General features: G+C 43.0%; 1 protein-coding gene across 1 annotated transcript; it reads right to left on the bottom strand.

Annotated features, from left to right (window-relative positions):
• Positions 1 to 28332: 28332 nt before the first annotated feature.
• On the bottom strand, positions 28333 to 70609 carry MFAP3L (microfibril associated protein 3 like). The gene is made up of 3 exons (XM_079773277.1): positions 70401 to 70609; positions 45455 to 45883; positions 28333 to 32160 (listed from the first exon to the last, which is right to left on the bottom strand). The coding sequence occupies exons 2-3, from the start codon at positions 45750 to 45752 to the stop codon at positions 31211 to 31213; spliced, it is 1248 nt and encodes a 415-aa protein (XP_079629403.1). The 5' UTR covers positions 45753 to 45883; positions 70401 to 70609; the 3' UTR covers positions 28333 to 31210.
• Between the last annotated feature and the right edge of the window lie 1480 nt (positions 70610 to 72089).

Raw genomic sequence — 72089 nt, 5'->3', positions numbered from 1 at the left:
GCATAGGCTAGGAAGAATATATTCAAATTCGTTGTCATTTTATTATGTCAATATCACTTCTAAAAACAAATAGATCTTAGACATGATTTAGGCAGCAAAAGCTAAGAATAACTTGGTGTAGAATTACTATTTTTGCCCATATGCATCTGGGTGGATAAAGCAGTCTGATTGTATGATTAGGCACAAGTCTAATCTGTAGAAACACTATGGCCTAAAATAGTTATGTGGGAAACCAATGGAAATGTGTCTCAGCCCCTGAGAGATTTCAACCTGGTGATTCAGTACATTTCCTCCCCTGATATTTGATATTTACACCTCATTAGCAAATAAATACACAAAAAAACCACAAAAAGCAAGTTCTCTAGCATTTTATATATATTTTAACATATATGTATGTATGTGTGTATATGTGTGTGTGTGTATGTGTATATATATGTGTGTGTGTGTGTATATATATATATATATATATATATATATACACACACACACACATACACACACACATACATACATACTAGAGGCCTGGTGCACGAAATTCGTGCATGGGGGAGGGTGTCCCTTAGCCCAGCCTGCACCCTCTCCAATCTGGGACCCCTCAAGGGATGTCCGACTGCCCGTTTAGGCCTGATCCCACCAATGGGCAGTTGGACATTCCTCTCACAATCCAGGACTGCTGGCTCCCAACTGCTCGACTGCCTGCCTGCCTCTAACCGCTTCTGCCTGTCAGCCTGATCACCCCCTAACCATTCCCCTGCTAGCCTGATTGACGCCTAACTGCTCCCCTGCCAGCCCAATTGCCCCTAACTGCCCTCCCCTGCAGTCTGGGTCACCCCCAACTGCCCTCCCCTGCAGTCTGGGTCACCCCCAACTGCCCTCCCCTGGTCCCCCCCAACTGCCCTCCCCTGCAGACCTTGTCTCTCCCAACTGCCCTCCCCTGCTGGCCTTGTCTCTCCCAACTGCCCTCCCCTGCAGGCCTTGCCCCTCTGAACTGCCCTCTCCTGCAGGCCTGGTCCCCCCCAACTGCCCTTCCCTATAGGCCTGGTTGCTCCCAACTGCCCTCCCCTGCAGTTTGGGTCACCCCCAACTGTCCTCCCTTGTAGGCCTGGTCCCTCCCAACTGCCCTCGCCTGCTGGCCTGATTGCCCACAACTTCCCTCCCCTGCTGGCCATTTGTGGCAGCTATCTTGTGTCCATATGGGGCGGCCATCTTTGACCACATGGGGGCAGCCATTTTGTGTGTTGGAGTGATGGTCAATTTGCATATTACCTCTTTATTATATAGGATACATCAACAAGAATTTCTAATTTTGCAATTTCTATAGGTCAGGAATTCACACATAGCTTAGTTGGGTAACTCTAGCTCAAGGTCTTCCAGCATTTTATAGTAATGGCTACAATTGTGGTTGATAATACCATATACCTCTAATATTCTGGGATCTCATGATGGTTGAAGTTATATTTCCCCACTGATCTTTAAAATAGCTGAAGAGTATGAAGTAATGACAAGATACCATTTCCAGATAAAACATGGGCATCTAGGTGGAAAGCTATTCATAAAGAATAAATTTGTACACAGGTGGGATTTAAAAACCTGAGCCTCCCCGTAAAATGTCGCTCTTTGTATATGATAATTCTCAACTTCAAAAAAATATTTTTATTGATTTCAGAGAGGAAGAGAGATATATCAATGATGAGAGAGAATCATTGATTGGCCGCCTCCTGTATGCCCTACAACAGGTGATCAAGCCCATAACCAGAGCATATACTGTGACCAGGAATTGAACCCTGACCTCCTTAACCACTGCACTATGCTGGCCAGGCGATCATTCTCAACTTTTAAGTTTCCCGAGTAGTCACCATGAGTAGCATGTACTCTTAGTTTCCTCCCCCCCGCCCCCCCCCCCCCCCCCCCCGTTATTCACCTGATGGCCAGTTTCAGTGCCCTTAGTCCTAGAAAAAGAATAGTCTCTTGGCAGCTATAATAAGGTGGCTTGCTTAGGACCCTGACATACTGAAAATGGATAGAGGTTTCAGATCTGCCAGGGATTTCTGGAAGTTTTTTTTCTCTCTAGCAGCAACTATCCTTCTTGTGATCAAAGACTGACAATGTCATGCCATCTGGAATGAAAGTCATGGTTCTGAAAATTGCTGACGAGGACCTATGAGATGTGCCTCTTGTTTCTTACCTCCTGCTACTCCCCCATCACCTACTCACACTGTTTCTTTGCTGTTCTTGAAACACACCAAGCGCTGTCCTCTCCAGGGATCTTGTACTTGTTATTCCCTCTGCCTATAAAGTTCCTCCTTCAGATACTGCTTTGCCCTCAGAGTTCTACTCAAATACTACTTTATTACTGGGGTATTCATATAAAGACCACTACAAATGGAATAGGGGCCTGTCCCCATCTACCATACTTCCTTTTCTCTTTACCCAGCATTATTCTTTGCTTTAGCACTTTATCACTTTCTGATAGCTTACATATTTGTTTGTTTACTATCTGTTTCCTCCCCCTAGAATGTTAGCTACACATGGAAGGGAATTGGTTTTGTTGGCTGTGGTAGGGCTTGTATGTGACCCAGTGAATTGAGACAGGGCAGTCTATAAATTTGCTGTTAAGAATAGATGCCCAGTCAGTGGGTTTGGACATTTTGGCATGAAATTTTCAAGGTCAAAGTGATGGCAAATGCACCATAGCTGACATGCTAAAAGGATCATGTGCATTGATGTGAAGATACCAAGAGCTCAGCTATGTATGCAGTACTTATCTTACCCAAAGCTTTAGACATGTATAATGAAGTAAGAAAAGTCTTGGTTGCATGACAAATGGAAATGAACATTGGATTCATGGGTAAATACTTTCAGGAACAGGTTTAAACAAATCCGCGACAGTCTAATTTATGGAGATGCTTTTATCAAGTGAGTGTAAATGAGACGTCAAGGAGATAGGGCCAGTCATTCTTTAGGCTGCAGAACCTGCATTTCTATTCTGAATCACACCGTCATGATCATTAGTCATTCATGATAGAAATCAATGATTCTGCTTTCCTGACTGTTTGTTCACTGTTCCCAGGAACTGCCTTCTCTCTTTTCTCCAGGGGGCATTTAGAACTTGAAGCTCTTTCCCTCAGCTTGTTTATTGAGTACTGTTCATTTGCAGAGTGCCTGCAGTATCCTATGCCAGTTTGGCAGCAAGAGGAGGGTTTGCTCTCACATTCTCCCAAGAATAAGTGCCAGCTCTCTGGTGACTTAGAATTCCTTCCCAAACGATGACTGTGGCTAGAGAGGCCAAGAACTTGATTCCCATCAGTCCTAGTTTCTATGGAAGTCCCCTGAAAGAGTGACAGAAAATAAGGGCAGATTGTTCTCAATTTCAGAATTCATTGATATAAAATGTTTTTAAAAAATCTACTCTCAAGTTGATTATTCCCGTTCTCTCCCCCACCCCCTTCTCTCTCTTGCCTACCATTGGAATTATAGCAACTACCATGGGTGGCACCCAGCTACCATCTATCTCTACTGTCTTCCTTCTTGTTATTTGCTCACCCTCTTTTTTAATTTATTTTATTTTTTAAAATTTCTTTATTGATTAAGGTATCACATATTTGTCCTCATCCCCCCCCCATTCCCATCCCAAATCCCTCCCCACGCATGCCCCCACCCCCTGTTGTCCGTGACCACTGGTTAGGCTCATATGCATGCACACAAGTCCTTTGGTTGATCTCTCTCCCTTATCCCCACCCTCCCCTACCTTCCCTCTGAGGTCCGACAGTCTGATTTATACTTCCTTGTCTCCGGGTCTGTTCTTGTTCATCAGTCTATGTTGTTCATCATTTCTCCTAGATGAGTGAGATCATGTGCTACTAGAAATACACTTATAAGACCCAAAAATGAGACAAGCAATAATGGTTATGCTGAGAGGCAAATGAATCAGTCTGTAGTGAGTTTCTTTCTGGGCCAACAGTTCTTTTGAGACCCAATTTTATGTCAAACAGTTCCTTATGTGTACATGTCAGCCATGACATTTCAGTTCTGGGTGGTGGACAAATGGTGGTAATGCTGGTCTGACCCTCTCTGGTTTGGTCCTGGGCAACCTTCAGTGACGCACAGCTGCTGACTGCTAGTATGGCAAGGCGACATCAGCGTCTTCCATCTCTGGACTGTTTCTCTTCTGTCTTCATGGCTGGAGTAGTCCTGTCAATTCCTCTCTGTTGCAGGAATCCACATGGTCTTGGAGTTGTTTTCTGAAAATATACAAACATATTCTCGACCAAAAGTTAATAAAGGAATATTTCCTATAAATTTGACTTGGTCCTTTTTCATTTTTTGCCCAAATGATTTTCCTTTGGCTTGTTTTGACACCATGTATGTTTTACATGGGTATCTTGCTGTTAGCATTACAAACGAAAGTTAATTTTCTAAAGTAAAAATTTTCTAGATGTAATTTACTTACAGGATATTTTCCCTTACATGGTATTCTTCTACTATCCCCACTTTTTTGATTTAAATATTAGGAGGCTTTTGGAACTTTTATAATGTAGTCTTGATAGCTTTTACATTTTAATTTTTTGCACTAAAATATGACTGCTTTAGGTTCATTGCATGTTACACAATTTTACCATGAGATGAACTACCAATAAAAATTTTAGTTAACACTTTAGGAACAGCTTTTTTTCCAATACAATTAATTTTTCTAGATTATCTGCTTATTTCAATGAGCCAATTTAAATTAGCCTGAAAACTTGACTACTATTTTACTGTCAAATTTAATACTCTAACAACAATCTTATTTTACCCTGTAAATATTAGTGGAAAGGATTATTTGCTTTCTTGTGTAGGCCCTGAGCATTCCTGGTGCTAGGCTGGATTTAGATATCAAAAACCCACTTCACCACACCATGGGTACAAGACAACTCAAACAAGTCTTGTTGCAGTGAGAGGGCAGCTGCTGTCGGCCAAGTCTCTGTCGGTCACCTGGGTCCCGATCTGAGCTGGGCATGGGAAGCTAAGCAGCCATGGGGGCAGGAGACCTCCCTCAGAAGGGGCTAGGTTCAGGCCCCTGCAATGTTGTGGGGGTGAGGTTCTGTGCCCCACCTCTGTTGGCCCCCAAGTTCTCTCCTGATGGCCCCTCTGTGACTGTGCCTGTCTTAGGTTGTTCCTTCCCTGAGGAATCTTACCCGTCTCTGGCTAACCAGCCATCCTCCGGGGCCAAGCAGGGTGATGTGAGATTCAGTTCTGTCTCCTTGGTAGCCTATGCCCCCGTTGCCTCCATGCCCAGCACCTACCTGCCTTGGGATTCCCTCGCTTGCTGGTTGGGCCCCAACACTGATCACATATCTTGGGGAACCCGTGTTTCTTCTCCAGGGAGGGCCCAGCTTGCCCCACTGGGCGAGAGACAGATCCATGGTACCAGTCATCACGAGGCTTCAACCTCGGCATGAACAGAAAGCTCAGGCAACAGCTGTGGGCAATTGGATTGTGAGAAGAGGGTCCCTCTTGGCCAAAAGGGCAAGAGGGGCCAATATAGAATGCTCAAGTGCCTTCCCAGGGGGCCTTCTACACAATGGAAGTCACCCCTCTTAATAGTTGTGGATTTCAGAGGTGATTGGCCCTGTCAACAGGGTATTTATTATGATTGCTATAAGCTGGTGACTGACTAGGTATGGGCTTTTCACTCCGTCCTGAGAGGAAGTCTGCTGGGCGTACTTCTGAGAAAGATTTCCCTATCCTTAAATTCAAACAAAACAAACAAACAAAAATAAGAAGTAGTCTTTATTTTTTTAATCTTTGCCCGAGGATATTTTTCCATTAATTTTTAGAGAGAGTAGCAGGAAAGGGGAGAGACAGAGAGAAACATTGTTGTGAGAGAGACACATCCATTGGTTGCCCCCTGCACACACCTGACTGGGGTTGGGGATGGAGCCTGCAACCGAGGTATTTGCCCTTGACCAAAATCGAACCCAAGACCCTTTAGTTGGAGCGCTGACACTCTAACCACTGGGCAAAACTGCCTAGGGAGTTCTTTTTTATTTTCTGTTTCCAACTGAGGAGATGATGTGTGTAGTTGCTTTTGCTGCCTGGAGACCAGGAGGGAACCTACTTGAAGGACAAAAGAGAAAATGTCATTATTGAAGGCTGGAGAAAACCCTGCTACTCAATTATGCTAATTATTTTATCAATTTGGAAAACCCACCACCTCTAGAGTTCTTATTATGTGAACAAAAGAAATCCTAATGTTTTTAGCTGATTTTGAGTTGTTGTTTTGTTTTTTTCCTACTGGCAGCCAAAAGCATCCTAACTAAGCCATTTCATTTCTAGTTATTTGTATGTCTTTATAATTCCCCCCTTGTCATTGGTTTGGGAATTTTTGAATAAGTAAGACTTTTTAGTAATTAATAAGCCAAGATAGCAAATATGTTGAGTCTCTATTTCCAACAGAAGATAAATTATTGATTATATTTTAAGTGCTAGACCATTCAGTGTTATTTTATTTTCAATATACAAAATGCCTTTGCATATTCTCATATCATAGCAGCTCTTAAAGTCCTGCTGTGTCAGGGAGTCCAAGGGCAAGAAAACATTGAATAATTCCAAACGCACTGAAAGAAAACATTTCTGTTAAAGTACATGACTATATACACAGAGATGTCAATTGTAGGAGCTGACAAGAACTTAAAAAAAAAAAAATAACAGCATCGATCAGACTGTCAGACCTCAGAGGGAAGGTAGGGGAGGGTGGGGATAAGGGAGAGAGATCAACCAAAGGACTTGTGTGCATGCATATGAGCCTAACTAGTGGTCACAGACAACAGGGGGGTGGGGGCATGCGTGGGGAGGGATTTGGGATGGGAATGGGGGGGGGGGATGAGGACAAATATGTGATACCTTAATCAATAAAGTAATTTTAAAAATTACAACATTAATAATGAGAATTGTTCTGAATGTTCTGTTTTATGTTCTTCCTATTTCTGCTAATGACACTATAATTCTCTTAGTCATCCAGGCTTCAAATCTCCATTTTATTTTTGGTTCCTCCTACGCTCCTGCTCCAGAAACAGTCTGTTGCCAAGCCCCTGATGATACCATCTTGGAAATATCTCTAACATCCCTTTCATGTGCTCTACCTTCACTGCCTCTAACCTAATTCAGACCATCACCAAAGCATTCTAACTGCTCTGTTCAGAGCCTCCACTTCCTCTCCATTCATCTTTCTAAAGCACAAAGCTGCCCTGCTCACCCTCTCCTTAGTGAGTCCACATTGCCCTAGGATAAAGCCAAGCGGTACACACTGGCATTCAAGGTCCCCAGAGCTGCCTCCAACCAACCTCCTCACCTGTTCACTGCCGCTGCCTCACATTCTATGTGTTAGTCTAGGAGAAGTCCTTTATTACTCCTTATTGCCTTGAGCTCTCATCTCACATCGAGTCTCATCTTCATCTGTTTAAATACAACTGTTCACAGATTATCTGAAACTAGAGGCGCGATGCATGAAATTTGTGCACGGGGTGTGTGTGTGTGGGGGGTCCCATTAGCCCAGCCTATACCTTCTCCAATCTGGGACCACAATGTCTGACTGCTGGTTTAGGCCCGATCCCCGGGAGTCTGACATCCCTCTCACAATCCTGAATGGCTGGCTTTTAATCACCTGCCTGCCTGCCTGGTCACCCCCAACTACCCCCCTCCCCCCGCTGACCTGATTGCCCCTCACTGCCTCTGTGTGCCGACCTGATCGCCCCTAACTGCCCCCACCCTGCTGGCCTGGTCGCTCCTAACTGCCCCCCCCCCCGCTTATCTGATCACCCCTTACTGCCCCCCCTGCTGGCCTGGTTGTCCCCAACTGCCCCCCCCTGCCAGCCTAGTTGCCTCTCACTGCCCCCCCCTGCCAGCCTAATCACACCCAACTTCCCCCCCTGCCATCCTGGTTGCCCCCAACTGCACCCTCCCTACTGGCCTGGTTGCCCCTAACTGCCCCCCCCCCCACCAGCCTGGTTGCCTCTTACTGCCCGCCCCCCCCCCCCCGCCAGCCTGGTCACCCCCAACTGCCCCCTTCTGACAGCCTGGTCACTCCCAACTGCCCCCCCTGCTGGCCTGGTCGCCCCCAACTGCACCCCCCTGCCAACCTGGTCACCCCACACAGCCTGCTGTTCAGTCGTTTGGTTGTCCCTCACTAACCCCGCTGCTGGCCTGGTTGCCCCACGCAGCCTATTGTTCAGTTGTTTGGTCATCCCTCACTAACACTCCTGCCGGCCTGGTCATAGGCAGCCATTTTGTGAGGGCATGAGGGTCAATTTGCATATCACTTCTTTATTATATAGGATTATCTTTTTCTTCACAAAGTTTTTCTTATTTCTCCAAGGAAAAAAGTATCCTATTTCTCCCCTGAGTTATACTAGGACTTCATCTATCAGTCAAGGCATTTATTACTTTTTAACCATATATTGTAGTTATTTACTACATATATTTTGCACTTTCTAAAGAGGTGAAATTATTGAGGACCCAGGTCTTATTTGTTTTGTGTTCTTGGAGCCTAACATTCCCTTGACTGTTAGAAACACCCAGTAAATGAAGCTGAATTACTAACAAGTGACAGGCTTTCTACTGAATCCTTTTTTTGTGTGTCTAAACCTTATCATCATCTAATTAATTAAAATATAATAAATGTTTGAACAAAAATGGAATTGTAATTGATCATATGAGGAATTTCTTAAGTGTGATGAATTCTGAACCACATTAACTACAGCTACATTAGTTTTGTATTTCAGAGATATTCTTAATCTGAAAGACTTTGAATACAGCAGGTCCTCAAATAATGTTGTTTCATTCAATGTTGTTTTATTATAACACTAGAGGCCCGGTGCATGAAATTCATGCACGGGGGGAGGAGGTGTGTGTGTGTGTGTGTTTGTGTTTGTGTGTGTGTGTGTGTGTGTGTGTGTCCTTCAGCCCAGCCTGTACCCTCTCCAATCTGGGACCCTTTTCACAATCCAGGACTGCTGGCTCCCAACTGCTCGCCTGCCTGCCTGCCTGCCTGATTGCCCCTAACCGCTTCTGCCTGCCAGCCTGATAAACCCCTAACCACTCCCCTGTCAGCCTGATTGACGCCTACCTGCTCCCTTGCAGGCCTGGTCGCCCCCAACTGCCCTCCCCTGCTGGCCCAGTCACCCCTAACTGCCCTCCCTTGCCATCCTGGTTGCCCCTAACTGCCCTCCCCTGCCGGCCTGGTTCCCCCAAACTGCCCTCCCCTGCAGGCCTGGTTGTCCCTAACTACCCTTCCTTGCAGGCCTGGTCACCCCAACTGCCCTCCCCTGCTGGCCCAGTCACCCTTAACTTCCCTCCCTTGCCAGCCTGGTCGCCCCTAACTGCCCTCCCCTGCAGGCCTGGTTGCCCCCAACTGCCCTCCCTGCAGGCCTGATTCCCCCCCAACTGCACTCCCCTGCAGGCCAGGTCCCTCCCCTGTCAGCCATCTTGTGGCAGCCATCTTGTGTCCACATGGGGAGGCATCTTTAATCACATGGGGCAGCCATCTTGTGTGTTGGAGTGATGGTCAATTTGCATATTACCTCTTTATTATATAGGATTGAGGGATGTCCTAGGAACTTAATTCATATGAATTAGCATATTATAAAACTGGTTTTGTTATTCACCATTTTGCTTAAAGTCACAGAGTCTATTGATGATCTTAAGTGAGGACTTATTGTAACACCAGAGGCCCAGTGCACGAAATTTGTGTCCCTCAGCCTAGCCTGCACCCTCTCCAATCCAGGACCCCTTGGGGGATGTCCACCTGCCAGTTTAGGTCTGATCCCTGTGGGACATCCCTCTTGCAATCTGGGACCGCTGGCTCCTAACTGCTCACCTGTCTGCCTGCCTGATCACCTCTAACCACTCTGCCTGCTTGTCTGATCACCCCTAACCACTCTACCTGCCTGCCTGATCGCCCTAACTGCTCTCCCCTACTGGCCTGATCGCCCTAACTGCTCTCCCCTGCTGGCCTGATCACCCCTAACCACCTCTGCCTCTGAGGCTATGTCCGGAGGATGTCAGAAAGACGTTGGTCTAATTAGCATATTACCCTTTTATTAGTATAGATATATACTTCAGGATTATTCTCCAAATTTATAAGTACTTTTTGGTCTTTCATTTGAAAATTATTATTTGAATCTTAAAAAGAATGATTGTTTTTAGGGTGGTGAAGGGCTGGGGTGGGGGGTGGGGGTTGGCTGGAGGAGGTTAATGGGAATAAAAGGGGACATGTAATACTTTCAACAATAAAGACATATATATAATGATTGTTTTGCTTTACAGAAAAACACTGCTTTTCAATGAGTCAAGAGATCATATGCCTCAATATCAAGACGAAGGACACAAATACTATTTCTTCCCTGGGCAGACTTCTCTACTTATCAAGGTTAGTGCAGTGTGGTTCACTTGAAGGTATCATGATGAGATGTACAGTTACCTAGTTCTAGTTACCAACTAACACAAGGGAGACCATGTTGAACCTCAGGAATCAGCTAGTTTGCAGAAAAACAATACAACACAAGCCCTTGCATGGGGGAATTCTGAAAAATATGAAGGATTACTCTTCACATTTTCTTGCCCTTCATTCCCCCCCTTCTATTTAGCTTAAATGTAGTACATAGTGTAAAATAGAAGTAGATCCAGAGGTTATTAAATTAGGAAAACTGTAGAGTAAAGACACTCTATTCATTTCCATGGAGTTATTATTTATTGGGTAAGAAGATTATGTAACTATATCACAGTAGAATTTGTTGTAACTCAGTTAGCATAAAAACAGATTACCAGTTAGCATTTGATAATTGGTAAAATTAAATTCCTGAATGTTTAGCAATAACAATTAAGATTTTATTGCAAAATAGTCTCATAAGAGAAAGAACAACTGCTCCCACTTTCGATCCATGTCTGGATATAACAGTTTTTTTGTTGTTGTTTTTTTTTAATCTCCTGGTGATAAAGAGGTCAAGGGGAGCTCAGAGAAACACAGCCAATAGAGAGAAGTGATTTACAAAAGGGAAATTTTAAGCTCTACCATGTAGTTAAATGCTACCTAGTCCAGCCTCTCATGATGCTGCAAATGCTAGAAAAAAGGATTTACAGTGAGGTTGGGTAAGGTTGATGTTATATAAGAAAGCAGCAGCTGAGCCCCATGCCTAATGCCAGATTAGCGGACAGCTCTGGGATCCAAGACCCTTCTCAGATTCCTGTAGCAGTAGTTATTGCACTAGGCCATTCAGGGGAGTGTGACAAAGTGGCTACAAAGAGATTCTAATAGAAATGTTTGATGCCCTGGCCACAGTGTGACTCAGTTGGTTGAGCATCTTCCCATGCACCAAAAGGTTGCTGTTTCAATTCCTGGTTAGGGCACATGCCTGGGATTTGTTTTCAATCCCCTAGTAGGGAGCATGCAGGAAGTAGCATTGATGTTCTCTCTCTCTTCCCCTCCCTTCCTCTCTCTCTATAAAAAATCAAAAATACATATGTATGTTAAAAAAAAAAAGACCTCTAAAAACAAGCAAACAAACAAAAAAAGTTTGACATTTGGCTATGAATTCCACCCTTACCACGGTCTCTAGTATGTAATTTAAACTATAGGATGGGAAGGTAATGAACCAAGAAAATGAACCAGCTGATTTGGTTGAATGCATTTCTGTTCACACAGAGTGTCATGGAGGATGTAAGGGAATAGGTAGATTTTCATATTTGCAGATATCAATCCCAGTGTTGTAAGATCACATGTGTGTTATATGGTGATATGGTTCTGCCATCATAAAACCCATCCTCTTGACTTTCCAGTTACTGTTTCTGAGAATCATCAGAATGGCTTACAACCCTGTTAGCATTTTTTCTGTTCCTTGGGTGGCTCTGGTTGCCCTTGGAGAGCTGGGTTGTGTGTATGTGTGAGTGTGTGCACGTGCACACATGAACACATATGCAGGTATGGTGGGGGAAGTAGGACACATGGGTCATAAGCAGTTTATTACATGGGGGAAGCAGTTCAGGGCCAGTAGCTTGAGGCCTCTAAGACCAGTTTGCTCTGTGCCCTGGAGAATAAAGGTTAACGATGATGATAAAGTTCTGATAGTGATGACAATATCAGCGTGCAGCTCAGTAAGGGTAGGCTGAAGAAGGGGAGGATGAGAATGAGTCTGTGAGGTCCAGGGATCAGAACTGTGAGGAGGAGTCAGGGTAGTGGAGATAAATTAGGCCTGATAAGTTGTGAAGTTTGGAAAGAGAGGTGGACTTAAGGAAGTATACAGGCTTATCTTTCAAAGGACCTCATAAAGTATGAGGAAAAAGCTAACCCACAGCATTAAAAGCAATGCTAATCTTAGTGGCTGGAAAGGACAAGATATAATTATAGCAGAAATACTAGAACCAGTAAAAGCCAGTATCTCTTGGGGTGTATTCAGTAGTTGCCTGTATAAATTTGAGCCTACTTGGAAGCATCTGGCTAACTTCAAGAGAGAAGAAAAACAAAGGTGTTCATGACCCACTGGGGGCTGAGGCCAAAGCTGGATAACTCGTCCAACTTGCCCCACAACAAGACTAAGATGGAGGAGCATAAAAAACAAGGTGAAACTGGATTCCTCGGAGGAGGTGGCGAGGAAATGGTGACCCCTTGAGAAAATGAGGTCCCAGCTAGCTGCAGAAGTCCATCTCCCCATGAAGGATGTGAACGGTAGGTAGCCCTTCACAAATATAGGAACTGGCTATGTGAAGAAAAATGCATGTGGGCAACACCAGAATGCACAGGGTCAAGATGTTGGAGTCAATACATATTTAAGTTGGTATAGTCTGCTAATTATAGCCAATCCCTTCTCAAACTTGAAATAATTCCCTCACTTAATGAGGCGCATTTTTCCTGTTCCTACTACGAGATCCATGTGCAGTGCTGCCCTTTGTGTGTACCAGGAAAGCAAATCAGGGAAGATAAACACCTTATCATTTAGGAAAGGAAATTTTAAACTCATCAGCTGTTTGTAGATTAATTTTCCATGGAAGCCAGTCTGCTTTGGTAAAGATTGAAGGAGAAGATAGCACAGGCTCCAGGAACCGGATTTTCCATTCCTATTTTTTCACTAGAACTTCGTTTTGTTTTTCTTGAAGTAAAAGAAACATAGCACAAAGCCAGGGCAATCTGGACAGTTAATGTATTAACCCAGTGGTCGGCAAACCGCAGCTCGTGAGCCACATGCGGCTCTTTGGCCCCTTGAGTGTGGCTCTTCCACAAAATACCACATACCCTAATTAAGTTAATAACAATGTACCTACCTATATAGTTTAAGTTTAAAAAATTTGGCTCTCAAAAGAAATTTCAATCGTTGTACTGTTGATATTTGGCTCTGTTGATTAATGAGTTTGCCGACCACTGTATTAACCTATAATGAGGGTGCATTGGCTTTCACTGCCAATATGCGTGCTGCAAAAGGATGCTCTGTCTTCTAGCAACTGTTAAGTGTCTGCAGAGAACATGACACATAATGACATAGAAGTAATTTCATTGCCACAGTTCCTTTCTCTTAAATTCACTGTAGATTTCTAATTGTAGAAAATTGTCTCACCATGACATAACTAGAGTGGAAAAAGACTTTTAAACAGCTCTGTCAAACATTTGGCTAAAGTGTGAAAGAAAAAAAAAAAAGGAATAAATTTATATTTTACTAGAGGCCCAGTGCACGGATTAGTTCACTGGTGGGGTCCCTCAGCCTGGCCTGCACCCTCTTGCAATCCGGTAACCCTTAAGGGATGTAGTAGTGCGCAAAGCGGAGGTGGCCGGGGAGGAGCCCGAGCCTGGGCCGGGTGCCGTGCCACTTCTACTCATCCTGGCCCCGCTTTGCCTGCTGCCACACTACTTGGTAGTGCTGCCATGGAGGCGGGAGAGGCTCATGCCGCTGTAGCTGTGCTTGCTAGCTGTGAGCCCTGCATCTGGCGCCCTTCAGTCCGCTGAGCAGTGCTCTCATTGTGGGAGAACACTGACCACCAGGGGGAAGCTCCTGCATTGAGCATCTGCCCCCTGGTGGTCAGTGCGCATCATAGCGACCGGTTGACTGGTCGTTTGGTCGCTTAGGCTTTTATATATATACTAGAGGCCCAGTGCATGAAATTTGTGCACGGGGGGGGGGGGGGGAGAGCAGAATCCCTCAGCTCAACCTGCACCCTCTCATAATCCAGGACCCCTTGGGGGATGTCCGACTGCCAGTTTAGGCCTGATCCTGCATCTGCCTGCCTGATCACCCCTAACCACTCTGCATGTCTGCCTTATCGCCCCTAACCACTCGCCTGCCTGCCTCATCGTCCCTAAGCACTCTGCCTGCCTGCCTAATCACCCCTACCTGCTTGCCTGCCTGCCTGATCGCCCCGAACCATTCTGCCTACCTGCCAGATCACCCCTAGCTGCTTGCCTGCCTGCTTAATCACCCCTAATTGCCTCTGCCTTGGCACCCGCCACCATGGCTTCATCTGAAAGGACATCTGGAATGACGTCCGGAAGGTCATTTGGCTGTCCGGTCTAATTAGCATATCACACTTTTATTATTATAGATATACTAGAGGCCCGGTGCACGAAATTCGTGCACGGAGGGGGGTTGTCCCTCAGCCCAGCCTGTACCCTCTCCAATCTGGGACCCCTCAAGGGCAGTAGGACATCCCTCTCACAATCCAGGACTGCTGGCTCCCAACTGCTTGCCTGCCTGCCTTCCTGATTGCCCCTAAACACTTCTGCCTGCCAGCCTGATTACCCCCTAACCACTCCGCTGCCAGCCTGTTTGCCCCCAACTTCCCTCCTCTGCTGGCCTGGTCACCCCTAACTGCCCTCTCCTGCAGGGTTGATCACCTCCAATTGCCCTCCCTTGCAGGCCTGGTCCCTCTCAACTGCCCTCCCTTGCAGGCCTGGTCCTTCTCAACTGCCCTCCCTTGCAGGCCGGGTGCCTCACAACTGCCCTCTCCTGCTGGCCATCTTGTGTCCACATGGGGGCAGGATCTTTGACCACATGGGGGCATCCATATTGTGTGTTGGAGTAATGGTCAATCTGCATAGTACTCTTTTATTAGATAGGATAGAGGCCTGGTACAGGGGTGGGGGCCAGCTGGTTTGCCCTGAAGGGTGTCCCTGATCAGGGTGGGGGTTCCCTTGGGGTGTGGGGTGGCCTGAGTGAGGGGCCTGTGGTGGTTTGCAGGTCGGCCACACCCCCTGGCAACCCAAGCGGAGGCCCTGGTATCTGGAATTTATTTTCTTTCTACTATTGAAACTTTGTAGCCTGGAGCGGAGCCAAGCCTGGGGCTCCCTTCGTGGCTGGCAGCCATTTCTGTTGGGGTTATAATTGAAACTTTGTTGCCTTAAGCGGGTGGGCCTGGCCAGGGTGTGTGGCAAGCTTTGCTTCCCCTGTTGCCGGGGACAACCCTGGCTTGCTCTCTCAAGCTCCGTTCTGCCGCCATTTCTGTTTGAATTTGTTTACCTTCTATAATTGAAACTTTGTAGCTTGAGTGGAGGCTTAGGCCTGGCAATGGCAGGTGGAAAGCTTGGCTTCCTCTGTTACCTAGGAAACCTTGCTCTCTGTGGCTGTAGCTATCTTGGTTGGGTTAATTTGGACACTCGCTCTGATTGGATGGTGGGCGTGGCTCATGGGCGTGGCTTGTGGGTGTGTTGGAGGTATGGTCAATTTGCATATTTGTCTATTATTAGGTAGGACTAGAGGCCCAGTGCACTAATTTCGTGCACAGAGCCGGGGGGGGGGGTCCCTCAGCCCAGCCTGCATCCTCTCCAATCTGGGACCCCTCGAGGGATGTCCGACCGCTTGTTTAGGCCCAGTGGGATCGGGCCTAAACGGACAGTTGGACATCCCTCTCACAATCCAGGACTGCTGGCTCCCAACTGCTCGCCTGCCTGCCTTCCTGATTGGCCCTAACCGCTTCTGCCTGCCAGCCTGATCACCCCCTAACCACTCCGCTGCCAGCCTGATTGATGCCTAACTGCTCCCCTGCCAGTGTGTTTGCCCCTAACTACCCTCCCCTTCAGGCCTGGTCACCCTTAACTGCCCTCCCCTTCAGGCCTGGTCCCCCCCAACTGCCCTCCCTTGCAGGCCTGGTCCCTCCCAACTGCCCTCCCCTGCTGGCCATCTTGTGTCCACATGGAGGCAGGATCTTTGACCACATGGAGGCAGCCATCTTGTGTGTTGGAGTGATGGTCAATCTGCATATTACTATTATTATATAGGATAGAGGCCTGGTGCATGGGTGGGGGCCAGTTTGTTTGCCCTGAAGGGTGTCCCAGATCAGGGTGGGGGTTCCCTTGGGGCATCGGGCGGCCTGGGAGAGGGGCCTGTGGTGGTTTGCAGGCCGGCCACACTCCCTGGTGACCCAAGCGGAGGCCCTGGTATCTGGGATTTATGTATCTTCTACAATTGAAACTTTGTAGCCTGGAGCAGAGCCAAGCCTCCTGCTTGCTCCGTGGCTGCAGCCATTTCTGTTGGAATTTATTTACCTTCTACAATGGAAACTTTTTAGCATTGAGTGGAGGCCTAGGCTGGCAAGGGCAGGCGGAAAACTTGGCTTCCTCCATTGCCAGGGAAACCCAAGCCTCCCTCCTGCTCTCTGTGGCTTCAGCCATCTTGGTTGGGTTTATTTGCATATTTGCTCCTGATTGGCTGGTGGGCGTGGCTGGTGGGAGTGGCTGGTGTGTGTAGCAGAGGTATGGTCAATTTGCATATTACTCTTTTATTATTGTAAAAAGAAATCCAGCCAGAAAAATCATCCTGGGAGTGGAAGATACTATGCGAGTATGGTTTTAGGTTCAAAGAGTCTCTTCAAAATGTACTTTCATCTTTCACTGGGCCCTATGAATGAAGACATTAATCCAATTCCAATAAATCCTAATTATCTAGACTCAGGAGGACATACTTGTTTCCTTTCAATTAACATTTATGAAAGCCAGTAATCTTTCAGGTTTTGTGGAAAGCACTGTGATGATACAGATGTGATTCCTCTCTATAGAGAGTTCACAGTTTAGGAACTGAAGATTATATTATGGTATTGGGAAAATTCTTTAACTTTTTTGTTCTTTAGAACATGGGATCATTTATTAAATTAAACTGCCTATAAGAGAGGGAGGAAGAGGGGTGTGTATTGTTAAGGGGAAACGAAAGAAAAACCATTTAGGGGTTTACTCTGATAAAAAATATTGACAAGAAATGTTACATTCTACTGTTGATAAACGGCTATAAAAATTTTGTAAGACAAATATAATATGGACACAGACAACAGTGTGATGATTGCTGTGGGGAGAAGGGGGTGGAGGAAGGTAGAGGAGGGTATCCTAATATATACAAACCCTGGGTCGTAACGACCAGTAACGACCAGAGGCTGAAAAACTGGAAGTTAGTGCTGGCCCCGCCCCCAAGCAAGCGGTAAGGGGCAATCAGGCAGGCAGGAAGAGGGGTTAGGGGTAATCAGGTAGGCAGACAAGTGGTTAGGGGAGATCAGGTAGGCAGACGGCCCCTCACCGGGCTGGTCCAGCCCCCAAGAAAGCGGTAAGGGGCAATCAGGCAGGCAGGCAGAGGGATTAAGGGGAATCAGATAGGCAGACCAGTGGTTAGGGGTGATCAGGTAGGTAAGCGAGCAGTTAGCGGTGATCAGGTAGGGCAGACACCCCCTTGCAGGGCTGGCCCCATCCCCCAGCAAAGAAAGAGGGAGGCCCAGGCCAGCAAAGCCATTGCATCCCAGCCTGTCACCTGCAGAGGGAGGCCACCAGTTGCAGGGGAGGGGGAGCAGTGCTGCACAGATGGCAAGCAGTGGCAGCGGTGGGGGTGGGGCCAGCTGCCTGCAGCCCGGGGAAGGAAAGTTCTAATAGGCCCTGATCTCAGGCCAGGCCTAGGGGCCCTACCTGAGGGTCCTGGATTGTGAGAGGGTGAAGTCTGGGCTGAGGAACTACCCCCCTGAGTGCATGAATTTTTGTGCACTGGGCCTCTAGTAGGGGGATAATGGTCATGTATGGAGTATCACATGATCTCACTCATGCTGACTCTAATTAGAACAAAATAAACTAATGAACAAAATATATCCAGAGACATAGAAGCATGGAATAGACTGACGCATCTCAGAGGGAAGGTGGGATGAGATCAACCAATGAACTTGTATGCATATATGCATAACCCATGGACACAGACAATGGGTGGTGAAGGCCTGGGGCGGGAGGGCAGGGGAGGGCTGGAAGAGATCAATGAGGGAAAAGGGGAACTTATGTAATACTTTCAACAATAAAGATTAAAAAGAAGAATTAAAAAAATGTTCTGGGGCAGGAGGTAGGTAGGTGTGCTTATAAGGAAGCATCATGGGGGCTCCTGTGTTCATGGAGCTGTTCTGTATCTTGACCATGGTGGTGGAGACACAAGCTTACATATGATAACATTGTATGGAATGGAATAGACCACACAAATGAATACAGGTAAAACTGGGGAAATCTGATTAAGATTGGGAAATTGTATCAATGCTGTTACCAATTGTAATAGCGGACTATAGTTTCTCAAGATATTTCTATTGAGGGACGTTGGGTAAAGGGTAGAGGGGTTCTCTCTGTACTGTTTCTTATAACTGCATGTGAATCTACAATTATCTCAAAACTAGAGGCCTGGTGCACGAAATTCGTGTACTCGGGGCAGGGGAGGGGTTGTCCATCAGCCTGGCCTGCACCTTCTCGCAATCGGGAGTCACGGGGAATGGGCCTACGCCAGCAATTGAACATCCTTAGCACTGCTGCGGAGGCGGGAGAGGCTCCCACCATCGCCACTGCGCTCGCCAGTCTTGAGCCTGGCTTCTGGCTGAGCAGCGCTGCCCCTGTGGGAGTGCACTGACCACCAGGGGGCAGCTCCTGCGTTGAGCGTCTACCCCCTGGTGGTCAGTGCACATTATAGCAACTGATCGTTCCACGGTTCAGTCGATTTGCATATTAATCTTTTATTATGTAGGATAAAAAGTCTAATTAGAAATGTGTTTTATGTTCTAGGCTCAGAGTATTTAGAAAAATAAAATTCATATATGCATATTAGCAAACACATATTCATAAACAAGTAATTAAGGTTTAGTCTACCATATACATTTTGAATACTAATTGGAGTGAGATAATTTTATGTTTACATAAATGACTGAATCTAAATCTGGTGTCATAAAGCAGAGCCATCCTCTTTCAATATGTTTTTTAAAATTGATTTTTAGAGAGAGGAAGGGAGAGATAGAAACATGGATGATGGGAGAAACTAATTGGCTGCCTCTTGTATGCTCCCTATCAGGGGATCCAGCAACTCTGACATGTGCTCTGAGCCGGAATTGCACCAGGAATACTCAGCCAGTTAGCTCTACTGACCGAGTGCAGCCATGCTCTTGAGAGCTCACATAAACAGGACAATCATGACTATATTATAATTTTTCTATGCTAGTGAATATAAAATGAAGGTTTATAATTATATATTTGTATTGATTTATTTTTTTATTATTACTGTTAAATTTATCTTTATTGTTAAAAGTATTACATATGTCCCCTTTTTTTCCCTATTGACCCCCTCCACCCCACACCCACTACCCCCTCAGGTCTTCACCATACTATTGTCTGTGTTCATGGGTTATGCATATGTACATATAAGCTCTTTGGTTAATCTCTTCCCACCCACCCACCCACTCCTGCCTTCCCTCTGAGATTCATCAGTCTGTCCCTTGCTTCTATGTCTCTGGATCTATTTTGTTCAATAGTTTATTAGATTCTACATATGAGTGAGATCATATGATATTTGTCTTTCTCTGATTTGCTTATTTCTCTAGCATAATACTCTACAGGTCCCTCCATGCTGTCTCAAAGGGTAAGAGATTCTTCTTTTTTGCAGCTGCATAGTATTCCATGATTTAAATGTACCACCGTTTTTTTATCCACTCATCTACTTATGGGCACTTGGGCTGTTTCCAGATCTTAGCTATTGTAAATTACACTGTTATGAACATAGGGGTGCATCTATTCTTTCCAATTGGTGTTTTGAGTTTCTTAGGATATGTTCCTAGAAGTAGGATCACTGGGTCAAATGATAGTTCCATTTTTAATTTTTTGAAGAACTCCATACTGTTTTCTATAGTGGCTGTACCTGTCTGCATTCCCACCAGCAGTGTACGAGGATTTCCCCTTTTCTCCACGTTTTCACTAGCACTTGTCATTTGTTGATTTGTTGATGGTAGCCATTCTGACAAGTGTAAGGTGATACTCCATTGTCATTTTAATTTGCATCTCTCTGATGATTTAGTGATGTTGAACTTTTTTTTTTTTATGTCTCTTGGCCATTTGTATGTAGTTTTTGAAGAAGTATCTATGTAGGTCCTTTGCCCATTTTTTAATTTGATTGTTTTCCTTTTGTTAAGTTGTACATACTCCTTATATATTTTGAATATTAAACCTTTATCAGATGTATCATTGCCAAATATGTTCTACCATACAGTGGGCTCCTTTTTTCATTTTGTTGATGGTTTCTTTTTTGTACAGAAGCTTTTTATTTTGATGTAATCCCACTTGTTTATTTTCTCCTTAGTTTCACTTGTCCTAGGACAGTGGTCAGCAAACTCATTAATTAACAGAGCCAAATATCGACAGTACAACGATTGAAATTTCTTTTGAGAGCCGAAAACCGACTTCTGCGCATGAAGTCGGAGTTCTGCCACGAAGTTTCAATCGCACTGTACGTGCGCGCCCGCACGTGGTATTTTGTGGAAAAGCCACACTCAAGGAGCCAAAGAGCAGCAAGTGGCTCGCGAGCCGCAGTTTGCCAACCACTGTCCTAGGACAAGCATGTCAAACTTATGGCCCACGGGCCGCATGTAACCCACACAAATATTTTTGTGGACCAGCCAATATAATGGTATGTAAGAAAAGTTTTAATAAAAATTTCATAATTTAATTTTTACAATATCCTGTTATACATAATTATTAATAATGAACTACAACGTTCGCTAATGACTGGTTATTATAATCGTGTTGCATTCATTTCCCTTATGCACCTTATGCATAGGCTCACCATTTCTCTCCACTAATACTAGCAGTGAATATTTTAGCAGCGGAATACCATATCATTAGTCTTGGACTGACTTGTTTGTTGTGCACAGCAAGAAATATTTCACTTTTAGGGAACAGGAAAAAGAGATTTATTTGTGTTACACTTATTAATTTGTGCAATTATTCAGTGTCTGGTAAGTTAATGTTCAAGAAAAAATATTAATTTTTATTAAAATGTTCTATTATTTTATGTTAATGATTATCATTTATCTCATCCCTTTGTATTCAGCATGTTTATCAAAATAAACCTACATATCTATGAAAATTGAAGCTTTTGTTTTTTTACAGCCCTCATAAACTTAAACCTTGTTTATTTGGCCCATGTTTGCCTTTGAGTTTGACATGTTTGCCCTAGGAGGTGTATCGGCAAACATATTGCTAAGAGAAATGTCTGAGATTTTGCTGCCTATGGTTTCTTCTAGGATTTTTATGGTTTTACAACCTACATTTAAGTCTTTTATCCATTTTGAGTTTATTCTTGTGTATGTTGTAAGTGGGTGGTTTAGTTTCAGTTTTTTGCATGTACCTGTCCAATTATCCCGACACCATTTATTGAAGAGACAGTCTTTATTCCAGTGTATGCTCTTGCCTCCTTTGTCAAATACTAATTGAGCATAATAGCTTGGGTCAGTCACTGGGTATTCTGTTCTGTTCCGTTGGTCTATATGCTTGTTCTTGTGCCAGTACCAGGCTGTTTTGATTACAGTAGCTTTGTAGTATAACTTGATATCTGGTATTGTGATCCCTTCAACTTTGTTCTTCTTTCTCAAGTTGGCTATGGCTATTTGGGGTCCTTTTTTGGTTCCATATAAATTTTTGGAGTATTTGTTCTAGATCAGTGAAATGTGCCATTGGTATTTTAATAGGGATTGCATGGAATTTATAGATTGCTTTGGGTAGTATGGACATTTTAATTATGCTAATTCTACTAATCCATGAACATGGTATATTCTTCCAATTGTTTATATCCTCCTCTCTTTTTTCAGTGTCCTTTAGTTTTCTGAGTATAGGTCTTTTAACTCCTTGATTTAGTGTATTCCCAAGTATTTAATTTTTTTGTGGCAATAGTAAATGTGACTGTTTTTTCAGTTTCTCTTTCTGAGAATTCATTATTGGTGTATAAAAATGCCATCGATTTCTGGGTGTTTTGTATCCTATTACATTGCCAAATTCATTTATTAAATGTAGTAGTTTTTTTTTTTGGTGGAGTCTTTAGGGTTTTCTATGTACAATATCATGTCATCTGTGAATAATGACAGTTTGACTTCTTTCTTTCCAATTTGGATGCCTTTTATGTTTTTTTCTTATCTGATTGTTGTGGCTAGGACTTCCAGTACTATATTGAATAAGAGTGGTGAAAAGAGCTTAAAAAATCTAAGGAAAATGTTTTCAAAGGTAATCCAACTCCCTATGTAAGGATTTGAAGGAAACATGTCGTACTTTATGTGTGATGTGTTATTGTGCCATTTTTCACTACACAACCTTAGTCCATTTGTTTTGCTATGACAAAAATACCACAAAGCGAGTGGCTCAAACAACAAAGTTTATTTCTTACTGTTCTTGACGCCAGGAAGTTCAAGATCAAGATGTTGAAGATTTGGTGTCTGGTGAGAGCTGGCATCCATCCTGGTCCAAAGAACGCCATCTTCTTGCTGTGTCCTTAAATGGGAGGAGGGGCCAGAGAGCTCCAAGGGATCTTTTTTAAAAGGACACTACTCCCATTCATTAGGGCTCTACCTTCATGACCTTATCACATACCAAAGGCCCCCCTCCAAATACAATCATATTGGGGATTAGGATTTCAACATATGAATTTTGGGTGGACATAAACATTCAGTCTATTAGTGAGTGTAGTATAATAACAATGTCTTATTCTTGTGTCAGAGCACAAGACTTCCATTTTTAGCTTCAGATAAAAATGTTTATAGATCATATAGCTGATGTTATCTTTTTGTAATCATGTTGCAAATCATTGATTCAAAATAAGTAAAATGGCCCAGCTGGTGTTACTCAGTGGTTGAGCATCAACCATCGACCTATGAACCAGGAGGTCACGATTTGATTCCCATTTGGGGCACATGTCCCCAGTGGACATGTAGGAGGCAGCAGATCAATGATTATCTCTCATCATTGATGTTTTTATCTCTCACTCTCCCTTCCCGTCTGAAATAAATAAATATATATTTAAAAATAAAATTAGTAAAATATTTGATTAATAAAATAGAGAATAGTAAACTTGAATGAAACATAGCAATTTCCAACCTCAAAGGATTCACAGAAAGTAAAATATAACAACTTACCTCAATCATTATGAATGAGAAGTTACTACAGAGTAGGTAATATGATAAAGAATTATATATATGTAGATTTGGGGTTAAATTTATTTTCCAGGACCTGGCAGGTTTTTAAAAATATTAATGTATCTCAATAATTACTGCAAGGACAAAAGATAGGGAAGCTATATTCTGCACATTAAAAAATTTAATGATCACATAATACCCATATCCACTATCATCCTGCCCCCTCACACACAAATAGAATGTATTTAAATTTTCTGCAACTTCAAATTTCTTCTTTAGATGAAGACATTTTTACAAATATGATGCCAGGTCATAATTTCTATGTTTCAGTTTTAAAATAATTCTAAACATCACCAACATTAAAATTTACCTTTTATGTTAACTCATCAAGTGTCTACTAAATGGTAGATCAATTTTCTCATAGAATCTATTCTGTAATCAAGCATTTTACTTTCTGCATAATAACTTGGTCCACTGGCCAAACAACTGAGGGAATGCCAGCAGGGACTGCCAATAGGAAACACCATTGACAATGAGGGCAAGCTGCATGGCTGGGGCAGAATTTTATCTTCTTTAGACACACTTGTCATTTTCTCCCCACTTCATGTGAAAAGTTTGATGGTTATAATTAGGAATTTTCTTAAGGCTTTGGGACAACTTTGTGCAACCCATCAAATGCCTACGTGGAAGAAGTATGCAGCACCTGCAAACATAAAAATCAATCATAATAAAACCAGAGGCACTGATCACGTCAGGGGTCTTCAATATGTATCAGCTTTATCTGACTCATAACAATTTTCAGGAAATAGATGCTGTGCAGCATTTACACTAAACCACAAGAAGTCCCCCAATTTTGACTTCTATCCTTTTAAGATTCACTGGGATTCCTATTCTATAATGAACCTTAAAACATGAGTCAATTAAAAGAAAATCCACTCCATTGGTAGTGAAAAATTATTTTGGGAGAAAACTCATATTGCTTTATCAATCTTCACTCATATTTTTAGCTTATTTAATATTAGTTCTTTAGTATTTTAGGAGAATTATCATTGAGTCTTGGAGTCTTCATTTTCCCTAATAGTGTAAATGCAATTGGTGCTGGCTCTCATCCAATTGCTATTCAAAAATACCTCAATATTCTACTTAACACTTATATGCACTTCTTTCAGTATGTCAATTCTAATGGTCCTTCAGAACCATAATCACCAAGGCAACAAGTCTGCTGCTGCTTTCCTTTTTTGTTCTGGTTTCTTGAACTATCCATTATTTTATGAGCTGTAGCCTTAGGGCATCCCAGGGCGGGGGGGGGGGGGGGGGGGGGGGGGGGAGGGGCCCTAGGTGTTATGGGGAAGCACCCGACTTGACTTCTTCTTCTAACACCAATTGGCAGAAACAATTCACACAAAAGAATGAGTGTCACATGGCATGTAATTAATGTAGTAGTGTCAGGAGCACCCCCAATATTTGTAATTCTCTCTTTTCTATGAATACATTTATAATTTTAATTTTGTTTTAATTATCTTGACAGTAAAAAGATAATTTAATTTTTTTTAATTTTTAGTTTTTGATTTTAGAGAGAAAACATTGATTTGTTGTTTCACTTATTTATGCATTCATTGGTTGATTCTTGTATGTGCCCTGATTGGACATCAAACCCACAACCTTGGCATATCAGGACAATGCTCTAACTAACTGAGCTACCCAGCCAGGGCAAAAGAGACAATTTATCATAGTAGGATTAAATCATGCTTTCAGCTAGCTCAAGGACCAGTGTGGTATTACTTTTAAGATTTTTTACTCAGAATTTAAAACCTATCAACAATTGAATATGCTGCTGCATGAGGTAGTGTGGTCTCTATTTATCAGATTTTTTTTCCTTTTTTTAAAAAAATCCTCATCCGAGGATGTTTTTATTGATTTTGAGAGAGAGAGAGAGAGAGAGAGAGATCATTGTGAGAGAGCACGGGATTGAACCAGCAACCTTTTTGGTGTACGGGACAATGCTCCAACCAATTGAGCTACTTGGCCAGGGATATCAGAGATTTTCAAGCAGAACTGAACTGCTACTACTTGTTAGGCACACTGTAGAAAAGGTATGTAAATCAGATAACATCCTACTTAATTTCCACCTCTGTGACTATATCCTTTTAAAATCACTAATTAACATTAAGCTTTACCAAGCTCTAGCTCCTTTGATTAAGGCCCGTGGAGAACATGGCATTCCAAAATCTGCAAAAAATAATTTAGTATGTTTGTTCTGTGTCTGAAAATATGCACCAGTCAAAATTACCTGGTTAGGTCATAACTTACCTATTTTCTCTTTCATGAGGACACAATCATTCATTTTGCCAGGAATGCCAGCATAATTCTCTTAAACCCTTTTTATCGCTTGAGAGAACCTATGGATGGTTATACCATATGTATGGTTTATTGTATCACTTGCTCAGTAACTTCTTTTGCATCTTTAGTCCACAGTAAAATACTTTCTACCCTTGTCATGTGCCTTCCTTTCCCATTCCTAACTCTCCTTTCTTGTTTTGCTTGCGTGACTCATCTGAGTGGAATTCAGCTTTTGAAGCTTACTGATCGTCAAAGGAACCGACATACTTAGCATGTTCTTAGATTTGTCCTGGATTGGGTGTTGTCTAGATGTTTTGTGGCAGACCTATTACTCATGCCTACTCCTGTGGAAAGTTCTGGATATGTGAGTTTCCTGATCTTTCTGGATTTTCTTCAATAAGCTTGATGTTACATGTCAAAAATTATGTCTTGATACAGATAAAAGTAAATTGCTATGAAGTTTTATGGATGGAGATAGGATGAAGTTAATGTTTCTGAATTTGGATAGTTGGTAATTTGACATAAAAAATATTTCATTTCTCTCCCTCCCCCCCCCCCAAGATGAGCTGCAGATGCAGAAGGTAGGGAAAATAACTTAATGCCATTGCAAAAAGTAAACCAGGCCACAATGACATGCCCTTTAGGTGGGACACAACACACAATCCTCACACCTGTGCAAACCCTTTATTAAAGCAACAATCAAAATACAGGATGAATCACATTTTTTTTCTACTGTAACATCAACTTAAATATCAGTCATTTGTTTCCATATTTAAATTACTTTTAAAAGGTTGAACATTTATAGTTCACAAAATCGCCAGTTTGACATTTTCCCCAGGTAAATTTTTTTACTTTCCAATTTTAATACAGGATATGCAGAAGTAGATATATAGCAAACCAAACAGAAATACAAGCATCTTCTTGGACACTACTTCATTGTAGGCAGCTCTATGGTATCAGAGAGATACATTTGAAGGCTATTGTTACAGGTTAAATAAAAAATAATTCATGCCAAAATATTCTTAGAGCTAATTGTTTTATAGTTTTACATTCTCTAAAGCTTTAATTTTGATTGTGGTAGTCTAAGTATTAGCTTCCTTAAAATGGTATCTCTATAGAATCATAAAGATCATTGCCAACCTCATATATTTTCTTGTATAACAAACTCTCAGTCCTTTGGAAAACATAATAAGCAATTCTATTTTACTTGATTCTACCCCCCACACTGATTTATTTCATCCAAACCAGATTAATCACTGTAGAAGCCCCAAGAAAGGCATTAGGAAAATGAATGTTGTCATCTACTGAAGGGCTTTTAACTGAATAGGTAAATGTAAAAATGAATATTTTGAGCACCTGATATCTTAGAGATATCAGGTGTTCAAAATATGTGTGGGAATATACAATGAGATCTGATAGGTATTTAAAGACTACAATAAATTAGTTTAAAAGTCTAGTAGAAACAGGAATAATAATCTTAAGGGATTGCTAAAAGGATATGGGAAGATAGGTACAGGTCAGTAGTTGAACTGTGCTGAGTATAAAATAGAGTATCTGAAAGAAGAGTTAAACGCTCCATTTTCTTACCAAATGAAACACTGAGAGGAAATCCCCCTTTAACAGAACCATTTCAGAGTTTCAACACTGGCACAATATTTCCATTTGCGAATAAAAGATGCCAGATTTGCCATTGTAAAATGGTTCCTCCCGTGGCTGGGATTGGTATTTGTATAGTGAACTTGATTTGTGTTGGCTGCACCACATTGAGAGTGTGCCTGTACAAAACATGCAAATATTCATTGTGCCTCACATTTTCTTTATGTACTAAAGAAGTGAGCAGATCTTAGATCACTAATAAATAACAACCCAAGCATTAGATTTAAAACAGGTTATCAGTTCATTAAATAATCTACAGAGCCATAGTTCAATTCTGTCTTTCCATTAAGTTGTTTTCTTATCTCACACTTGCCCTTTAAAGGGAAGCTTAAACAACATACACAATTAAAAATGCAGCAAACAACAAAAAAGAAAAAGAAAGGAAGGGGATTCCAGAATCCATAGTTTTGAAAAAAAGGAATGCTTATAAACATCTGAGACAGATCATTCTTGATGTAATGACGACACAATAATGCTTGGTATGAGAACATTCACAGATTTTCAGAGTGATTTCTATAGATTAGGCATCACATTTAGTTCCTAGAGATTTCAGTCAGTCAAGTATTAGTATTTCTTTTTATTAAGTATGATATACAAAAAGATGAGAAGAGTAGATGTGCCCTAACAATATGAAAATATAATATATTAAACAAAACCACTATACATTACATATTTTTCAGTATAAATGTTTCATTTACAATAAATACCATCCAAGTTTGCAGACACCTATGTGAATTAAATATGCATACTATCTGAATTATTTTCAGAATTTCAAGAAAAAAATTGCTAGAATATAACCAGATGACTCAGAAACCCGAAATTGTTTGATTTTGAGAAGGACTACATATAACCCAAGGAACATAGCTTGGGATTTGGTGTTAAGCTTTTAAAACTGCCCAAATGAGTCTGACATGTGTTGTGCGTATGTGTGTGTGTGTGTGTGTGTGTGTGTGTGCGCACACACACACACACACACACACACACTCACATAGCCATATGTCTATGAATCTTATTGATCTTCGAAAATCAGCTGAAAGTCACAAGGTCATCTACATTTCATATTCTAGCAGGAGAACCTTTCTCCCTTTGTAAGAAGCAATAGGATGGATAGAAAGAGTGTAGAATTTCTGGGAGGAGAAATCTCTGTTGTAAGCCAATTTCCCTTTAGGTTGGCTATTATTATATCAAGAGCTTTTGGATGCTTAAAGAGGGAGAACATTTTGATATAATCTCCTCAGTCTAAAGAAGCTAAAAGCAAAATGGAAACATTCTTTGGTCACACATTTCTGCTCCTACTTCATAAAAAATTTGCCCATTTTAAACGTTTTACCCTGAATCAATGTCTAGATGAAATACTAGATGTCTTCTCCTGTAATTTTCATGTGGAAATATGCACATGGGTTTGGGTGGAATGAAAACAGAATACATTGAGAAACAGTTCTCACAATACCCCAAAGTGAGCTTAAGTCTTTCTTGTTTTGGGTATATAGATCCCTGGTAAGAGTTTGTTGACCTCTATAACAAGTGAAAAATGTTTATATTCTGAGAGTTGGAGATAAAACTTTTCTGCATCCAAATACATAAAATCCCAATCAGGAGAGCCCAATCAGGAAGCATGGTTTCTCTTGTTGCTCACTACTAATTTCTTTATGTGACCACCCAAGATGCCAAGAGTTCATTCTTGACCAAGAGATGTCTGATCAAACTCCACATCTTGTGAGTTTGCCTTCAATATCAGGTATCGAGGAGTAAAAAAACTGTCAAAGCCATTCCTAAAGCCATACCCACTGCCCTCAGCTACAGAGCTAGAGACATTTGCTGTAAAGTTTGGACAGCAAAAGCATCCAACCTCATGTACCCATTTTTGTTCCTAATATTGCATGTCTCATGCTATGAGGGCCACCATGAGAGATTACCAATTTTCCATAAAACTTTAAATGTCTGAGCTATAAGGGATTTTGTGATCAACGAGCACAACAACCCCTATATTTTGCAAGTCAAAAAGATTAAACCCCAGAATGGAGAAGGGAACTGCCCAAGGTCACTCACTTATCCAGAGAGTGGCAGATTAAGGACTAGACATCTTCATCTGCTCTCTCATCACCAATGTGGTCCATGTAACTAACCTCCAATGTCATGACCCTTATAACTGCTTTAAGGTTAGTGTCTCCCTCCTCCTAAGTGAACATGAAATAACACCACTTGTTCTCATCATGATTAAATCTAAATTGTAGAAGTGGTCAAATGATTAATTTGTGGGGCAAGGGGGGAGAAGATCTACAATTTACTTAAAATGCTATGATTTTTGAAAATCATACTTACTCATTATTGAGTAAGTAATGCAGCATAAACAACATTAGAGATACAAATGACAATCTTTAAAGTAACTGTGAAAAAGAACAAGGATAATATTGGTTTGGTTCTGTGAGAGAATGAGACTATTTAAATGGTGCTTAGGACTCACCAAGTCTTCTGCCTCTGACAGATAAGGAAACTGAAACCCAAACTTGCCCAAAGCCAGGCAGCTGGTTATTGGCACTGCCAGGTAAGGTGTTGGCCTTTGGATGACTAGTTTTGTCTTTTGTCTATGACATCATTCTACCTTGCTTATAACTTTCTTGTGAGACTAAAAATTAATTTAATACTTTTGGCATGAAATTTGATGGTACAGTTTCCTATACTATTATTATAATACTAGAGGCCCAATGCACAAAATTCATGCAAGGAGCTCAGCCATCGTGGCCCCGGCTTCGTCTGGAAGGTTGTCCGGATGGTTGTTCTGCTGTTTGGTCTAATTAGCATATTAGCTCTTCATTATCCTTCCCTCCAAGTCCTTGGGTAGCCAATATTCTACAACCTACAGGGATTCAAATGCCTCTGACTTAGGAAGCAATAAATTTTCCAGGTAAAGATCAGGTTGTGTTTTTTTTTTTGAGGATGATGTTACTTAAATGTAAAAACAGCAGTTTTCATGGTTATTACGGTATACTCAACCTTTTATAATCCACCATCACCACCATACTTCAGTTGAGCTCACACAAAGGTTCTCAGAATTGGACAGGTAAACACGTTTTCATTTGGCTATTAAAGTGCTGTTCCTGGGCAAAGTTTTTCTCAGTTTCACTTACAGCAGCTTTATTGGAAACAAGTAAAAATCAAGGTATGAAAATAGGCCTTGGGAATAACAAAAACAAGGAGTCTAGTGACTACTCTGGAACATTATAAATGACTTGTAGATATCAGCCCTGGTACTGGTGACTGATACCAAAGCCTCTGAGGTAAATGTTCTAGGGGAAAGCAAGGACATAGAAGACTAAGTCAGAAAGAGCCATTAGTATTAATATAACAACAACTACTCCATTTCAAGGAACAGTGAAAGGAACAAGGACTGAGAAGAAAGTGCAACAAACCCATATACGTGCATTTGCTATTGTAGCAGACCTATAATTTTTTTTTTAAAGAAAAGCAATGCAGTGTGCATTGGACAGGGCTCTTGAACTCAGAATTTATCTTACAGTAGTGTACTCTTTGCCAAAAGGGCATCACCAGTGAAAGTATTTGGCAGAGAATTGTCTCTAAAACTTGTATCAGTTGGACAATAGCATCAATTCTGCACCCTGATGTTTCCTGCATCCTTTTCTCCTGGGGAGTCCAGTCACAAGGACTGCACACAGGTGTTTCCCCTTCTACAATAGCATCACTCCTACCTAAGGGATGAGAGTCTCCTGGTAAGGCTTAGTGGCAAGTGCGTACTACATCTGGACTACGAGGAGCAGCCCCTGATTTTCTTAATATGCATAGCTTTTCAGAGTTGATATTAGACATGGCTTTCATAAATAATGCAGGTGTTTCTTTCATGTGCCACTGCCAGCTCTGTAGTTTCCAGGTGAGCTGGCGGCGGGACTCTATCTGATACCTCAACAGCCATGGGCTCAACAGGTGTGGGCTCTTCAGGCGTTAGCTCTGTGGATGTTACATCTGTAGAAGGCTCTACAGTTTCTGGGGATTGTTCAGCTGACAGTTCTGTGTCCTCTTCATCTTTGACATCTTCAAACTGTACACCCTCTTGGTCATCCACGTGATCTTTTTTGGATTGTGGATGCACGGACACCTTGATGGCAATCTGCTGAGGCTGTTCATGCAGCGATGAGGCGTCTGAGTCGGCGGTGGGAGAGTCACTTCGCTTCAGAGAGTTTCGGATCATGTACACCTCATCCCTGTCCATGGCTTCCTGGCCTTCTGGTGTGTGCTGCACAAAATTCTGCCCCTGCTCCTCCAGCCTGACCACCTCCATGATTTCCTCCATGATGGTTCTGCAGTTCATAATGAGAGGAGGCAGCGGCACACTCCTGGCCAGCTCTTCAATGTAGCGGGCAAACTCCATGGTTTTGAACTGGGTGACTTTGGCAAGCTCTAGAGTTTTGGCTGAGGTGATGATGGGGATCCGCTTGGCGATCTCGAATGCCTTCTGCAGCTTCTCTGCACCTTCTGTCCTAAAGAACTCGTTGATGGCCTTCTCTGTCTTCTTCAGGTGGCTGCTCATCATACACAGACGGGTGATGTTGAGGACCATGACGATGGTGAAGGCCACGAGGCAGACCACCATGTAGTAGACACCCATGTCTCCCGAGGTGAAGATGACGCGCAGGGTCACCGTGTTGTTCACAATGCCGTAGGCATTGGAGGCAACACATGTGTATTTCCCTCGGTCTGAAAAAGACACCTTGGTGATGTTCAGGAGGCCGCCCTCGTGCATCTGCCATTTTCCTGTTGGAAGGGAGAGAACATTCAAAGAAAAGTCATATGGTTTCTATTGAAGTGGCTACAAGCTTGCACGTTACTAGAAATATCTTCTATTGATGATAGCAACAGTGAACCTTTATTGTGTGCCAAACATTGACATGTATAAACTCATTTAATCTTCACAACAACTCTGTTGTATGGGTACTAATACTAGCCCCACTTTATAGGATGACAAAACGGAGGCACAATTAGATTAAACCATGTTCCCAAGATCACTAGTTTGGAAGTAGTAGAGCTAGAAGATGAACTCAAGTTCAAGAGTCTTCACTTTTTAAACCACCAAAGCATACTGTATAATTCCACATCCTAGTGAAAAATAAGAAAAATAAACAATCTGGAAAATACTGTGCTCTTACTAGAGAATTCCTTCACTGTAGCATCTGATTTTCTAACCTGCCTGTGAGCATGACTCTGTTGAACACTGGGGAGTTTAATGCTTCTCAGAATATCAAGTAGTTTAGGACCAACATAAAATCTGGAGTAAATAAAATTAAGTTATAATTGTTTACCCAGGTTGTTCATATTTGACATTGAAGTTGTCCTTGTATGACCTCTATTGATTAACACATGATGGTGTCATTAATTTTGAGAATCTACAATGAATTATCTATACTACTTATCTATATTAGCTAACAATGTGAAGATTCAGAGGTTGGTTATGAATTAGTATCAATTTGTTTTAGTTTTGAAAATAAATGATAGACTCATCAAATTGAAAGTAAGCCTCACACAGTAGAGAATGCATGTTGATAACAGAAATACTTCCCTCTGGCCTGGAAAGGACCTAGTGTTGCCTTGTGAATGAGGTTCTGAGTCAGGCAAAACTCTTTAGTTGGTGTTAATTCCTAGTCTGCCTTTATACCCGTAGGTCAGAGGATCCCTGGACAACATGAAACTAGATTTGGCTTGTGGGTCTTGGGTCTGAGCTTTTCTGTAATCCCATCTCTACCCACCGACACTGTCCTATAGAGAAGGGAGGGTCCAGGTCAGGCCTCGGGGGAGGTCTAAGGAACAGAGCAGGCAGATATTTCTCCATAAAAGCACTCCAGTTCCCCAAACCAGCTAGAGGACCTCTCCTGAGAGATTGGACCATTTAACATGTAGTTTCCTCTTAAATACCTATTATTGCATAGGCTTTTTACTTGTTTCTTCCCTCCTGGCAGTGACTTTTAATTCTAATTAAGAGTCTGATATTTTCTGAAACTGGTTTGGCTCAGTGGATAGAGCGTCGGCCTGCGGACTGAAGGGTCCCAAGTTCGATTCCGGTCAAGGGCATGTACATTGGTTGTGGGCACATCCCCGGTGGGGGGTGTGCAGGAGGCAGCTGGTCGATGTTTCTCTCTCATCAATGTTTCTAGCTCTCTATCCCTCTCCCTTCCTCTCTGTAAGAAATCAATAAAATATGTTGTTGTTTTTTTTAAAAAAGAGTCTGATATTTCCCAAAAGCAACAAGCAAAATGCTCCTTTTTAAAACTAGTGAGCACATACGTGACCAAGGGACTAAGGAATAAGGCAACAGAGGGCCTTCTATATTCCACCATCGTTCTGTACCACATGGTGACTGCAGTCCAAGGAACATTCTGAAGGAAGCTGGCAGGAGCTGTTAGGTGCCTCCTGCGGGCCGCAGTCCCTGACTTACTAGCCCTGGGGAATCTGACAGGATGCCCTTAGTGGATGCTGTCACATTACTTTGCTTTCTGAAAGAACATCTGTGAAGAGTGGTTCCTGGTGTCCCTGACTAACCCTTTTCTAACAATTCAGCCAGTATATTTTCCCCAAGAGTAGAAAACACTGGTTTGGAAAATCTAGCGAAATGTTCAGTCTCTGTGAATGTGCAAGAATAAACAAACCTAGCACCCGGTCTGTGAAGTTTTCTCTCATTCTCATGAGGCAGGGGCAAGCTTCCACCCCTTGCATCCCCTGAACCTGAATTTTGATACTTTTACTGCAGATTTATCCAAATGTATAACGATAGGTGGCAAGGGGAATGATGATTTTCTTAAAATTTGCTTGTTTCATAACAGTAGACTACAACAGTCCTAGGAGACAAAACAAAACAAAACAAAACAAACAAACAAACAAAAACACACACCCTCTAGTTGATTAAAAGCTTATTATAGATATGGAAGGCACTGGGCTCCAAGAATTATAGGTGATACATTTACCTTCCTTTATTTGTAAGAAAATACAAAAGGAAATAGGGTGGAAGAGGGTGAGGAGGTGAGGTTATTTGTATGGGGAATGATTATAATCAATTTATTCATCTTCTAACCTCCCCAGTGCCACTCCTTTTATGGAGGAATTAATCTGTAAATACAAAAACAGAGTAGTCTGAACCTGCGTGCAGGAAAGAACACTAAGCTAGGAAGGCGGGCAGCTAATCTATATATATAAAAGCCTAAGCGACCGAATGACCAGTCGCTATGATGCGCACTGACCACCCGGGGGCAGACGCTCACTGCAGGAGCTGCCCCCTTGTGGTCAGTGCGCTCCCACAACAGGAGTGCCGCTCAGCCAGAAGCCGGGCTCATAGCTGGTGAGCACGGCAGCACTACCAAGCGGTGGCAGGAGGGACAGCAAGGCTGGGATGAGCAGGAGCAGTGCCGGCTCGGGCTCCTCCCAAGCTGCCTGCCACTTTGCACACTGTTACATCTCCCGAGGGGTCCTGGATTGCGAGAGTGTAGGCCAGGCTAAGGGAACCCCCAGTGCACGAATCCGTGCACTGTGCCTCTAGTGGTAATATAAATAGCCTTCTCCTGGCACCTACATAATAGTTTTAGTCATATTGTATTTTGTTACAAACGAAATGCAACAATATATTTTATTTACAACATGCCAATGCTTTCCACTATTTCAAGATTTTTCTCAGTGTAAATTTCATAGTTATTTTCAGGCATATTTGTAATTGTGTACTGACATGTATTTATTCTGGACCCAAGCAATTCAATGCAGATTAGAATTTAGACATTTCAGAAGATTCTTTTCACATTGTGAAAAGAGGCACAGTTTGGAACCAAACACAACCTTAGTAGGTGATATTTATGGCTCATTTTGGGGAAAAGCAGATTTTCAGCAGATATTTACTTAGGAGCATATTCTGCTTCTTAGTCCAGGGCAGTGGGTCTTTAGACTAACATCTTTTATATACTTTATTCAATCATTAATTTAGTTTGTTCTTGAATTCTGAAACCTGGCTATGTATCTGTGAAGTGACTATATTTGCTTAACTATAAACTATGACAAAATGAATCTACCAGTATGTTATGATCCTAAAACACTTGGGTTATTACCTATAATCTGAGCTGCAGCACCCTAGTTAAATGACTGGGACCACATCTCTCCCTGCCAGCAATTTCCTGTTTCCAATCTAGGCATCTCTTTAGTTTTTGGTCCTTTACTAGATTCCTCTTGAAACAACCATCATATTTATTTTAAGGATTAATGTGGTATTAATTACATTTAGACTTCAATGGTGACCTGGATTAAACATTCTATTATCAGATCACAAAGCAAGTCTTTGGAAGCCAACACACACACACACACACACACACACACACACACACACACACACACACACAAGCCTACCTCTCTAAAGACTATACTGTCAGAAGAGCTAAGATTTCGACCTCAAAGGTGATGTAGGTCTGTCGGGCTTCTTTTATAAAGGCTGATACATTGATTCCTTCCTAGGAATTAGGACTCAAATTATGCCTCAGCCTCAGTTAACCTGTGACTAGTGATAAAGATTTCTGCTTGTTCTATTACCATATGAACCCCTAGAAATTATGATGATGGCACAAATTCCACCTTGGGGGTCCTCCCACATCAGCTTGGAGCCCAGGCTCGTGCAGAATCTCCGCAGGGTACCTGCCCAGCTAGGATCAACCTGAGAACATTTTCTGTGCTGCACGGAGCCATTCACCTCCGTCTATACAGACCTTGTCCCAAGAGTCATTCTGGAACGGTCCCAACTTCAGCTGTCAGAAAGTTAAATAAAAACACCCCCAGAACTATACACACGAATCGGGTATACACTGTGCTGTCCCCCTGTGTTTTAAATTGTAATTGAGAGGCAATGTCCAAGTCACAGGCGTCCTCAAACTACGGCCCGTGGGCCACATGCGGGTGTTTTTGCCGTTTTGTTTTTTTACTTCAAAATAAGATATGTGCAGTATGCATAGGAATTTGTTCAGAGTTTTTTTTAAACTATAGTCCGGCCCTCCAACTGTCTGAGGGACAGTGAACTGGCCCCCTGTTTAAAAAGTTTGAGGACCCCTGGTCCAAGAGATGTGCTGCATTTTCATTACGTTGCATCACTTCAGCATAAACACACACCTAAAATGTCAGCAGCTAATGCTAAGTCAGTTCTACATGCATTGATTTCGGAGGAAATAAAACAGGCAGCTGTTGAACCATTACTTTCTGAATGCAAAAGATTACATGTATTCCCGAACCTTCTTGATGGTAGTTCACATCCCCCAATGCTTTGCTGACTGTAGTTCCCCCTTTGAAACACCCTTCCTCCATCCCCCCTCTTCACTCTGGTCCTCTGAGTGTCATCTGAAGGTCAGGCTAAAATACTGTCACACGCAGCAGGAAGAGACTGGAAAAAAGGAGCCAGATAGACTAGAGTTTGCCCAGAACCTGTCACAGTCTTGCCCAAGAAACTCCAAGCACTAGAATCACACGTGAAAATCATCCACACGTGAACAGAAGTGTTGTGGGGACAGGCTCTCCTTTGCAAAGAGAAAAGCTAGCAGATGTTATTTCTTAGCTGTGCTGTGGTGTGCGCTAAGCTGCACAACAAAGCTGACATTTTTAGAAGGCAGCGATCTTTTTTTTTTTTAATCTTGTTCATGCATTCAGTAACGATTGTTGAATACATTGTTTATATACCAGCTTCCACCCCAGAATGTGAAAATGCAAAGATGATGCCTGACTGCAAAAACAGTCCAAGCCAAAGAGGGACACAGATTCCAATAAATAACTGGGGTTTCCCTGGCACAGGACAGGGGCTGGGGAAGGGAACAGTGGGGACAGGCTTCCTAGAGAGGCTTGAGGGAAGCACATGAGCAAAAGAGGGAAGTCGGTGGGTGCTCCTGTAGCTGACAAAACATTTTTAAAATCCAGAAGGGCCAACCCAAAAGAAAAAAAATGGAGAAAAGATGTGAATGGATAAGTCACAGGGAAAAAAAGGAAATGCAGATGGTATCTAAGTGTAAAAAAACACCAATGATTTATAATTGAAATTTAAAGGGATTAATTTTAAAAAACATAACTTTTTCACTTTTCAGAATGCCAAATAAAGGGGGGGGGGTGATACTGAGAATACATTATGTTTCCAAGAGAACAGAGAAAGGAACACTCCCCCACTCTGCAGGTGGGAGTTGGGTGGCTAAAAACCTTTGGAAGGTTGATTTGGAGGAATCCTCAAAATTTAAAATGAATGTAACCTATGAGCAACATTGAAACTTGAAATTCTTCAACTCAGGCAAGCCTAGATTGACTGGGAAATATTAATGAATGCAAGAAAATCAAGGTAATGAAAAATATTTCTTTCCAGAATAGTTTTTCTCTCCAGGGACATAGTTCTAGAGTTTTCTTCCCCTGCCAACATTCTCTGGAAGAAGCCATCCAGGAAGTCCCACCCAGGAAGGTGGCTTCCCTGGTACCTCTGTGCCACCCTGGGGCATGCCTGCACACATGGAGGGGAAGTCACTCAAGACAGCACAACGTCGTGTCAATAGGACAGTGTCAGGAAGAGAAGTGGATCAACAGCACCGTATGACTACAGTTAAACCTGTAAACATCAGGACATTCTATGGCAGTGGTTCTCAACCTTTCTAATGCCGCGACCCTTTAATACAGTTCCTCGTGTTTTGGTGACCCCCAACCATAAAATTATTTTCGTTGCTACTTCATAACTGTAATTTTGCTACTGTTATGAATCATAATGTAAAAATATCTGTGTTTTCTGATGGTCTTAGGTGACCCTGCTAGCGGTTCTCAACCTGTGGGTCGCGACCCACAGGTTGAGAACCGCTGCTATAGAGCCTAAGACCATTGGAAAACACAGATATTTACATTACGATTCATTAACAGTAGCAAAATTACAGTTATGAAGTAGCAACGAAAGTAATTTTATGGTATAGGGGTTACTGTGACCCAACGTAAAACTAATATACGGTACCAGATCAGAACTATTGCTCATGCAAACAACTTTGGACCCAGGTCTTGCTGTACAGAGATGAGCTGCATCAACACTTTCTGGAACTGAAGAACCTTAAGGAAAGTGAGAGCACAACCCACAAAGACACTGTAATTGCAGCTTTTCTCCAAATACCATGTCTACGGAAATCCTAAATCTTCCCAGCTTTTCCTACGGATCACTGAGCATTAAAAATTAACATTATATCCAAATGCTAAGCTCTTAGAATTTCCCTCAAATTACTTATGAGAAGAGAAGGATTTCTTTTGCCTTAGAGATGTCTGTGGATGTGTAAACAAACTGATGTACAGTTTGTCTACTAGTATATCCCCAGTGAGTGGTATAAGATTAAAACTGTTCACAACTCCATTTACTCAGGCTCTTAAGCTCCTCGTGCCCATGCTATTCAAGAAGGAAGAGTTCAATCTGCCAAAACGAGGAGGTTATTTTCCTGAACCCAACTTAAATAAAAATGTTCAGGTGGTGAGAATTCCAGTGAGTGTTTATGTAAACATAAATGAAACACAACATTCACTTGAACAAGCGTCGCATTGCAATGATGCTCTTCAAGTAAGAACAAAATGTATGTGGGTTTGTGGCTACAAATGTGGCCCTTATTTTCCACTATGAAATACGGGCTTCTGTAGCAAAAGGATCCATGCCCTTTCACAAAACATAATTGAAAACAAATTTAGCACTGCATGGCTGCACCTGTTACAGGGCTTCTGCAATACACGACAGCTCCTTAGAGCCACCGCATAGTCAGGTTTTAAACATTGCAAGCTGCAAGGGCTCTTGTGCCCTCCCTCCCCAGTCCTCCCAAGGAACCTCTTCAGAATACTACTAGGGCAGCTCCAACAAGCCAGCTCCTCCATCATGTGGAGCCACGGTAGCCTAGGATAACATAGGTTTAGCTCAGCTTTCAGCTCAGGATGGTGAGAGTGGAAGGACTGGGCAGATCCTGCACTTCTGCTCTGCTTAAAGGCACAAGTAATATCTGAAAAGCACCTATATTTTCTTTATTTTTAAATATATATACATTTTATTGATTTCAGAGAGGAAGAGAGAGGGAGAGAGAGAAACATCAATGATGAGAATCACTGATAAGCTGCTGCCTGCACACCCACACTGGGGATTGAGCCTGCAACTGGGGTATGTGCCATTGACTGAAATTGAACCCAGGATTCTTCAGTCTGCAGGCCGAAGCTCTATCCACTGAGCCAAAGTGGCTAGGGCAGCACCCATATTTTCATTTTCTGGTAAGGGAAACAGCATATGCTTCAGCTAATTTGATCTGGTATTCTTAATTTTTAAAACAGTGCCAAGCATGTAATTCCATGCAGACTAGTAAGAGTCATTTTTGATAGTAGCTATAGGTGGCCTTCCAAGACAAGAGCACCCTAAACTGGGTTCATATGAAAGGATTACATTTTGGGAATCTCAGCTGTCATCCTTATCTGAGGTAGATCTGGAAGGGTCTTTTCATGGCTAAGACTAAAGCATTGTGGCTCACATTCCCAAATGGAGCACAACTCATTTAAAGAAACACACACACACACACACACACACACACACACACACACACAGAAAAAGAAAAAAGAAAGAAACACAAACAGTGATTTGTTGCCAAGTTGGCCCTTAATATGACTCAGTTTGGAAAATGAATCAATGTATTATGCCAAAAGACATGATGGGTCCACACAACTGAAGACCCACTTCACAATGATTCTTTTTTTTAAAAAAAATATATTTTATTGATTTTTAACAGAGAGGAAGGGAGAGGGATAGAGAGCCAGAAACATCGATGAGAGAGAAACATCTATCAGCTGCCTCCTGCACACCCCCAACTGGGGATGTGCCCGCAACCAAGGTACATGCCCTTGACCGGAATTGAACCTTGGACCCTTGAGTCTGAAAGCCGATGCTCTATCCACTGAGCCAAACCGGTTTCGGCCACAATGATTCTTTAGTTCACTGAGGTGTGCCTCTTTGGGTTAGACCAGGCTTTCTCAACTTGGGTACTACTGACATTTTGCACTGGATAATTCTTTGTAGGGGTCTATCCTGTGCATGGTAGGGGGTTTAACAGCATCTCAAAACACTGGGTTCAGCAAATGTAAAGGTCACCCTGTGTGTAAGATACTTTGCAATTTCCACTTACACTGCTTCTCCAGAGACAGAAGCCTCTTGGGTATCAATGGGCCCTGTGTATACAAAGTGATGAGACAGGGGAGGGCGAGCCTCTGCTGGTGGAGAGATTCCAAACTAGCTATCATGGCAGTCATATTCTTTTGAAATTTCAAATTAACATTTAAGGGATATAATTTTTTGTGTGTGTTTATTAAATTTTATTTAAAAGGTTGAGAAACTGAGGTAGAGAATAAGAAATTACCTGGAAAATGATTCCCTTTCTTTACAAACCAGAGATTTAAGCACTTAGAATCTATGATTGTGATGATATAGGACAATATTTCCAATGACAGCAGTTGCCATTTAGTGATAATTTGGTATGTGCCAGGTAGTGTATTAAGCATTTAACACAGAATAGGTTATTTAAGACTCACAAACTCACATGGTAGTAAAAGGAATTGTCTCTATTTTACAGATAGGAAAACTGTGGCTCATAAAAGTTAAGGGCCCTTGCCAGTGTGGGTCTATGGTTAGAGCATCAGCCCACACACCAAAAGGTTGAGGGTTCAATTCCCAGTCAAGGTCACATACCTTTGTTGCAGATTCTATCCCCAGCCTTGGTCGGGCATGTGCGGGAGTCAACCAATCAATGTGTCTCTCTCACATTGATGTTTTTATTTTCTCTCTCTCTCCCATCCCTCCCTCCCTTTTGCTCTCTCTAAAAATCAATGGGAAAAATATCCTCAGGTGAGGATTAACCAAAAAGAAAAGTTAAGGAACTTGCTCAAATAAAAACTATCATGTGCTTCTTGGGAACTTCCAATAATGTATTTATAATCCCATATACTTTGACTAATGCCTTTTGACAAGTTGATTTTTTAAAATCTCAAATATTGAATCTACTAAAAGAGGAATTCAATATAATATTTCCATAAGTTAACACACTACTTCATGCTGATCTTAGAGTCCAAAGACAATTTACATTCAATGCTGCGGGGACTGACCTCCTTCCATGGACATTAAGTAGGGTGGTGTGATACACTACACTGTATCTACAGGGTTGAAACTTGGCTGGCATAGCCTGCTGATGTCCTTTACAGAAGTAGTTAAAAGGCAATTCATAGCCTATTTAAAAAATCTGAAAAGCAGAGAGATAAAAACAACACAGTGATATGAGCTAAATGCAAAAAGATAATGATGACCACAGAGTAGCAGCTGTGATGAGTGTGGACTTTGTGTATAGTTCCGCTCAGTTACCCTGTGCATGTTTATTTCCAAAGATAATTCTTAGTTTTGGTGACAGAATGCTATGAGTACGGAAAACAAATCCACGAAAAGGTCTAAAATCCAACTTTAAGGAAGATTTTAAATGTCATCACTAACAACCCAGACATGTTTACAAAGGCCTGTACCACTGACTTTCTGGAAATGCTTGTTATTTAGCATCTGATAAAAGTGCTAATGTGCATTTTAAATGGTTTCAAGTCAAGGTAACAAGCCACAGCAGAAATGCACCTAATAATATGTACCTGAAATAACTAAGACTTTTTCATAATACTTTCGGACAACTATATATTTCTACTTATCTCTAGCAAAAGGAAAATGGAAACCAGCACATTGCATGGCCGTTTGTTGATTATTCATGGTATTTGAATTCTGACCCCAAACATGTCCTTCAGTGAATGATAAAAAACAAACAAACAAACACAAAAAGTCTTCCTCCAGAAATAGATTACACACTGACCTCTCCTGGTCCTGTGGAACTGAAGTGACAAGCACCAGGGAAAAAAGCAAAGCCTCTGCCAATACCAGGAAATAGCCCCATTCTCTCCAGGAGGGCAGGGCTGGCATGAATAATCGCTACCACACTTTGGCAGCACAAACAAGAAATGAAATTGCTCCTTTCCCGACTAATCACAGAGCGAATGGTAGTGTGCTCCTGGAGCAACTCCCCAGATGATTTTGAATACATTTCTGTATATACATGTCACAGCATGCACCCTAACACTGTCAAACTGTGATGGCGGTGGTTACAACGCCTCTTCCGTCCTGGAGGGCTTCTCTCATGCACTCAGGCTGGGTTAGATGCTCTTCAACATTTTTTGCCTACTGAGACCTGAAAGATGAGCGGCTAGTTGCTGGTTGGACAGAGAGGGAGAACAAATATGTACCAGTGTGGCTGCACTGTGGTGTAATTTCCTCTCCATTTGCCTGGCTGTTCATTTGTCAACATGAGGATTAATAATACCTCACTGTCATGCTTATTGTAAAGATTAGAAATAGCGCAGGGAACTTGGTATGGGGGCTTCATCATTGTTAGTGGCTGTTAATGAAAATTACATTCATTTTGTGAGTTTGGCTTTAACAGTAGTCTACTGTATCTAGGCAACGTTCCAGGGTATTAGCATCATTTTTCATTCTCTATTCAATCACCTCTTTGTTGAGTTGTAGCATTTCATAAACTTCTCTAGCCTATCAGCATGAAAATTAAAATCTATGTCTGTGTTATAATAGAGGCATTTTTCTCCATTTGAAGACTACGGGTTCTCTAATAGGTCATTCTAGGACTAAGATTCTGATATTTTATAACGAAGGGGGCCGTTTCTACTCTTTCCTATGTTCTACTTGGTTGTTAGGTACAGTGTTTTCTATTGCCCCATATTACTTATGTTCTGAAATTACTATAATTATGCATTGTAATTGCAAAGGCTGAGTTAGAACATCAAGTACTAGTTTTATGAGTTCGTTTTAAAAATCTACAGTGCATCTTCCATCTGAGAATTCAAAAGAGCAGCCTGATTTATCAGTAAGGCTGCTGGCTGCAAACATGATGCTGCTACTAAGTTCTGATCTAGCAGTTAGTTCTCTGTGCCAAAGGCTCTCCACTGGTTGCCACAGCCCAGGGGTCACTGACAGGCTGCTACTGTAGACCACCTGAGCACCCATAAAACAAAAGAACACAGAGCCAAATGTAACTTCCATCTCGTTCCACTTCCCAACACACAGATGATGGAGGCAGGGTACAGAGTCAGCTTGCCAAGATGAAGTAAATAGCAATAAAGACCTTTTCAATTAAGACATCACATGGTCTCTTGGAAGCAGGAAGGTGCTACCTTGGGACAGCACTCAAGATGTCACAACTGAAATTCAGGCCCCAGGACTGGGCTGTTTCCATGGTTTTCTTTCTCTCTAAGACTTAGGGGTGTCAGTGCCTCAGTCTCAACTCTTTAATACCCAGGGATAACCTTTACTCCAAGGTCCATGGGAAAGGTAGATTCAAGTTGGAGTCCTTACTCCCCTCAATTCAGTCACCTTGAAGTGGCCCAGCCCGGCAGAAAGATCTGATGAATTATAGGGACCTGAGCGTGTATATGTTACCATGGTTACTGTCTTTCTTCACAAGTGTGATGTCACTTCCTTTTGCCTTGTAGTCTGGGGGGAAGGAACTATGGGAATGATAACCAAATGTGGGCTGGGTCAGGGGAGGGGAGTTGTCTCATCTTTCCACTGTCATTAGTGAAAAGTTCTAGTCATTAGTGTCGGTTCTAGTCATAGCCACTTACCGACAGCAGGACCTTGGGAAATTTTAAGTAAAATAGGGATTTGGATTACATTGTCCTAAGGTCCCTTCTAATTTAAAAAATTCTGTGGTCCCTTAATTTTACTTGGTAGGGAAAACATTCTACTCTTCTAGGTTAAACAGGCAAACATATACATGATACCTAATATATAAGATTTTATTATTTACGCTGTGCATCTTTGAATAGCTGACCCAAAGCTATGGAAGTTAGAGTACAACCGTGTTAGGCTTTGAGCCACCTTCACCATTAGGAGCAGGGCTGTGAAGCAGAAGTATGCAATTGTAAGAAAACTCCATTCACTCAGCTCCTAATGAGACATGAAGCATTAGCCTCTATTCTTTTTTCAGAGCAATTAAGATAAAATGAGGGAAAGAGATTAAAAATGTAGGTTTCCTTGGAGCAGAAACTCTTATGGGGATTATTTATTGGTTAAAGTGCCATGGGAAGGAAAGGACAACGTGAAGGAAAGGGTGACAGAAGTGAATAAGCTGTGACTTCAGAACAATGGTCTTTTACTCCCTGGTCCCCAACCCCCTACTTGATCTCAAAGAAAATGCTTAGGAAAGGACACTAACTCCCTCAGGTCAATGGATCAGGCTTGGGTGTTCAGTTTTCACACCTAAAATAAGAAATGTCCTAATTCCCAATGACCCAATCAATCCTTTCTCTGGCTGGAATTTTCCCTGAAGTAGGCTCAGTGCTTAGGTAGGTGATTCACACTTTTTGGTCAGAAACTCATTTATTAAAAACCAAGCGTTCTCCTACTAGTACATGTTATTCCTTGCCATTGCATTCGTCCTCCCTCTTGGCCTCAGCTGCAAGAGACAGTCTAGAAACTTCAGCCAGGTCCCCAGGAGCCCAGACTGATCTCCAGTTGGTGGCTGTGAACTTGCACAGAGACTTCCTTTAAGAAGTGTGGTCTTCAAATACACAGTCCACGGATTAAACTGACATTTAATGATAAACAACTGCTATATTGTTTATTTGAGCCAGTTCCACGAAACAAAATAAAATTCCCTTATAAATGGAATATATACTTATGGGAAAATCCTTTTTACATTCGTCCCTATAATATTTTATACTCATTAAATTACAAAATGCCAAGAGGCCTTTTAAAAGGCTTTAATGTTTATCCTTTGTCTTCTGAGTCAGAGAGTGAAAAAAAAAAATGAATTCATTACTGCTTTGAATCCTTAAGGCTATATATTTCACTCTTGTCTCAGAAAGAAGACAAAATGAGGTCTTTAAATGACCCGAATAAGAACAACTCACATTCAAGGTGCTGGCTCCATAGTCTGTATTTATATTTTATGACATTTGACCCAACTTTAAAGCCTACCTCCTTCTCTCTCCTTCTCATCCTCTTCTTCTTTCAGCAGCTTGCCAACGGAATTATACCACTTGAACTGTGGATCAGGGATGCCATTAACACTACAATTAATCAAGGCACTATTCCCTTCCTTGACTATGATATGGTCAGTTCTGGCAATGATTACGGGCATAAAGCCCAAGACCATGTCAGTGCCATTTAAAGTGCTGTTAGTCATACTCTTTGCAGTCGCTAAAGTGGATACTAGGATTAAAAAGGGCACAGAAGGTAGAAAGCACACAGGCAGATGGCTCTTCAATCGATCCATCTTCTTTGCTTGCTCTGTAAGGCAACAGAGATGGTTTGCCAATGGAATCTTGTATCAGACAGCACGTTGTTCACAGCAGGCCATGGGACAAACCTGACTTGGGTCCATAAAGTTGGTTCTTGATTAAGAACCTGTTAAAACAAACAAACCACACACACATAAATATTAGCATTCATAGTTTAAAAATATTATTTATAAAATGTTAGAAACCCAGTTAAAATACCTACAAAATGTTTAAACAATACACAAATTCAGATGTTCCAAATAATAAATTACATTTTCCCCAGGAATCCTAACAAATAATTATTATTTTTACTACTGAAATATGTAGCGATGAATAGGAACATATATATATTTCTTATAAATGTATCACATTACTTCAGAAAGTTCAAAAACTGATTCAGGCTTCATTTAGCATGACAAGGTCTCTTTTTACCCCACCACCTGTCTTCATTGTGGATGACCTGACTGTTCACCTGGGTGGTTCCTTAACCAATTTTCTTCCAGTGAACATGACTTCCTGTCTATTTCAGTGGTCAAAGCGCTGCCAGCATGGGGAAGGGCTCCACCAGAATCAGTCTGGCATTCTCCTAAGTCCCCATTATGGCTTCCAGGATACGCCTTCCCTTTCATGCAGTTGCCCATGTTCTTTGAGCTTTATGGCATCCAACTCTCTGTTTCATGTTTTTGTTATCTATTGACTCATGATCACTCACTGAATTCCCTAGTTTCTTCATCTGCCTCCCAGAGGCTGGTGAACATCAGTATGTATGCAGTGACATGATGGGTGGCAGTACTTCCATGACCAAAGATCTGACTTTCACCTACATCTCTATCCTCTGTTTGACCCACTAATCATACAGCCCACACTCTAGAACTTTCATCTGTCCAAATTCTAAATTCTGAAGTTCCAAGTAATTCTGAAGTTTCAAATAACTATTTTGAACTGCACCCTACCATTCCTCCAGATCTCTTATTCCTCTTACTGGACTTACTAGCCCTCCTTTTTTTTTTTTCTCTCTCAGTCTCTAGTTTCCTTCCTCCCCCATTTCATGTTCCAATTCTGTCTCAGTCTGGACCCAATCATGCCGACCACAATTCCCAACATCTTCACCCTTTGTTCTCTGTTGCCATGACTCTGCCAGCATATACTGGAGAGAATTATATAACCACGTTATTGCCAAATTAAGGAACTATTTCCAACCCCAGCCAGGTCTCTGGTGACATCTGGCAATCTGGTTATCTGGGCTTCGTAGGTTCAGTAGCTGCTTTTCACAATGCTATGGACATCTTCAGCTTTCAAATCAAGCATCTTAGCCCAGTGTTATTCCTACTGTTCTCAAAAGGCACCTTTCTCATACTAATAATTTTAGGCATGAATTCCCACTTTCTTTTCAAAAAAATCCTGCATTTTGCCCTAAATTCCTCCCCTGCGAATTACTTTAAATACCTAATTCTGTATTTTGCCTGCACTTTATTGAAACAGCTCTTGCTGAAGTCACCAGTCACTCCTCATTGCCAAGTTTTCAATCTTTCTCTTGCCAAATCTCTGTGGTGATCACCACTATTAACTCTTTTTTATTCAAACTCTCTCTGTGGCTGCTGCACTCTACTCCCCCTGCCTGATCTCACTATTCTGTACCAGTTCCTCTTCTTCCTCATCCGTGAAAGTTAGTTAACCCCCAGAGTTTCATCACTGGCTCTCTTTTCCTTTTACCCACAGCTCTTCCTAAGGTTCCATTCTCATGCCTTTATTACTACCTCCAATCTAACAGCTCTCAAATCCATGTTCTCAGACCTGACTTTTTTCTAGGTTTCAGACTGGTACTACTAACTGCCAGAATGTTCTGAAGGTAACTCAAAATTAACATTCCCAAACAAACTCATCTTATCTGCTGAACATGTTACATTGTCTGGTTCCTTATTTCAGCTTAGGGCAGCACCATCCACACAGGCATGCATGGGTATTAGTCCTGAATTCAACTGTTGCTCTTAATACCCTCAGAACATCAGTAATTACATGCTGTTGATCCCAGCTCTTAAATGTTGCTTGTATTGTTCCATCCTTTCAATCTCCTCTGAGAGAGCCTTAGTTCAGGCCTCCCTATCTTATTACCAAAAATGGTGTGGTAGCCTTCTACAGGATCTGCCTTCAATCTCTCCCCAACTCCAAATCTAGTCCCTATAACCATTCTACAGCACAAATTATATGGTGCCATTTCTTTACTTAGCAACCTTCAATGTCTCTGAACCGTCTGTATTATAGAATCTGAATTCCTCACCCTTTTTATTCACTCAAAAATAATTATTGAATGCCCACTATTAGGTAGACACTATTCTAGTCCTATAGATAGAAGAGTAGAGAAGACAGACCTTTCCTATTATGTGGAGATTATATTCTCGAGGGGGGGGGCAAACAATAAATAAATGCCATGTAAATAAAATTTCAACTAATGATGCATGCTTTGAAAAACACACCATGATGCACTTGAGTGATGAGTTAGGCAATCTGGGAAACTGCACTGAGGAGGTAGCCCCTGAGCTGGGGTGCTTTAGGAATCAGCCACAACTAGATCTGGGAGAAGAGCATTCCAGGAAGAAGGAACATCAAAAGCAAACAGGTGACAAGATGGGTCATAAAGTAGACAAGCTCAGTCCACCTAGGGCTTTGCAGGACAGAGTGAAGGGTTTGGATTTTATCTAACATTCATTGTAATCTTCCAATGAATATGACTCCAAAGAATGTGACTTATTGTTGAAAATCAACTTTACTCTGGTGTAACTTATAAACAATAAATATATACCCATTTCGGGTATGCATTTTAATGGGTTTTGACAAATTTATACACCAATGTAACTACTATAATAAACAAGATGGAGGACATTTCAATAACTACCAAAAATTATCCTGTGTCCCTTCCCAGTTTTTACACTGACCCATTCTAATTACTATTATTATTTTAACATATTTTTTATTGATTTCAAAGAGAGGAAGGGAGAGAAAGTTAGAAACATCAATGAGAGAGAACCATTGGTTGGCTGCTTCCTGCATGCTTCCTATTGGGGATCAAGCCCGCAACTGGGGCATGTGCCCTGACCGGGAATTGAACTGTGACCTCCTGGTTCATGGGTTGATGCTCAACCTGAGCAACACCAGCCAGACTATTCCAGTTATTTTTGTGTATGGAATGAGGTATGCATTGAGGTTTATTCCCCCTCCCACCCTCAAATGGACATCCAGTTGTTTCAGCTCTGTTTGTAAAAAGACTTTCTTTCTTTTTTTGGTTAATCCTCACCCAAGGATATTTCCCCATTGATTTTTAGAGCAAGTGGAAGAGAGAGGGAAAGACAGAGAAAAATATCAGTGTCATAGTAACACATGGATTGGTTGCCTCCTGCATGCGCCCTAACCAGGGCCTGGGCTCGGGAGGAGCCTGCAACCGAGGTATGTACCCTTGACCGGAATCGAACCCGGGACCCTTCGGTCTGCAGGACAACGCTCTATCCACTGAGCCAAACCGGCTTGGGCAAAAAGACTATCCTTTCTACAATGGATTATTTTGCCTTCTTGTAAAAAAAGAAAAGAGTCTATTTATAAATTCTTTAGTCTGTTCCACTAATATTTACGTCTATTCTTATGCCAATATCGCACTGACCACACTATCTGCCTCATTTATTTTGGATCTGCAGTGTCTGAAGTTGTCCTTGACACTTTCAATGCTCAATGAATTGCTGAATGAATGAATCTCTCTCCAAAGGCAGAAATTATTATTCCAATCCTGTAGACAATAAAAGTGAAGCGGTACTAGGGGTGAGGGTGATAAATTAGTTTCAGACCATAGATTAGTTCATTGGGAAAGAGGAGAGTTCTTAGCGCTCTAGACGTCCACACTGCCGCCTGCTAGGGTGCCTTCCTGCCCCAGGAAGGCCAGCACATTACTCCACCCACAGGAATCGCGTGGCTGAGGGAGATAGCACAGGCTCCGGGCAAGCCAGATACCCTGCTATGACTGTGTAAATGTTTTCCTTTACTTGGCCAAATGTGGGGTTTCCTTTGAACAGGGAGGTTGTAAATGTGAACTATTTGATACAGAATGGTTGTGAAGAACATGGCCTCAGGTTTTAGATAGACTGGGCCAGGATCCTGGATCTAGCCACCTTAATAGGCTGTGTTTTTCTGGCCAAGTCCTTACCAAGTCCAGGGCAATTATAATGATTCATGGCCATAAAGCATTTACACACTGCTTGGCTTGATAAACAGGAATTATCAACATAATGCATCCTTTATTGAAATCATGCTTCTCAAGTTGATTTTTACTTTATCCTTCAAATTGTATCACTTAAAAGACAGACCTTCTGTTTGGTTTTGTTTAAGACATTATTGATTGTCATCCTACCACCAGAAATAATTAGAAGCGATTTTCAGCACTGGGTCCTTGTGCAGGACTCAAGTGTGAAAATATATGAGTTGCCCCGTTGGACAGACGCTGCAGTGAGCATCTTAAGGGTACAGTAGCTGGGGTCACTCATCTGGGACTCCCCAATGCATAGGTCAGAGCAGATGCCCAACTAAATCCCCTTGGGAGGGAATGAGAGACGAGACCAAGTGGAGGACAGGTTCTAATAAGTGTGCAGTAAGTATACTGCAGCATTTCCCCTGCCCCCGCAATTAAAGAGAATGCACCGCATGGAAAGATCAAACTGATTAAAATGCGTAACCCAAGAGCTGTTTTCAAACAAAGGCCAGCCACATTGGGTTATACCAGTGGTCGGCAAACCATGGCTCGCAAGCCACCTGCAGCTCTTTGGCCCCTTGAGTGTGGCTCTTCCACAAAATACCCCGTGTGGGCGCGCACATACAGTGCGATTGAAACTTCATGGCCCAAGCGCAGAAGTCGGTTTTCGGCTCTCAAAAGAAATTTCAATCGTTGTACTGTTGATATTTGGCTCTGTTGACTAATGAGTTTGCCGACCACTGGGTTATACTTTCAAACACATTGTGCTAGCAAGAAGAAAGAGAAAGGGATACTGCTTGCTATTCTAGTTTATTTTAATGTCGTAGGAGCTTTGGGCTAGAAACATAGTAACCCCTTCTGAAGCTGCATCTCGTTCCCTCAGAGACCTTGAGATGTACAGAGAAAGACTGTAACTGGAATGCAAGAATTTCGATTAGCAAACTCATTCCTCCCTGCCCCCATTCTCTCTCCTCCTTTTTCATTTTGAAAAGTTACTAAGATACAGAAAACATAATGTGTAATTTATAGGTTGTTTGTATCAAAGCATGTTTATCCTAAACCTCTCTGTGAATATTTATTTTTGAAAATCAAGCATTAAATTAACACTAATACATTAATCATTTTTGTTAAGACTCCACTATACCACACACTGTACTCCTTCAGTTCATATGTATGTTTTAAAGTATTTATTAGTGCTGGGCACATGGCCAGGGGTTTAGAGGTGGGTGGGTTGGGAGTCTTACAAAGCTCAATCAGACATAGGCTATGGCCACAACCCAGCATCCATTCCAGCTCCACCTGCCCCTTCTCACGAATTCCACAGCTCAGAGGTCTTCTAATCTGCCCATGGCACTTGCAGCTTATACCAAACTTCGGACACTCTTCCCTGGCAAAACTGAGCTTGCACTTGTCTCAGTTTTGTCTTGAGGAAATGTCTTCAATGACAAGAATAGCTCCTCTATTTAGAATTTCCCCAATACTGGGAGGCCACAGGAATGCTGTGCACTTGCCTTAAGAAGCCACACTGATGTGGAATCTGATGGCAATTGTTTACAACATCATGTCACTTTGGACATTGGGGAAATAGCCTATAAATGTACTTTGTTCAGCTTGTCAGACTTTACAGACTGAATTATGGAAAGTTCAGTTAATCACACTATACAGCACTGTGAAAGACATGTCAGCTACTAAAGAAAACCTCGAGGACTATAATCCAGCAGCTCAAAATGCAGTCCTTCAAAATACAAGAACAAAGGCCACCAATTCCAAAACCAGGATTTCAATGGACAACTTGTTAAGCTTTGTGTGTTTGGGAAAACTTTCACAGAATATTTCTATAATAATTAAAATAAAAGAGAAAATATACTGGATTTTCTCACAATGTCTATGGAGAGTTTCCACTCTTCCCACTTGTGCATAAATGATGCCACAACCACAAGGCTGCCTTTTAGTTTAAGACATTCTCACGGTGTTTCTACTCCTGAAACAAGGAGGGGAAATCCTAACTTTGTGTGAAATGGAGAGAGGCACTGAAATACTCACTCTGTCATAAATGCTAACTTCTCAAAATTGATAGCCGCCTTAGTTATGGATGTATTTCTCCAACTTCCTTTCCCACATATCATAATTAATGAAAACTATACACAGTCTTTTTTAAAAAAAAAACAATTTTCTTTTGCAATTTTTAAGAAAAAAGTACCAACAAAATTCTCACTAGTCCATTATTTCTCCCCTAACTTCTTTCAAGATCAGCATATACTGAATTTTAAAGTGATGTTTGAATATGGACTATGGGAACCCAAAATCAAAGGCCAAGAAATTTATAGGAGAAGAATGTTCCTATAGCAATTACTGCGGTCTAGAACCAAATCATTTAAGTGCTAAATCAGCTAAGTTTTATCTCAGTGTCCAAAGTCATATTATAGAAAGAGATTCATGCTGTCCATTTTCTTTCCTATCCATGTTCAAGAATCTATTTGTGTAGAGATTCTTTTTCTTTTTTAAATCCTCACCCGAGGATATTTTCCCATTGATTTTTAGAGAAAGAGGAAGAGAGGGAGGGAGGGAGGGAGGGCGGGCACATCGATGTGAGAAAGACACACTGATTGGTTGCCTCCCACACATGCCCTGAAGGGGGCCCTGCGGATCAAACTTTTGACCCAGGTACATGCCCTTGACTGGGAATGGAACCCATGGCCCTTTGGTGTACAGGCTGACACTAACCACTTAGGCATACCGGCCAGGGTTGTGTAGAGATTCTTGATACTTCTAATCACACAAAGGTAATTCCTGAGCTAGATGGCCAATGTGATCATTACACAAAAGTATGGAAGAGCATCGTTTTTACTTTTAGGAGCATCCAGACAGATCAGTTCAATCCAAATCAACACACATTTAAAAAATTTTTTTTTAAAATTTAATTCATAGAACAAGGGAGAGGGAGAGATAGAAACATCAGTGATGGGAGAGAATCATCGATGGGCTGCCTCCTGCACTCCTCCTACTGGGGATCAAGTCCACAACCCTGGCATGTGCGCTGACTGGGAATCGAACCATGACCTCCTGGTTCATAGGTCGATGCTCAACCACTAAGCCACACTGGCCAGGCCAAATCAATACACATTAACTAAGAAATTTCCCTGTGTCAGGCACAATGCCAGGGGTAAGGAAAATAAAGGTAAGACATAGTCCTATACTTACCATCCAAGAATCTGAGAGGGGGAAAGAGAAAAGTAAAATAACAATCATAACACAGTGTGATGACTGTCCATCAAAGGGGTGCCAAGGACCCATTGTGGTATAGATGAGAAGACCCAAGTGGCCTGGGGCCCAGGAAGAACTTCCTAGAAGACGTGACCATTTAGCTTAATTTTCAAGGAGTTCACCAAGTACAACACGAAAGGGAAGCTGACTCAAAAAGAGGAAAAGCATATTCCAAGAAATGGTGATTAGCGAGAATCTGGCATAATTGGGGAAATGCATGTAATTAGGCACTGCGTGTAGTGTGCAGAAGACGGGAGGGGAAGAGACAGGAAAGGAAGCTGGTCCAGATAAGGAAGGAATGGTATGAAATACCAAGGATGGGGCGCACCCACAGGTCTTGAAAGGGGGCAGTGACATGGCCAGTTTTGTGTTTAGAAAGATCACCTTGTTCATAGTGTGGCTGGTGAGGTAGAGATGACTAGGAGCCTACAACAATATCCAGGAAGGCAGAGGGGCCTGAACTAAAGGCAGCCGGGAAGGAAGATGTAGGCAGATCCTAAAGAGGAACAGGAATTAGAATGTACAAGACGTAATGACTGGCTGACTGCAGAGCAGGTAAAGGTGACACCAGACTTTACGAGTGGCAAGGCCTGTGGCTATACAGACAGTTCTCTGCAGAAGGGAGTGCCTCATGTGTCCAGAACCAATGCCTGGCACTGTAAGTGAAATGCACATACTAGTAAGTACACGAATTAGCAGTTTCACCTAACAGCTCCTTGGGCAGCACTGCACAGGCGCTGCTGCACTGGGAGGAGGGGCTGCCAGCTGCCGGTGGCCAAGCAGACACCATGGTGGCTCCCGCATGGTCCACTCGCCTCTTTCTACGGAACATCTGACAGACGGAATCGTGATGATAAGCAGCAGCAGCGCCTCTTAAATTTATGAACTGTCACCAATGGAGAGCTACGTGGCAGGTAGCATATAGTGGGAGGAATTAGGACTTGTCTTAGGAAAGTAGTCACTCCCTAGGCGGAACAAGAGACCAAGGGAAGGTGACCTCATAGCATTCTCGGTACACCCTTTCCTTTGTTTAACTGTGTGGTATTAGGACATATCTACCCTGTCTTGCTGGACTGTTGTGACTGACCACCAAAGGAGCTCTTTAAGCTCACTGAATAATTTAGAAAGAGCTAGAAAAAAGGTCTCATTCTCTTCTATTGACTACACTAACGTTAAAGTATATGCAGAATTTTATGCTGCTTTTTTTTTGATACGCAAAAGGCACATACTTTTCAAAAAACTGATCTGTTTTAAGACGCTGTTTTTAAAACCTAAAAATGAACTATTGGCTCAGATATCATCTTTCTGGTACTTAATTTTTGATGGTGCAAAGTATTAAGAAACCATTTCTGGATCTTTATCATATTTTTCCCCATGTGGTATGTTTTTCTGATTAAAAGTAAGAATGATATAAAATAAAGCTCTCAGAAATAAAATTATAAAAGAAGAGGAAAGGTGATATTAAAGGCTTTCCTCTACAAATAAAATGATTATCATTAAGCAAGATAAAATGGGTCTACCATAGATATTTGTTTACAAAACTAGAATTTGTGGGGTTTTTTCATAGGTTTTTCTTTATACGACATTAGAAAGGGAGGCTCAGCCCTGGCCGGTGTGCCAAAGCGGTTAGAGTGTCGCCCTGAGCACCAAAGGGTCTCGAGTTCAGTTACCTGGGTTGCAGGTTTGATCCTCAGCCCCTGTCAGGGCATGTGTGAGAGGCAACCAATCAATGTCTCTCTCTCCCACATAGATGTTTCTCTCCCCCTCACCCCCACTCCCTCCCACTCTCTAAAATCAATGGAAAAAAATAAAATAAAATAAAGGAGGCCCAGAGAATGTAAGCAATGACCAAGAGTCCCACAATTTAGTGGCTTAGAACCGGGATACAAAGCTCCTGCCCAGACGGGGTCTGATACTACATTAAAATCTCTCGCTACATAGGCAATGTTTGCGTGGTTCTAACAGCTGAGACATGCAATGAGGGCTATTCTAATCACAGGTGTATCTTTTAGAAGAGTTTACTGATGTTTTAGTGTGTATTTATTTCTTCGAATTCTCATTCTAAATGAGTTGCCTAAAATAGTTTTGGGCCCAATTAATGTAAATCCTTAATTGATCAGAGAGATGTTTCCTCAGAAGTCTATTGGTCCAGGGAATAAATCAAACCTGGGAACAGAATACAAACGGGATAGAAGCCCTGGTGGATGGTGCCTTTATGCTGCCCAAGCCAATCCCCCAAACACACGACCACGTAGATGAAAGGGCTGGCAATGCTGTCTTGGCATTTTCTTTCATCTTTGACACCATTATTACCAGATTTTCTAGTCCACCCAAAGCTGGTTCAGAAGCCTCTCTAGCTGTTTCTGTCCTTCTTGGCCAGTCTTTTCCACTACATAGTTTTTCAGCATCTCCCCAACCTCTTTAAAAAAAAAAGTGTCCCCACCCCAAAGAAAAAGGTGTCCTTTCAAAATGTTCTCCCTACTCATTTATTAGAGTACTAGAGGCCCGATGCACAAAATTCATGCAAGAGTAGGCCTTCCTTCCCCTGGCTGCCGGCACTGGCTTCCCTCTGGCACCCGGGACACAGGCTTCCCTTGCAGCCCCAGCTTCATCTGGAAGGATGTCTGGCCTAATTAGCATAATACGCTTTTATAATTATAGATGTATATAGGGAGATTAAAATGTTCATTTATAGTCCAATTTCTATTACCTGCTAACCTACAGCACTACTTCTGCCAATTTTCAGTTGCTTTAATTTCATCGCGAGCCCATTTCCCAAGATCTTGATGTGTTTAATATATAAGCACCTAAATCCAGAGTGAAGCCAGGCAGGAGCTGAGGGATCCCTGGAAGCCTGTACATCTCAATGAGTCAGAACTCCCCTCTGGCTGGGAAGATAGCCTGAGCATCCCATGCATCAGGGAGCTATTTTATTAAAGTGCTCGCCCTTTACTGCAGGTAGGCCAGCACTGCCTGGATGGAGGAGGCAACCCCACGCCCCCAGGGCAGCCTGCAGAATAAATACACAGGTCTATAAATCAGAGAGCAATATTCTTAGCATGCGTTCCTAAACATGATTCATGGCCTGACACAACTGTAGTTTACATTTTCTTGCAGATTCTGGCACACTTGCAAACTCTTAAGCCTTGATAGTGAAAATGCCTTTCTCAAACCCTCCCACCCCCCATTTGATTATACACAGATGGCTTCCCATTGGCCAAACACAGAGCACTTGTCTGGACCTCGGAGGGCAGTTCTTCATAGGAAAACTCTTAAAAAATTGGTTATTGTGTGGTGGGACTGCCCGTGATAAAGCTATATAACTCATTATAGAGTGTGAAGGATAGTAGTAAGTGCCAAACCAAGACAAAGAGTAGCAATAGGAGTACAGCCAGTGTTCCAAGTGACAGCCACTGTGAAGAGGAAGTTGCTACAGGTCTCCCTGTGGCCAAGGAGCTGAGATCAGAATTAGGGTGGAATTAAGTTCCTGAGATATAACATGGGATGGGCCCTAAGGTTAAGATCAAGAACAGAAATTTGGGTGTGAAGAGAGGACCAGTTTAGCCTTTTAGGATTAAGACCCACAGGCTGGGAGTGACCTACTAGCTCCTTTCCTCAGTTTTGCCACTTACTAGTGGGGACCCCTGGCAGTTAGCTGATCCTCAGAGCCACAGACACTTCTCTTTCTCAGGTCCCTTCCAAATCTACCATTCTGTGACCACACAGCCAGGGGTGTGACTGCAGCTGGCGAAGGAAAGAAATGGCGAGGTGAAGAGAGAAGAGGGAAAGAGCAAGGGGCTTGTTCATATTCAGATAAAGATCCCACTACAGAGACTTCAACCAGGGTGAAGTACTGTGATTTCCAAGCCAAATGTGACTTGATGGATGGCCATGGAGCCAGCTTGTATACCGTACAGTACAAGGGAATTTGTTCTCCATAGAAAAAGCAGCCTCTTGTGTTTCCTTACATCCTGGACAGTATGATGAGGGAGAAAACAGACCCATGCTTCCAAAGCCTTTGGACCCCCTGCCCCGGCCCCCAACCGTAACCTCCAGCTGTCCTCAGCATACTGCAGAGGTGAATCAGCTCAGGTTCCTTTAGGGCTTAAGGTAGGCAGCTGGGCCAGCAGCTAGGCTGCCATGCACAGATAGATGCTCCCCATGGCTATTGATGCAGGCCTCTCCCTTCAACCCCACCCTTGGGGCAGCTCAGTACAGGACTGAGCCTTGCTTGTCTTACCTTGCTACCTGGAGATGATCACCCTGCACCTGTGGCCACGTCACTTCTCCAACCTTTCCTCTTCAGACCAAGGACCACAGGATCTTTGCTGTACCACTGAGGGGCTGATGATTATCACAACCCTTATCTGGGGCCTTGAAATTTCATTTCACTTGATAATTCACTACAGAGGGATCTTGTGTCTACTCTTGCAACTTGAGGTATAATTTTTATCATGAAAATTCCCTTACAACAAAATGTGGTCGGTGCTCAAATATTTGTTGGTTGTGCTAGGCAAGAGCATGAATGACTTCTTTTTTTGAATGATTAGTAACAATATGTGCATGGGGAATGCCTCAAAGAAAATTAAAACAAAACACTAACACAATCTACATTTGCAATGGTTCCTCACTCAAGGGTAAAAGCTAGAGAAGGCCCTTCCACAGCCTCTAGGATATTTGGTGCCTGGCTGCCTCGCAGTATTCATTTCTTACTTCCCGCCAGCCACTCTGGGCTCTGCTAATCTTAGAATATGCCTCATACACCGGAACCCTTGCACTTGCTATTCCTTCATTTGGAAGCAGTGCCCTGGGTACTTACAAGACTCACTCCCATTACTTTCTTTCTGACTCCTTGGGTCCCAGCTCAAATGTCACCTCCTCAGCAGGCCCTCCTTAGTCATCTTATATAGAACTAGAGGCCCAGTGCACGAAATTCGTGCATGGGAGGGGGTGTCCCTCAGCCCAGCCTGCACCCTCTCCAATCTGGGACCCCTTGAGGGATGTCCAACTGCCCGTTTAGGCCCCCCTCTGCCGACCTGGTTGCCCCATTCAGCCTGCTGCTGGGTCGTTTAGTCGCCTCTCACTAATCCCTCTGCTGGCCTGGACGCAGCCTGTTTGGTCGTCTGGTTGCGATGGTCGCTTAGGCTTTTATATAGATAGTAGGCCCCACCCCATCACCCACTGTACACCTTTACCCTGCCTGCCCTTTTCTACCATGTACTAGTATGTGTGCACGTGTCTGCCCTTGCGAAGACATTAAGTTCCCTGAGGGCTGGGCTTCTGTTGCAGTAGACACTCTTCACTGTTGTGTTCCCCATGTCTGGAGACGTGCTTTGCACATAGCCAAGCACCTGAATTTATATTACTTCTGTGCCCTTTCATTTAGACATTACTAATTTACTGGGCAGCTACATTTGCCCTGCATTTCTGACAAATTCCACCCATTTCTTAGAAATCCTAGGTAAATATTCTCTAGGACAAAACTAACTTTAAAATATCAACGAAGATTTCTCTAAAAGTCAGTCTTGGGAAATGCACCTTATCCTAATATGAGCCATGACAGTTGTGGTGTTCCAAACTCGGCCCTGGGAGCGAGGCTCAGGGATCGTGGAAGGAGGCTATGGGAATCCAGCCTGTCCTCGGACTCTGGCTGTGATCTGAGGTGAATAAATTTGTGGGGACTAATTCCTAAGCCTGTGTAGGTTCTGAATGAGCTGCCCTAAGATGTGTCACTCTGTTAGGCAGATTATTCTGAGCTAGAAACAGTCCAGGTCCAGCAGGATCAGGAAGACCCTCTGGCCTTCCCCTTACTGCCTAAAAGAACTTAAGATAGAATACCTGCTTCAGGAAGGCACGATCTTCATACATAACTATAGTTTAACCTGATCTAGGAGTGTTAGGGAGGAACCCAGCAAAGCTATTTCATTAAAGTCTGCCCAGTGTCTTTAATTCCAGAGGGTGTAACAAATATTTGTTTACTAAACATTAACTCTTTTCATCTCCCTGTGACCTGCTTAATTCCCTTTAAAGTCCTAGACCTCCCTTCCCCCTCCTCAATCCAGAATAACATCTATACCTCAGGTTGCCCTACTGTCCTAGGAATTTTCTTGCTTATATGAATTCCCTGTGAGCACTTTGAAAATTTGATTTTCTCCTGCCAATCTGCCTAATGTCATTTTAATGATTCAACCAGCCAGAAGAACTAACATGGAAGGAAAGGGGAAAGTTTCCCCATCCCCCAAAATATACATTCTTCCCACTGTTGAAATGAAAAGCAACTGCCTACTTAATTTAGATTTCAAAATGTTAAAACCAATCTGCATTCCTTGTCTCTTTGGCTCTATGATTAGGGCCATTCAGAGCCACAGTTCAGATCTGGATCACCCAGGGTTTGTTCTTTTATCAGAATAAAGTTTCATCTACTTGAAAAAAAATATGCTCTATAACTGGAGAGGGTAGTTTAAAAAGCTTTAGTGGGTTTTTTTTAGTTTCCTTTCTCTACCAGCCCATTATCACAAAATGGAATTGCATAATGAGCATTTCTCCGAATCATTCATGCCAAGTATTTTTAATAGACATTCACTAAGAACTGGATCCTCTTGAAAAACAGACCAAAAGAGGCTCTTTAATTTAAATTTTACTCGATTTAATTCTTCTTATGAGCACTAGACCCGTGGTCAGCAAACTGCGGCTCTCGAGCCACATGCGGCTCTTTGTTCCCTTGAGTGTGGCTCTTCCACAAAATACCACGGCCTGGGCGAGTCTATTTTGAAGAAGTGGTGTTAGAAGAAGTTTAAGTTTAAAAAATTTGGCTCTCAAAAGAAATTTCAAATCGTTGTACTGTTGATATTTGGCTCTGTTGACTAATGAGTTTGCCAACCACTGTGCGACTAGACGATGTCCCTTATGTTCCCCTAGCACTTCTGGTTTACCTAACACCACCGCAGAAGTTATGCCCTCTGGGTCTTACCACTGCCCTAGGGCACACGCAGGCTTGTGTGTTTCTGTCCATGATGACACGGAAAAGAGCAGAGGCCAAGCCACCAACCCTCGTAGAAACACATCTGACTCAGCCCAGGGCTCTAGCAATCTGCACACCGCTATCAATGAGGAACACCACAGCTTGTACCTCTGAACTGTCATAATTAGTATTTTTAAAAAATAATTTAAAATATTGTGATTATTTATTATTTTAAAAAGTATTGTTTTAAAATTTGTACAAAGAACAATACTTTAGCACATATCCTAAGATCACTCTTTTCCCCAAGAGAAATGGTTTTCAGTGTGACAATAGGAAATATACTAAACAAAACATCAGAAGATAGTTGAAAATGTGGATTTGAGGGTTTTCACAGAGAATTTTTGAAGGAAGGTTTGCTTTTCTATCACTTTTGATGGGAAAAGGCCCTGTTAGGCTGAGCACACTTTCCAGGTGTTCTCAATTATTTCTCAGCTGGGCAGTCAGATTCATGCAAGCGAGGAAAACAATTAGGAGTCAGTCATATCAATTAATTGAACTCAAAGTATTTATGAGGCTACTGTTATCAATTTAGTACCAATTCCTGTGGGAATTAAAAACTTGTTATTTTTTTAATCCCACCTGAGGACATGCTGTTGTTTTTTTTTTTAAATTTATTTGAGAGAGAGAGAGAGAGAAACAGAGAGAGAGAGAGAGAGAGAGAGAGAGAGAGAGAGAGAGAGATCAGTTGCCTCCTATACATGCCCCAATGACAGGGTATCAAATCCGTGACCTTGAGGTGTACAGGGATGATGCTCCAACTAACTGAGCCACACTGGCCAGGGCAGATTAAAACATCTTAAGACCAGGTCTTTACCCTAGAGGTGCCCAGAATTTTGATGATATCTGCATACAAAGTCACATATAATTAAGCACCAAACTGGGTAAATACCACAGAAATTCATTGGAGGGCCAGCTGGAAAGGTCACAAAATGTTCCTGGGGTGAGCCAAGTCCTGAAAGATGAATAAAGGTGACAGGGCAGTTTAGACAAGCAGGGGTGGAAACAAACATGGCATGCCAATCCTATATAATAAAGAGGTAATATGCAAATTGACCATCACTCCAACACACAAGATGGCCGCCCCCATGTGGACACAAGATGGCCACCACAAGATGGCCAGCAGGGGAGAGCAGTGTGGGCGATCAGGCCAGCAGGGGAGGGCAATTGGGAGGGACCAGGCCTGCAGGGGAGGGCAGTTGCGAGGGGGACCAGGCCTGTAGGGGAGGGCAGTTGTGAGGGACAAGGCCTGCAGGGGAGGGCAGTTGGGGTGACTGGGCCTGCAAGGGAGGACAGTTAGGGGCAACCAGGCCGGCAGGGGAGGGCAGTTGGGGGTGACCAGGCCAGCAAGGGAGGGCAGTTAGGGGCAACCAGGCCAGCAGGGAAGGGTAGTTGGGGGTGACCAGGCCGGCAGGGGAGGGTAGTTAGGGGCGACCAGGTTGGCAGGGAGGGCATTTGGGGGCGACCAGTCCTGCAAGGGAGGGCAGTTAGGGGTGACCAGGTCAGCAGGTAAGGGTAGTTAGGGGTGACCAGGCCAGCAAGGGAGGGCAGTTAGGGGCAATCAGGCCAGCAGGGGAGCAGTTAGGCATCGATCAGGCTGGCAGGGAGTGGTTAAGGGGCTATCACGCTGGCAGGCGGAAGTGGTTAGGGGCAATCTGGCAGGCAGGCAGGCAAGCGGTTGGGAGCCAGCAGTCCTGGATTGTGAGAGGGATACCAGATTGGAGAGGGTGCAGGCTGGGCTGAGAGAAACACCTCTCCCCCCCCCCCCCCCCACCGTGCATGAATTTTGTGCACTGGACCGCTAGTTAAGAATAAAAACCTGTTACAGCATCTTTTAGCAAGGCCCATCTCTAGAACGCTATTGGATATTAGGCACCCCTCCAGAAATTCTATTAATAAGAGGCCTCTAGGGGCTCTTAGGAGAAATAATAAAAAAGACTTTGGGACACATGATCCATTACTTAGGAAGTAAAAACTACCACCCCAGTAAAGAAGGGGAGATAGATGGCCATAACTTGGAGGTGGAGATGAGATATCCTATGAAGGCAGGAAAGGACCAGAAATCCACTCTAAGTCCTGGATTCAGATGTACTGGGGAGAAGTGCTCAGCCTCCAGTAAAGCAAAGGATTGGTGATACTCAAATATTTTCTTTAATTTCAAGGTCCTCAAAAGTGTTTTAGAAAGGAGAAAAACTTTTGGAAGTCCAACAGGAGCTAGACTCACTCAGAGACCAAGGAATCTAGGTTTGTCCCAACCTTCATGGGGAAAAACTTTCCCTCCCACTTGGGACTGGCAGCAGGAATGACAAAAAGATGGCGGGGAGAGAGCAAGCGTGGAAGTGCAGGCTGCCCAGTAACATGGCAAAGCAGCCCAGCCCACGCTTCCCTAGGGAAGCAGAAATTTACAAAACGAAATTAACAATAGCAGCTGAGCCGCAAGAAACATCTATAGTTAGTTACTACAAGGCTTGGGTCTCTTGGAGCCAAACACTAATGCAGTTTTCATTCAAATACCTCCCTCTGCTGAAGACCAGGGAACGTGGTCTTTAAGAAAGCACAGTCCCTAGGCATCTACCTACCTCTTTACAGGGAGCCTGGCCTCTGGGATAAGAGTTAACTGCTGGTCAATTTGGGATGGTCTCCACTGTTACAAATATTATAGAGCTCTTGCTAGTTTCAGGAGGGTACCCCGAACAGCAGCCTCCCAGCTTGTCTATGAGAGGCACTGCTTTAATAAACAGATAAGAATGATTTGAATTAGCCCAGGCTCCTCTGGCCTTGTTGGAACTGGATTGGCCCCTTCAGTGGGTAATTCAGGAGCACTTGACTCCAACCCACTTATTTCCTTAAGAGGCAAAGCCTTCCCTTATACTCTTCTTGGCACCATGAACCACCCAAATCCTCAATGGAAAGAAAGAATTGGGATTACTAGTATATTTAAAAATCTCAGCCAGCTTCCTCTTTCCCACTGATTACAAAGAGTCAACTTCAGGCCAGACTCTCAAACAGTTACTTTATGATCCAGAATTAGGGAAGCCCACCCTACACTAAGTTTCTTTCTGTCTCATCAGCAAACCCCAAATGCTTCTGTCTGGAAGCTGGAGAGCCATCAGGGAATTAATTCCTTCTCTCCTCCATCCTCTCTTACAAAATTCTGTTCCCTGTGATGATGAAGTTCTGACTTCTTCCCTCACATTCAGCTGTGTACACTCTTTCCTTACTTTAGGTCCCTGTGCCTAAGCCAATGCAGTGGAAGTTAGTCCCTCCGGTAATGCAAAGTATTGCACCTGGTAGAAGAGCCCTTGAGAATTGCTCTAAGCCTGAAATCCACTGAGAGGGTGTGCCTGTCACACACCAGCAGTACTTGACCCCAGTCATCCAGTGACATCCTTTCCTTTCCAGCCCACATGGCTACCACTCCCTGGTTTACCTGCCCATCATCTCTGACTGGCATCACTTAATAGACTCCTTTCTTGCTGACCTGCCTCTAGTCTTGCCTGTCCTCCGGTCCATACACCATGTTGTTGCGGAAGTCAGCTGATGCTAAAAAGTCCGATTTAAAACATAGTCCATGTCTTCATTTTGTCAGGAGTATGAAACTATAAAGTCCTCGGCAGGGCATAGATGATCCTTCATGACCTCTTTCACCTCATGTCTGGAGCATCCCCTCCCGGGACCCCATCACATTCCCTTTCCTGAACTCCCTGAAGCCCCCCAGAACCTGTGTCTTTCACCATGCTGCCTCCCATAAGCTTGCACATCTGGTGAACCCCTACTTAGCCTTCACGTCATGGTTCAAAAGCTCTCCTGGACGCCCGGGGAGCCCCAGACACTCCTTTCCTCACTGACCTTTACCCATAACTCCACATTTTCGCTGTAATTGTCTTTTCACATTTGATCCTCCACTAGATTATAAGCTCTCAGGTTACCAATATTTATTGAATGAAATGATGACTTAATTACTGAATAGATAAGAGAAGCTTATCTGGAGGTATAGCTTTGGAGACACTGGTGTATGGGTGACTGATGCAGTCCAGGAAAAATTAAATTACCTGGGAAGAACACAGTGGGCCACAAGATGAATAGGTGAGGTAGAACCTAGGGAAATTTGAAAGGCGAACACTCAGTGGAAGAGCAATAAGAACACACAAAATGCCCAGCCTGCATGGCTCAGGGATTGAGCGTTGACTTATGAACCAGGAGGTCACTGTTCGATTCCCAGTCAGGTCACATGCCCAAGTTGCAGGCTCGATGCCCAGTGTGGGGTGTACAGGAGGCAATTGATCAATGATTCTCTCTCATCATTGATGTTTCTGTCTCTCCCTCTCTGTTCCTCTCTGAAATCAATATATATAAAAAATAAAATAAAACCACCACCACCAACAAAAAAACACATGAATCAACAACAGCAAAGACAAAACAAAAAACATCTAAGGCACACATCCCAGAGACTAAGGCAGAAGAGATTCAAAAAAGAGGAACAATTCACTCTGAGCTCTTCCTTTGCAGTGGACAACAATTATTGCATCACTATATAGGGAAGTTTGGGTAAAAATCTTACAGAGTTATGCAAATGGAAGCTACACAATATAGATGTAGGGTTTTGTTTTCATTAATATCAATCTTAATCAAGTCTTACTGTTCTTTCCAGTATCAGATTTTGACAGCCCAGGGCTTCCTTTATCATTCCTGAAAAATTTGTTTCTCTCTTAGTCATTTTTTCCTGACATACAGTTTAGTTTCAATTCAAAGCCACTCTTGTGACCCTACGGTAGAATATTTCTTCAGGTTACGTTTTCGGACACACAGATGTCAATTCAACCAGACTGTAAGGTTTTGCAGGACAGAAATTAAGCCCTTGAACATTCAAGAGGCCAAATAAATATGTCTGGAAAGAATGACTACATCCCATATATTTAAACACAGGAGTTAGGTCAGCTAGAATTATAGCTGTCACCTAGCCCCAGCAAATATGGAGCCTATGGCAAACGTTGCTAATTGATCATCGCAACTCCTCAGCTGAGCCTGTATAAGCCCACAGCACTACAAGCAGCTACTACCCACTAGTCAGAGTTGGTCCAGATGACCTAACATCATTCCCAAGTTTAACTATGTTAAATTTGAGCTTTCCCAGCTCTCTGCTCATATCTGCATGGTAGGCAGCCAGCTCAGCAGCTGCCTGGCAGAAACAAAGCAGTCAAGTGCGACTTGGCCTTTCTGCTTTACTGTCTGTGTCCTTCTACTAGGAATTGTGAATGAGTTTCCTTCAGTTATTAATTTAACTCATGCCTACAAATGTCCTTTCAGGTCAGCTCAGAGAACTGAATCACCTGCCCTGAATAACCGAATAACATGCTGATTCCAGATCTCTATCCATCACCGCCCACCTCTGGTTAGACACCCTTTGTCAGAATGCCCTGTGAAACCAGAGATTCAGCTGTACATTGCTTTTTTTTTGGAAGATGAATCTGGCAGTATAGTCATTGCACGTTCTTGTTTAAAAATCCTTTGCTGGTTTCCCACTGTTTATCTATAATAGGATAAAATCCAAGTTTCTCACAATGAAAGGACCACTTCATTCCCCTTCTCCTGCCCCTGCCCATTATTCCATCACACCAAATCCTTCTTTGTGTGTGGCTGCATTTGCTTTCTATGGCACTTAAGTCACAGTCTTGGTGACTGAACATACAACTTTATTATCTTTCCGTTCTGTGGGTTAGAAGTTCAGCATGGGTCATAATGGGTTAATTAAGGAGTTGGCAGGGCTGTGTTCCTCCTGGAAGCTCTAGAGGACCATCCTTTCTTTGCCTGTGCCAGCTTCTCATTCCTTGGTTCATGGACCCCTCCCACCTTCAGAGCCAGCAATAGCTGGTCAAGTCTCTCCCATATGGCATCACTCAGAGGCTGCCTTCTGCTTCCCTCTTTCACTTATCAGGACTCTTGTGATTACTAGTATACCGGGCCCACTGGATAGTCCTGAAAAATCTCTCCAAATCAAGATCCTCAACTGAATCACATCTGCCAAGCCCCAAAGGGAGTATCTTTTTGGGGGGAGGGGTAGCTATCCTTCTAAATACCACGATGGTGTTCCTGCCTGGAAAGTCTACTTCTAGGCCTGGAAGTCCCCCACCCAGTTCCTTAGGCATTCCTTAAAGTCCTATGGAAATGTCACTATTTCCATGAGGCCCTCCCCTTCCTCCAACCCAAGGGGCTCATTCCTAAGTCTCCTCAGTTCCATTTACAACCACCTCTCTTGCAGCACTTACTTTGAAACTATAGTTTATCTGTCCTCAAGCATGTCTCGCTGACTGGGTTGTGAGTCACTGTCTTATTCATTTTTGCAGCCTCAGGGGCCTAACTATAAAAGATTGTGGGGAAGAAAAATTAATTGTGATATTTTGATGAGAAAAGACCTCAGGTGGAGGCAGGCACAAGACCAATAAATTCAGAGGACTTCAGTTTTGAGTACAGTTTAGAAACTATTTCTGACAGCTCTTACCTGGTTATCATCACACGATCAACCAAACCCCTTAATCCTTTAACCACTCCAAGGAGGTATTATAGCAACCATTTGCATCTAAGTCCATGTTTAATTTCATTTCATTGTGATTTGCCATGGGTCACAAAATGTGGTCAGACTTTTAAGTGTCCTGGGCTTGGCTAGAAATGAACAGGCCACACACCAAGTGCTTGGTTAGATGTCCAGTTAGTGTAGATATTATCTGCCTGATTTATGAATTCCAAAAAGAGAAAAGAAAATGACACTCATCTAACAAATCTGACTGTACTATGTTGGAGGCTAAAAGCAACTTTGCAATAATAATTATTTGGTATCTCAGTGTCTGGAAGTCCTTGCATTAAAAACATAGAACAGAAAGTTCAAATTAAGCCAAGTTTATATAGCCTCAAATATTAAAATTGCAAGCCAAACAAGGAGTTGAATAAATTAAGGTCATGTAAATGGGGTGGCGGGGAAGATCTACAGTGAAACCTCAGTTCTCGAACTTAATTCATTTCTAAAGGCTGTTCAAGAAACAATTTGTTCGAAAACTGAATCATTTTCCCCATCAGAAATAAAGTAAATTGAATTAATCCATTCCAGACCCCGACGTGATTCCCTGTTTTAACCTTTCTCAATTGCCTGTGATCATTGTTTTGTGAGCACTTTCACACCCTTAGCAACATCAGCACTCTTGATGGTCTCTATATTTTAAAATTGTGCTAATTGTGGATTTCGCCATGCCATGCTTAGAAGCCAGGTCAGACACACAAACATCTCTATCATACTTTGCAATTCTTTCTTTTATTAAAAAAACATATTTTTATTGATTTCAGAGAGGAAGGGAGAGGGAGAGAGAGAGAGAAACTAGTGATGGGAGAGAATCATTGATCGGCTGTCTCTTGCATGCCCCACACTAGAATTGAGCCCGCAACCCAGTATGTGCCCTGACCTGGAATCGAACTGGTGACCTTCTGGTTCACAGGTTGGCGCTCAACCACTGAGCCACGCTGGCTGGGCTATTTCTTAAGTTCTATCGTTCTCACAACTTTCCTTTTCACTTTGCTGCTATCACTAACCTTCTTAGGACCCATGGTGTCTTACTGTATGTATTTAATAATAATAGGCAACAATGACACCAGAAAAACATAAAAATACTCACAGCACAATTAACAACTCAAGATTTAGGGGTAAACTGACTCATACTCACACATCTCTCCTTTGACACCTAAGCGATGCATGACTGATCATACAGGTGTCTGAAAGGGTTGTTGGGTTGAGAACCAAATTATTTGAGATGGGTGACATTCCAGAAGTGAGGTTTGACTGTATTTTTAAAGGTAATAGTTTGCTATGAATATCTAATGTTACTAATTTCTATAAAGTTTAGAAATCTAAAGACATGAAAAAATAATTATGTGCTTGGCAGTTGAGCTGCAAGAATCCAACAGTTAGGTACAAAAAAGAAGAAATTATTACCTGTTTTCTAATTTGAATACAAAAATCTACTTTGCTACTTTCTCTTCATTAGCAATAATAAAATATCTCTTGAATCTAAATCCTGTTGGTTTTGTTAGTTTTAGATTAGGAGAATGTGGAGTTTAAATTGTCTTTTGTTAAATTTCATTGTCCTTCCTAACTAAAAAACAAAACCATATATATAGATCTAGAAAGGGCCTATTGATCTATATTAAACCTCACACTCACAAAGGCTTAGTGCTTCCTCAAGGTCAGCAGAGCCAGTACTAACTTCCACTTGGGAATGCAGCCTGAGAACACCCGACCTGCTGTACAGGATAAGTTGTACACAGAAGTGCTACTTCATGGCAGATTATTAACCTGGTGCATATTTATAGAAGAGGGAAGCACAATTTCTCAATATGTGTTTCTCAATCATCTAAAGTTTTCTATAAATGTATTTAGAATGCATTTAGGAGCAATGGACACCAAACTGTTTGGCTAAAATGGAGGACTTTGGGCCTAGCCTGTAGAAATCATATTGTTGCTATTGTTGTTGTCTGGAAAGTTCAAGCCTTTCCTGTTATTAAATCTCGGTTATGTTTAGGCATAGCATAGAGCACACTTGGGAAAACCATCCAGGGCAGCTGGAATTACAGTGGGAACCAGAGCAGGCAAGAACAAACATTAAAAGCTCTTCACAGCCCAATGAAAAGTCAGTGCACCCTGAAAGTCTATTAAGGTCTATCAAGAATACAAACAAGATGTTTTCTAATAAGCTTAATAAAGAAAAAGCTGAACCCACTAAATGGTACTTATGGAAATAGGTTCGAGGACATAGTTTTAATTAGAGGTAGAACTAGTTCCTACTAAAACAAGGATGGCTTACCTTGCTCTTAATAGATCCAAAAGTCCTAGTAATGGTAATGGTACTAAATATTTTAGGAAGAACCAACAGTAGAAACCGCAGTGGGAATCTACAAATTGTCTTTAAAAAAAAAAATATATATATATATATAGTATAAGCCTGAGAGGCGGTGTCCCCAAATATATATATATAACTGATATATACATATCAGTAAAACTACATTGGTCTAACTTACTTCTCTGAAAATAAACCTTCCATCTTGCATTTCATATTGAACAATTTTACTATGTTCAGCATAGTAGCAACTGGGAAAAAAATGTTTCATGTAGAAATAAAAGTGAGAAAACTTTACAAAAAAAACCCTGTTCTTCTGCAATGATAGCCTCCCAACTTCTTAATATAAAGCTAAGATAACACAAAATAAATATTGCTACAGTAACCAAACTTGTCTGTAACAAGTATTCTTAACAACAATGGCAATTCAACCACAAAAGGTTATTTTCTACAGTGTGAGCAGATAATGGACCTGCAAACATTTCTCTTTTTTTTTTCTTTCTAGCTTGCTTTATAAATCTTGCAACTTGCAAGCTCCAATTTTTTGGATGGGGAAGGCAGGTTAATAGTCGAGCGTAAAATAAATCAGCTCAGCAAATACTTTATTTTTTTAAGCCGATGAAATACGTCATGAAGCAATTCTGTGTCAACTTGCTATGAAGGCAAATGCGACAAACTCAGCGAGCTCCAGTCGTGAGGCGGCGGCTGGAGGCATCCACAGCTTCCAGCACTCCCGCAGCATCAGGACAAGGCGCTCTCCCGGAACCGGACCCAGAACGCCCGCTCAGGGCCTTCTGGGGCCAGGACAATACCCCTTACTCCCTATTTCGGGGAAACTGAGGCACGGTGACCCGAGCGACCTGGAGGCAGGCGAAGGCCCCCACTGCACTTTGGCGGCCCCTTCCCCGGGGAGACCCTGGAGGCTCCTCGGTAGCGCGCGGTGACACCGCGTTCCGTGCAATAGGAGGCTTATAGTATAAGCCTGAGAGGCGGTGTCCCCAATCCATCCGCCCCCACCCCCCCACTCCATCCCGCCCCACAGTAGGTTGAAGCACCCTGCGACCCCCAGGAGCCCGCTGCAGGGACCTCACCGCGCCTCCCAGTGCGCAGCCTGCGTCGCTGGCTCCGCCACCCTAAGTGCCCGAGAAAGTTCCGCGGTGACAGCCGCAGCTGCGACTCGACCGCCCACCAGGTGTGGGGCTCCCTGCTATCCGCGCCTCGCAGCCCGGTCTCACCGGGCGCCCCCTCTAACCTGATGCCGCCGTGCCGCTCAAGTGGCCACCGCGCGCCGCTCGCCATGGCCAGCCTGAGAGCGGCCGCCGCGCCGCGCTCCCCGTCCGACGACTGGCAGCTCCTACCGCGGACGAGCCGCCTCCGCCAGCCCCGGGCAGCGAGGGCTGCGTCGCCGGCGGGCGGCGGGAGTGCGGCGCTTCCCACCCACTGGAGCCAGAGCCGGCCGGTGCTGAGCATGCCCAGTGCGGCTCGCCGGGCGGCGCGGAGGCGCGGAACCGGGCGCGGTGTCAACGCCGTGTTTTCGCTGCAGCCACCGGCGCGGGGCGGGGCGGGCCAACCGGTGGGAGCCGCGGATCCTCCCGCAGAGGAGGGGGCGGGCTGTGTGTGCCAGGGAGTCCCCCACTCGGCCCCCCCGCAGCTTCTGGCGCCGGCCTCCGCTGCAGGACGCCGAGGTTATTGCGGAGCGGATGGCATTTATTTCTGAGGCTGTCGTGCTTGGGCAGTAAGACTGGCAATTGAGATGCAGGGCACAACCAGAACTTCTATTGCAACTTTGGTGAGCGTCGCGTCGCACTGTTACTCAGGGAGAGGTTTCTTAGAATCCCATCCCGGGACACGAGAGAACCAACCACACAACCCCCCTGCCCACCCCGTCTCCAAGGCCACCAGCCAAGCCACCTTTTGATCAGAAGCGTCGCAAGCCTTCCCGAGCGACTCTGCTGTCAATTCTAAAGCCCTCACGGAAAAAGCTGGAAGAAAACACTGTTGGCTACTGAGTGGTGTGGTTCCAGGGATTTTTAAATTTACTTATTTTTTTATTATTTGCCGTTTCTAAGTGTTTTCTAATGTACAGTATGGTGCTTTTAAAATAAGATGGGTTAGTCTAAAACTCCTGCAGAAGTCTGGCAGCAATATCCTGCATTGTAGGCGCACCCTCCCCACCCCCCACCCCACCCCCCCTTTTTTTTTTTTTTTTTTGATTTGCTTCAATTTTTGAGGCCAGGACCAAGCTCCTTTACCCTCGCCCCGCGGCTCTTCTAGGCCCGCCCCTGGGCACGCCCACACCCATCTTTTACTTCCGTACCTCCCCCTTCTCCTACAGCTGCTGCCAAAACCCGGAAAGGTGGACTCCGCACACTGGCGCTTGTGGCTCCTGCAGGCAGACTGGGCTTGTTCCGCCGCCGGGTCAGGGATGGCTGTCACGGAGAAAGGAGGCTTTAAGAAGCTCCCAGTTTCTTTCCTTCTTCTCCCGGTCCCTGGCCAATGAGACAAAATAGCGCTGCCGACCCTCTGCCCCGAGTTCGGACCCGCAGAAGTGGGTCAGGACCTGACTGAGCATGCTCTGGCAGCCGCAAAGGCTGCGTTGGGTTGCCCAAGGTTGCTCGCTCATCACAACGTGGAAGGTCAGGAGGCCGATGCAAACTGGGCACTAGAGGTGCGCGAGAGCCTGGACAGGTCGTCCCTGCTGAGGCCCGTGGTGGGGCGGGGACGAGGGAGGGGCGGGGCGTGCAAGGATGGGGGTGCGGGGTGTTTGGTTTCCCTAAAAGACTGACATTAGAAATGCTATTTTAACATCACTTTTTATGACATCTCGAATAACAACACATTTTAGTTCTAAGAATTTTCAGCCTGGTTTGCTTTCAGGCAACCTAAGCCTTCTTTCATATACATTTAAAAAATATTTAATAGGCATTCTTTACAGTTGCAC

Source organism: Cnephaeus nilssonii (assembly GCF_951640355.1).
Source record: "Cnephaeus nilssonii genome assembly, chromosome: 5".
Lineage (NCBI taxonomy): Eukaryota > Metazoa > Chordata > Mammalia > Chiroptera > Vespertilionidae > Cnephaeus > Cnephaeus nilssonii.
Note: the sequence above shows the minus strand (reverse complement) of the source record. Positions and strands in the feature narration are given on the sequence as shown.

Bases quoted from the DNA above. Each gene is read 5' to 3' on its own strand.
- MFAP3L (XM_079773277.1), bottom strand. From the start codon at position 45,752: ATGGATCGATTGAAGAGCCATCTGCCTGTGTGCTTTCTACCTTCTGTG. The intron at 32,161-45,454 runs GTAGGCTTTAAA...CCCTTCCAACAG, and splicing joins TGAGAAGGAGAGAGAAGGAG to GAAAATGGCAGATGCACGAG.